Source organism: Tauraco erythrolophus, chromosome 2, assembly GCF_009769465.1.
Source record: "Tauraco erythrolophus isolate bTauEry1 chromosome 2, bTauEry1.pri, whole genome shotgun sequence".
NCBI classification, from domain to species: Eukaryota; Metazoa; Chordata; class Aves; order Musophagiformes; family Musophagidae; genus Tauraco; species Tauraco erythrolophus.
The window spans coordinates 67,331,896-67,403,748 of NC_141466.1; the positions used below are offsets into that span (position 1 = coordinate 67,331,896).

The 71,853-nt window shown below is 42.2% G+C and overlaps 2 protein-coding genes across 4 annotated transcripts; both read right to left on the minus strand.

Moving 5' to 3' along the window:
* Nucleotides 1–20,331: 20,331 nt before the first annotated feature.
* Nucleotides 20,332–58,093, minus strand: CDC5L (cell division cycle 5 like). The gene is made up of 16 exons (XM_086631440.1): nt 57,954–58,093; nt 54,847–54,950; nt 53,820–53,981; nt 52,828–52,955; nt 51,893–51,992; nt 51,413–51,631; nt 50,140–50,284; nt 49,827–50,015; nt 48,221–48,369; nt 45,418–45,580; nt 43,842–44,006; nt 41,403–41,483; nt 40,384–40,629; nt 37,514–37,711; nt 22,599–22,811; nt 20,332–20,867 (listed from the first exon to the last, which is right to left on the minus strand). Exons 1-16 carry the CDS (start codon nt 57,996–57,998, stop codon nt 20,763–20,765), a joined length of 2,412 nt encoding a protein of 803 aa, XP_086487566.1. The 5' UTR covers nt 57,999–58,093; the 3' UTR covers nt 20,332–20,762.
* A 2,193-nt stretch (nt 58,094–60,286) lies between these two features.
* On the minus strand, nt 60,287–67,517 carry LOC104371570 (uncharacterized). Of its 3 annotated transcripts, none has more exons than XM_086631427.1 (4): nt 67,424–67,517; nt 66,544–67,173; nt 62,592–65,111; nt 60,287–60,962 (listed from the first exon to the last, which is right to left on the minus strand). In XM_086631427.1, the coding sequence occupies exons 1-4, from the start codon at nt 67,467–67,469 to the stop codon at nt 60,796–60,798; spliced, it is 3,363 nt and encodes a 1,120-aa protein (XP_086487553.1). In that variant the 5' UTR covers nt 67,470–67,517; the 3' UTR covers nt 60,287–60,795. The 3 variants fall into 3 exon arrangements, with proteins under 3 accessions (XP_086487553.1, XP_086487555.1, XP_086487554.1); XM_086631429.1 differs by having other exon boundaries at nt 60,820–60,962; nt 62,782–65,111; XM_086631428.1 differs by having other exon boundaries at nt 60,928–65,111.
* Nucleotides 67,518–71,853: the final 4,336 nt, after the last annotated feature.

The following is a 71,853-nucleotide window of genomic DNA, read 5'->3' on the forward strand; positions in this document are numbered from 1 at the left end:
TGAACTGACCTGCACTCCCCCATTCCCTGTCCCCCTGCGCCGCTGGGGGAAGGAGGTACAGCTGGGAAGAAAAGGAAAGGGGGGTGGAGAGGTGTTGTTTTTGAGATCTGGCCTAGTTTTCTTTTTATCCTCTTAAGTAACTGGTTTTACTTGTCTTTATTCTTTTAAGTAACTGTTAATAAATTGTTTTGCTTTAAGAAAGCCGAGTCTGTTTTGCCCAGGACCGTGGTTGGTGGGTGCTCCCTCTGTTCTTGTTTCAAGCCTCAGTTATTTTATTAGAGCGGCTGTGTGGAGTTTAGTTGCCAGATCAGCCTAAAACCACGACAACTCGTGCCACCTGTTGTGGGATAAGGGCCTTGCCCATAGGCTCCTGACAGAGATTTCAGAGGTCTCCTTTCTCCTGTCCCCTGCACAGGAGGCCATTGGTGAGGCTCACATGCTCCCGATAGACCTGCTTTTCCATGCTGAGGAAGTAATTCCAGTGCCTATGAGAATATTACTCCAGGCCTGAATCCAGTGACTTTTATTCAACTTTTACTCTGTCAAGAGAATGACAGAAATTGGGCGTGAGGGAGATGATTGAAAACCTTTCAAGGGAATGCTTTCTCATATTGGTACCACCAGGACTGTAATGGTGTACCCTACCATAGGGGCACACGTTAGCTGTTGGCTAGAGGTTCAGCCCTGGCTGGTACGCTGTCCTGGTGTCAAGTGAGGCTTTGAGGGAACATCCCCCACCTGCCATAACTTACAGGTGGATTTTTTGATACTTGAAGTCTCCTTGGGAAGAGGAGGGGAGGCCGAAGCTGACTGTGTCACCCAAGAGGGAGGCATTCACCCAAATGAATGTCTTCGATTAAAGGGTTAACTCACTTCACTCCTTAGCCTAGAGCCCACAGCTGTAGATATCTGCCTAGTCCTCAGTCCAGCTCTCTTCCAGCTGAAGCTCTGTTCTCCAAGTGCTCTACGTGCCTGGGACCAACCCAAGGCATGTGTAAGTTGGGGGTCCCCATTGCCCCTCAGCCAACCTAGTCTGTGAGCATCACTCCTGCACATGGGTACCAGTGATTCCAGCACAGCAAAGAGCAGCTCTGGATCGTTTTGCTCAAAAAAGATGATGGAAACAATGTTCTTTATGACTATCTCCTACAGTGAACATTTTCCATGGTGACAGAAAGTCTTGATCCAGTTCCTGCTTCTGTTTGAGAGGATGCAATCTCTGTCTCTCACCCAGACAGGCTACAGAATAAGACTTTTTATTTTTTTTTAAATCTTTGGCCTCTCTGCAGGAGGAGGACAGGAGGAAAACAGGTAAGAGAAAGTGGGGGTTTTGAGACAAAGGCACTCTAAGGCTCTTCTCCCTGGACAAATAATGTACGTCAAATTGCCCTCCTTGGATATAAGACAGAGACTATCTCAGGAACATGGCTGGGAGGGCAAGATCCCCTCCTGCCAAGTCATGAGCTCTGTGGCTGCGAGGAGGAGCCATGTGTTGTCTGGATTGAGGTGTCTAAAGCTATGTGAGAGTGCAGAGTTGCCCTGTGAAGTTTGCTCCAAAGGCTACTCAGTGGTCATTTGGCCGGGATTCCTATCTGCTCAGTCGAATCCAAGGTTTTGAAAGCAATGCCTGAGACTGCAGGATGAAAAGATAACAACTAACAACATTCCCTGGCTTTAACTGAGTTGCTGCTCAGCCAGGATCTGCTCAATTTCCTCGAAATATCCTGTTCACCCCAAATGTGCCCAGAAACTGAACAAAAGCTTTTGCAAGTCTGATCCCTGTCACATGCAAAAGCTGTACCTGCAGCAGCTGAGGCCTACCGCTCGGTGACAGCCACCTCTGCAGCCATCCCGGAGGGAAGACGCAGTCCAGCCACATTCATCAGTTCATAGTGAATAAGTAGCTCTGAGCATCATTCACCCAGTAGCGGGCAGTTTTCTAAAGTTTTACAGCTTTTTTTTGGTAGTAGAAAGTGTCCTTCAAATGAACATAAGACCATTTGATGCTACAATAAACCATTCTGCTGGCTCAAATCAAAGATGAGGCACCGAGGTGTTGTAAAAATCTTCGAGTCAATGAAAGACAGCTGGTTGAATCATTTCCCAGATTTTCATATGACTCATAAATTTGTTACATAGTGAGGAAATTCCCTGAAAGCTTCTTGGCAGGCACTACCAGTCTGACCAGTAGCTAAGAAACACATAACCTTCCAGTTATAAGGGGGGAGTGGTGTGGGGAGGAAATAAAGATGACTCTGCCTTTGGGTTTGAGCGTAGGGTCAGCTGAAAATGCATTCCTGCCACCAAAGCCATAATCCTTCTGCACCAGGGGCCAGGAGATTTAAGGGTCAGCTTCTCCGTTGTTATGCATGTGTCCAGAAGAGTCTGCCTCTTCCCTCTCTCTCCTTCCACCTACACATCCAACCGCACACATGCACAGAAACATGCATGTCCAGGTTCCACAGAGGTGACCTGATGGTAGATACCTGCATATCAGTCGAACGCATGAAATTAGACCTTGTCCCTGTTAACCAAGGGCACAATGTTCAGTTTCATTTCTTGACAGGCAGCCCAAATCCTGTCTTATTGAGGCTTATAACTAATGGCAAAATTGTAGATGTTTCTGTCCCCAAGATCCACATTTCTTTGAGTAGTTAACGGGGAGAACTTTTGAGAGCCTTTAAACAGAAAAGCCTGTCTACCTTAGGTAGGAAGGTTGAGAACCTGTGTTTTGGGCTGTTTACAGGGTACTTGTGTTCCCTACACAAGGGACCTGCAAGGGCTTTTTTCACTCACTGTTCACTGTATGTGGACAAAATTGGCTTCCTTCAAGGGAACCAATTAATTAGACACCTGTAGTTTTGGCACAGATTGGGGCCCCAGTAATGTGGACCTCAGCTCCAGATTAAGCACTGGGGATAAATCCCAATGATCATCCATGTTAATGCAAGCATTGGGCCAAGATCTTGCCTGGCACCTCAGAGATCTTTTGAGCCTGGAGTTGTCTCCGGAAAAATGGAGCATCATCCACAAAACTCACCCAGCTTCAGATGTCACTGGTGCAGACATCTGCATCAGAATTACTCAGTTATCCCTTCTTTATGGCCAAAGGAAAGGAAGAGTAAGCTCCTCTCATCCTGAGTTATTGAAGCTCCATGTGATGTCTGGTATCGTATGTATAAGCTTACAATAAATATTTTTCATGTCCCTGTGATATATAAAGAATAAAACAAGAGACACATTGTTGAAAGCTGTGATGTAACATCATTAGTACCTCTATACTAAGATTCTACAATGCAGCTTTTAGTCATTCTGTCAAGTCTCTAAACTCTGCGCCTAGTTATCTTTTGAGGAACCACCAAGGCATCTGTAGGGCTTGGTGAGACAAACTCTTGCACAGCCTGGGTGTAAGTGTGCTTCTATGCTGAGGATGTGCATGTCAGGTTGCGGCAGAGAAGCTGTGGTGCTTTGGTGTGTGGGCAGAATGGTTCCCTGTCACTGGGACCACAGGAGGAGTCCATAAACCAGCTACAGCAATTGACCTCAGCGCGTTGGGCTGGGTGATAGGAGTGAGATAAAGTCCAGGTTGGAGAGCGTGAAGATGATGAGGGCCACCTTGTAGAGACTTGAGGACCACCAGAGAGATGTGAGCTCCAGTTTGGGAACCGTCAGTTCAGACATATTTTAACTAGTGCTTCCGAAGCTGTGTGACCTGGTAATTCGCCCCATGGAGTTTGCACACATCCAATTAATTCATTGGGCAATTCAACAGCCATGGACAATCATGTACAAAACCGCCACTAAAGCCCCAGTGCGTGAGCACAGGGGGGCACACACACCTCTCATGCAACACTGCTCCCCGCTCCCCAAATCCTGCTGCGCTTAAAATAGCCAAAGGAAACACAAATGACATTTTGTTTCTGCTCTGCGAGAAACACTTGCAAGCTCTGAGCAGCAAGAATGGATTGCGTTTCAGGGACTTGTTTATTCATCCCAAGCTCAAAAAGATTTAAGAGTTTAAATAAAACGCCTGAATGAGGCAGCATGTGTGTGAGCCTCTGAAATGCTCTTTTTAAGAGACAGACGTCTGACGCCTCGGAGGAGCTCCTCAGTGGCAGAGAGGGCTTTAGTGGCCTCGGTCGTGGGCAATTAAAGCTGATCGGGGCTTCGGACTAATTGACGACATAGAAAATCATGCCCGGTTCAGCCCTCCAAAATGCTTCCCCATGTCACATATTTGTCACAGCTTTAGCTTCAAATTGCAGTGTGAAATACACAGCCAATCGCCAGGTTTAGGAGTAAAAATGCTCCTAGGAATTCAGAAACTTTACCAAACCGTTATTCTGACTGCTTTCCAGATTGAGGCTTCCCCCCCTCCGCCTTTCTTTTGGTTGCTTTAATTTAGGAGAGGAAGTGAAGGCAAATAGTTTAATCATAACCATCCCTAGGGGCAATTTAGAATCATTTTCTCATTAGTGCATATAATATGCAGTATAAGTAATGCTCAGTCACATGGTTACTACAAAGGCCTGTGCAGACACTGAGATGAAATGCACTCCAATGCTATGAATAGCTGAATGAGAATAATCTTGTCTTTTTTTGTATCTTGCTTCTTTGTTGGTGAGTGAATAGGATATTTTTTTGTTCCCCTTTCTTCTCTCTCTGTTTTTTTTTTTTGACGGAGAATCAAACTTTCTTCTAAATAGTAAAATCAAGTTATAGAAGTGGAGGCATTCCAAGACTATTAAGGCTCCAAGGAATTCAATCATCGCAGACATCCAAAGGCAGGAAGTATTTGAAGAGGGAGAAGAAAATAAAAACACAAGGGAGCAGGAAATACGTGCTCCATAAAGATGACTTAACTGGGAGGCATGTGTGACATATCCACGAGAAGGGTCCAAGAGGAGTACCTGAGGGTGTTTTGGGTGAGGCAGTAGCTTCAAAGGCTTATCCTCCCCCAAAAGCTACTCAACCTATGACGCATTTAACCCCTTCCCAATTTCATCATACCATTTTGTGTGGGTCAGGCTTAAAGTCAGATCATGGAAACGACCCCAGTTAAAAAGCAAGCTAGGAAGATTCAAGATGGTGAGGCAGGAAGTTTTTGCACCATCTCTCCTGCCAAAGGTCAGCACAGCATGAGATTACACCCCAGGGTGTAGATGGGTAGATAAGCAAAAGTAAAATGCCTATTACTGGGATGAGCAGGCAGCTCAATGGTTGCCCTATTACTCCTATCAACTGGGGTGGGCTGCTCAGTGACAGCTACACCACACAATTGGGATCTCATGGACCATATTGACCATGATGAGAAGCTCAAAGAGCACTGCCTGTGATTTCAGCACAAGCTGGGAGCTGAGGAAGATAAATGCTTTCCTCTTCCTAGAGGAAGGAGTTAGTAGGACTCATAGTTTTCTGCCTCTCTATATATTTCTCATTAGGCGCATGGAGTGCTCAAGGTGGTACCTACTGGCTTTGATGGACCCTGTCTGGGAGAAGGGTGATCTCTGGGGCTTCCTACTTTCCAGCTGGACCCATGGCGGTGACTGGTATTGGATGTTTGCTCTTGGATATCGAAGTCTCTACATTAAAATGTAGTGGCTTCACTGGCCTGTTTTTTATAGGTTGGAAGAGACGAGAGTGCTGCTCCCAGCATCCACAGAGATCAAAGGTATGAAATAGGACTCTGTAGCAAGGGCTTTTGCAGATCATTTTTCAGGATCATTCAATGAGGGTTTGAACCTCCCAAGTTTCACTTAATTCTTCATAACTGAATAAAACAAAAAATTCAAAGTGAAACTCAACCCAGAAATCCACGTTCAGCTTGGTTTTGGACGGAAACCAAAGGAAATCATTTAATCCCAACATGGTTTCCACCAGAAGCTCTGTATTGGTCTGGGTTTGGTTGAAACTCAGCTTTTGCTTCCCTTTGCTGAACAGTTCATGTAAACTACGGGATAAGAAGAAACAAATTCAGGAAATACTTGTGTATTTTCCTTTAATGGTTTAAAAATATCTTCTGAATTCTATCAAACACATCAGTTCCATGAAACTCCAGGAAACACATCAGTCCAAACTCTCTGTAAATTGGAAATAAGAGAAATTTGTCACTATTTATCTTCAATATAAATACAGATATCCCGGTACTGGAAGAACTAGGAATATGTAGTCTGCGAACTTTTCCCGTAGGCAGGAAAAAAAAAAAAAGGCAACTCCAAAATAGATTCTCTGTTTTGATAAACGAAAATGAAAGGCCTAGACAATGCGATAAACTAGTTTTTCCTCTCACTTTTACAAAGTCTGAAGGAAGCAAAAACATCATGCTTACTGCTGTGACAGGCTTGGAGGATGTTTTCTGAGATCTTAGAAATCACGGTGTTATACTAATGTCTTATTTTGCAACAGACTTTGAGAGATCAAGGACAAGTCTAATTATTGTCTTATCTCCTGGGTCATTGCAAGGAAAACTCTACTAAATAAACGTGACGGGATAGCTCAGATAGTATGTTAGTAGTGAACAGCGGTTGTCGAAAATGAATGTTTCTTATTTTAGGATGTGCTTGTGTAAGCCCCATGAGAGACTGTCATACAACAGCAACTTTACTAGACAGGCTTGTCTAGCTCATATCCACTAGACCACAGGAACAAGATGCTTCATAGAAAGGGACAAGAAACCATAATTTATGCTTATGGGATGAGCAGCCCTGTGCAGATGTATTTTGCTAAGCCAGGACTTAGGGGTTGCCTGAACTCAGGAGATGAAGTACTTGCTCTTTTGAGTTCATGCATGAGTTGGTATCAGTAGACCTGGACTACTACTGAAAATTAGTATTCACCTTTAGGCGTGCTGGGTGGCAAAAATACTTGTTTCCAGAGTGTTGGGTATGATTGTTACCCCATAGGAAGGGCTGGACATCTGCAAGATGTGTGCGAGGCAAACTTACACCCCAGAGATATTTTGTGGAAATCCCACTCACTGACATTTTGGTTGTTTCTCCTCAAATTCCTCATTAATATATTCTCCACTGATAAATCTTTTCATTGCTCAACCAGCTCTGTAGAAAATAGAAGTACTGTTGGGGGAATGTTTTGTTGCAACATTTTTCTTCTGTAGAAATAATTATTAGCAAATAAATTTGGAAGGAGCTTGGCAGAGTTAAATCTTCCACTGGGACTGGGTGCTTCCTCATTGGATGCTCTTGAAAAGACTCAAATTAATTTTGCCTTTTTCATGATTTGATTAGCTCTTCTTTCACATGTGGTTGAGCTTCAAAACGGAGATTTATATCTGTGCAGCTAACCTGTGTAATAGATCCTTTAGACTTTATTTAATACATCAAGTACAGTACATAAGCATATTTTAAAGACATGTAAAAAAGCAAACATAAAGGAAGGATTTAAAATATTGACTCACACACACGATGTTGTTGTGCGTCTCCCCTTACTTTGACTCTATGCAAGAACATAATGTGTTTTGGCCAGGCCATTGTCAAAACAGACAGAGATTAATTACTGCAGCCATTTGTTCCGTTACAAAAAAGACAAAAATAACTCATGAGTCATGACAACAGTGAATATTGTAGAGCCAAATCCTGCATCCTGTTTGCCATTTTCTAGCCTCAGCATAGAAGAAAAGATGTGATTTTGAGAAATGATCCGATGCTATCTTTAGTACCTCCGCAGTGTTTACACAGCTAGGGAAGTCAGTGTCTGGCATTGTCTTTAACGACATGCAGACATGGCTGGGGAGGAGAGTGTCCTGCTGCAGGCTGTGGAAATGGAGTGTTGCTGGATGGGGCTGAGAAGGGTTTATGTACATCAGCAGATACGGCTGCAGGGCAGAGACATAACCTTAAAGCATGACAGGACTCAGAAATCAGGAGAAACTCATAGTTTTGCTCAAGTAGAGTCCTTCAGCATGTACTTGGCATTTATTAGTGTTTGGTCACTGGGCCTTGAACATGTGCTTAGGCCTTACATGGAGAGGACCCCCAGTCTTAGAGTGAGCTTTGGAGGGTTGAATTTCATCCCGCCATGTGGGACAAGTTTCTCCATGTAAGGGACATGAATAAGAGTACTATTGCCCATTTGCTGATACATCCTTAGTGTTTCTGAGGTTTCCCACCCTTGTATTACTAGCATGGAGAAGGAGATGGACTTCACCTCTGAAACATTCGCATGGCTTTAGATGAACATCTTTGCATGGGCAAGAGGCCACTGCTGTCTCCCAGGCAGTGTTGTCACCATCTTTCATGCAGTCTTAGAGCTTCAAATCCAGCAGTGATGCTGCCCACTGAAATACCACCGAAATATCAGCCGATGGGTCTGCATCCCCCTGCCACAGGCTCTATATGCTGGTACAGAAGGAGAGAGGACACAATGGTGATCCTGCAGCTTAGCTCCAAGGGGCTCCTTGGCAAATGGCGGGCTTACCAAAAACCAGCACTGGTAGTGCAAGTGAGCCTCATCTCCCCTCCTGCAGGAGAGAGGGAACATGCTGAATTGGCTCCAAATTGTGGGATATTTTATGAATGAATATTTGGGTGTAGGGGAGGAGCAATCAGTCAGCTCTCAGGTAAAGTAAGAGCTCTAAGCAAATAGGCTGGCAAAATTGGCAGAAAAAAAAAAAAAAGAACATTTTAAGATGTGAGCTAGATATGCTTGAAACCATCAAAAACCTTTAAACCACATTAGGAAAATAATTCACTGCAGTCCTTTTCTTCAACAATTGTAGCTATTTCTCCATGGTAAAAGACCATCTTTTAAGAGACATGAGTCTATCACAAATAAATCATGCTATCCTACCTGATGGCATTAGGCTGTGGCTGTGCCAGCATCTGCTGAGATGGTCAAGGACTGTTTATGGCTGTTCCCTCGTGAGGGAGGCCCGAGCCAGCCCAGGGAGGATGGGTTTGGGTCTCTACACGCTGGAAGTGACGGCAGTAGGATGCGTAATGTGGCTCTGAAGCCCAAGGGGTAGGATATTCAGCCACAAAAAAAGCCTCCCATCACCTTGTCACTTTTCGAGGTGAGAGCTGCTCTTCCTTGACTACTTTCCATTAAGCAGTTACAGACACAGCACAGGGCTACGTGTCACCAGCGCACTGGATCTGGGCGTCTGTATAGTGCGGCTGGTAGGATGTTCCCTTTGCACCATCGATTCCCAAGCTTTCCTCAGGTGTTAGCAGGGGCCAGGGCAAATTTTTAACACAGTTCTCATTCTGGGAGAATGAATTTAATAAGGGCCATACCCCCGCTTAGGGACAGTGGTAGGCATGGTTTACCCTGAGAAGTTTTAGATGCCCCATCCCTGGAAGTGTTCAAGCCCAGGTTGGATGAGGCTTTGAGCAACCTGGTGTAGTGGAGAGTGTCCTTGCCCATGGCAGAGGGGTTGGAAATGGATGATCTTTGAGGTCCCTTCCAACCCAAACCATTCTATGACCCTATGATTCTATGTAGCCATGCACTACAAGGAGGACGCTGTAACCTCAGTGGGGCAGGCAGCAAACAGTGAGTAGCTCTGGACTCTATGCTCACGTCCAAGGACTGCTCAGATATTTTCCATTTAACAGTCACTGGATATAATAAACAAACACAAATACAAATATAAATACAAATACAAATACAAACAAATACAAACCCAGGCAGAGTCTCCTAACCTCTCTCTTGCAGTGCTACTCTCTGCCTGGTCTGGGGAGTGGGGAAGAGGATCTGAGTGCCTTGTTGCTACTGTGCAAAATTAGGCAGCTCCTGGTCTAGGCATTACTCCCAGCAGAGAGCTACAGGGATGAATCTCTTCCAGCTGAGGCTGTCCCTCCTCTTGGTTTTTACTGGGCCATGTGCTCTGCTGAGGAGCTTGAGCCAGAGATGGCCAAAGACCAAATACGTCACCTGAGTCCCGTCGCCTCTGGGAGTGTGGTGATGCCAGACAGAAGGCATTTGAGGTCAGCTCTGCACGTGTGACATGAGCAGAAAAGCATCAGGACACACTTTTTTTTTTTTCAATTTTGCTGACACGTCTCATGTGTCAGGTCATTCCTTCACACATACGCATGTGTGCACTTCATTACAGCTCCCTGTCTCCCTCTCTTCCTCCACTTCGCTCCGCTTCTCTGCAGTATCCTCCTTCCACCCTGGGCCTTGAAAGCTGCGCTCAGCCTCTGCAAGAAAACTGCTTCCAGCTGTGGGCTGTGACAGGCTCTCAGTCACTGTGCAGCTGTTCTCGGGCTTTTGCTCCTTAAACCAATGGGATGGGTGGGGAAAGGCTGATCCTTTCTGCTGTCTTCAGGAGCAGTTACCCAAGCCTGAGTTTGCAGGTTGCCTTTGGACACTGCCAGCACAGGAGCGCACAGGATACTTCTGACAAGCTAAAGTGATGCGCAGGGCTACAAGAACTAAAGGAGGATTTCAGCAAGATGGGTAGTAGCAATCTGGTGTCATCCACATCATTAATGCAAGAAGAGTCTAATGGCTGCTTGGGGAATCTCTCCTTCTTGCAGTGAATTTGGCACAAAAGGATCTTGTCTGCTCTGTGCCCATGCAGAGGGCAGCTCTGTCTGTGGCACATGCTCTCTCACTGTTTGGTTACCTTCTCAACCTGTTACTAACTTGTCTGGTTGGAGGTCAAATACCACCAATCTCTGAAGGAAGCTGTTCGAGCCTCCTTAAAGCACTCTCTCTGTCTTTGGTCATACGGCCTTGGATATTGAAGCAGAAGGGGGAATGGCTTTAAACTGAAAGAGGGGAGATTTAGATTAGATCTAAGGAAGAAATTCTTCCCTCTGAGGGTGGTGAGGCACTGGAACAGGTTGCCCAGAGAAGTTGTGGCTGCCCCATCCCTGGAAGTGTTCAAGGCCAGGTTGGATGAGGCTTTGAGCAACCTGGTGTAGTGGAGGGTGTCCCTGCCCATGGCAGAGGGATTGGAACTGGATGATCTTTGAGGTCCCTTCCAACCCAAACGGTTCTATGATTCTATGATTCAGGCCATTGCAGATCAAATTTCTCTGTCTGAAAGGTTAACATTTCAGTGAACCATTTCAGCCAGTTTCCTAAGGCAACGTTCTGCTCGTGCCAAGGCTTGTTCTCAGCAGTGTCCAAACAAGTTGAGTGTCTGCTTCTCCTAGAAACCAATGGGACAGAGGTGCTGGATTCATGTTCCTGAATGCACCAGAAACAGCCTAAGCAGATCGGGTGAGATCAATACAAATACTTTAGCACTTGCACTTGGGACTCTCACAGAATCTAGCTAGCTTGGCCCAAAAAGCTCCCTGCAGTCCTTAGGCCCCCATATTTCTTTGTCACAAACATACCCAGAACTGGTCTAGGATGGAGGCTTCCTTCTACTGTAACCACTAGCATGATTTGCACAAGCCAAATTGTCCCCAGAAGGGCCAGGTACTGCATAACCCAGCCCCCAGTCTGGAATTCAGCACATCGTAAGTGGCCATGACTACATTCATTCTTATGCTTCAGGACTTTTGGAGGTACTACTCAGTATCTCTGCATCCAAAGGCAAGGAAGTCCTTTAGAAAAACCTGTGCCTTACAACACCGAAGGGTTGGCTACCTGCTGTTCTGCTGAAGAGGCCTTCCCAATAGGTAGGTAGGTGCCTCCCAACCAACTGGCATCTCTTTGCCAAGTCTCCAACATTGTTTGTGGTTATCTTTGACTTGGTATTTCTAAGACGTGCCTGCCTGGCTCAAGCTTTTGCTGTGACCCCTTGTTCTTCTGGCCGATTCAGCAGCTTCTTCAATTGCTACCACAACCACCGCTTGCGTGGTCGCATGGGCTTGGCAGTGCTCCTGTGACCACTCATTGCTGCTGGAACAAGGGAAGGCAGGCAGACGGTTGTACATTCTTTGGTGATGCACAATCTGTGTCCTGTGGTCACCGGGTAATTATAAAGTTAAACCAGATCCTTGCTGTTAACCAAAAGGCATTTGTAACAGAAGGACGTGAAACAGTGCTGGAGGGGCTGTTCTGCTGCTAACGATACATTCTGGGACCTGCTAGGAAACTGGATTCACTACTCCATCTTCGTCCCCACAATGAAGTTCACCTCCAGTTTAATGTGATTTAGAGTTAGGTGGGATGTTTTGTCTTGGTAGTAGGTTCAAGGACCCTTTTTTTTTTTCCTAGACTTTGGTAGCACTGACGTTATTAAGAATGACAGACTAAAATTCATAGGACATGCTGTAGCAAACATGAAATACACAAATATAATTCCTGAGCCACCTTTCCTTCCTCTACAATCCTTTTGTGAGGTAGAAGATGCTCAGCTACTCCCATTTTCCTATCTAGAGAAAGGAGCGCATGTGTGAGTCCTGTTAGGATGCTGCTCAGAGGTGCACATGGCCAAGAGAAAAGCCATGGAGCTATCACATGGTAATGAGGCAGGTTTCTGTAACACCAGAAAACCCATGGCTGGGCTTAGACACATGAAGATGCACCATAAAGCAATAACTTTGGGATTTAGCCCACAGAGCTGAGACCTGCCAAACCCACCTCTCTCATTTCCCAAGTCACCAGAAGATAGTGCAGCCAGGGTATCTGAGGCACGTTCAGCTCATCAACAGTGATGAAAAATAAGCAGGTTGGTCATGGATGGGTAGGTTCTGTGCTCAGAGCTCCTTCACTCCAGGTCAACAGGGATTTCTTAAGCACAAGGGATCCATCAATGCCTGAGAGTTGGGTGACATTAGTATTTAAGGAATCTTCTCTTTCACCTAAGGACTTATAGCCCCTAGGTTTTGTCTTGTTTTCCTCTAAACGCAAAACAAGAAGACCACCATTGCCTCTTTTCAACTAAAGCACCAGGAAAGAAAGGGAATTAAATTCTTTGAGGTCACTGTTGTAGCCAGGATGAGATAAGGACATAAGAGAAGCATGGTTTGAAGGGAGAATATCTTTGAATAAACCAGCTGGAAAAGGGAGATGAGGTTCTAGTTTCAGTGTTGAGGACTTCATGAATATCTGTGTTCTCCACCTACATGGTCTAATGAAAGACTCTGCATCTTCCCAAACCCTTGAAAGTGTTTTGATACAAAGCACGGACCAAGAAGGGGAAAACCTGTTCTGTGCTAGAGATTGATTTGGTTGAGTTTGAATCGAGAAAGAAAAGGAAAAGGCGACACAATCTATGGGATAATTTAACTTCTATTTATAGTCATTCTATGGTCTGCCATGCAGATTAATTAACGTGGCCAGTAAACTCACTCTTTTTTTAAGATCCAGCTACAGCGATGGTCCTGCCCAAGCCCTAAGATAATTCATGAACATTAATAGATAAGAGAGAGACAGCTTTGAAATCAATGCTTTACACAAGGGCCAGATATTATAAAGATCAGTGCAATAATTAGTTTTTTGCTTTAAAAAATCATACAGCTGAATTACTTCAGGGATGCCTTTGTGTCTGAGGTTCAACCAATGGATTCAGTCCCTTTAATCAGAATTAGTTCTGGAATAGATTTTGCTGGCCATGGAGCTAAAAACCATAATCCTGGCTGGCTCGTTCAGCTTTATTAAGCATCTATGACTATTTGTCAAAAGAGGATCTCTTTCTTCTCTTGACAGAAAGTCTCATCAAATACAGACAGGAGAGGAGAGGAAAGGAAATTTCAGCTTCATTGAAGCTGAAGCCAAATCTCCCATTTGTTTCACTGGGGCCACGATCTCACCTAAGCTGCATTACATGCTTTGAAAAGCTATTGGCATTATAATTATACAAAATAGACCCCACATTTCTTTTTTGGGAGAGGAGAGGGAGCGCAAGGAGAAGTGGGGAATCTAACACACATTTGTCTGATCCCATGAGGCATTTACCTGTAGCATGTACTTGGCAAAAGATCTGATAGATGAACTGAATAAACAATAAAATAGTCTGCGCTTCCTTGTGTCACAATTCATAAATGCTTTAGATGTACATAAATGATCTTAAAAGAGGTACTTGTGTTTCCCTTGAGGAATCTTTCAGGAATGCAAATACATCAGAACCACGGTTGCAACTTGGAAACCTGAAAGTGATCCAATGAGGCAGATCCTGTCTAATCTGATATGTGAAAACACTTTGACTTGGACTTGAAAGCGAGATTTTTCTAACCCTAACACTATGGCATCTCTTAATAAATTATAAAGAAAACCCAGAAAACACCCCCCAACAACTGGCAAACAATCAAACCCACTATGAGTAATCATACCGGCAGCAGAAATGCCGCCGTAAAACACTGCTTGTACCCACTTCTTCACCTTTTCACCTACTGCGTGGATCATGGTTATGCCTGAGGCAGCAGGAATTGGTTAAAGCCACCTCATTTAAATACATCAAAAAAATTAATGAGTCATAGTCTAGCTGGAGAGACTTACCTAACGGCGGTGTCTGCATGCAACCAAAAAGTGAAGCTCCTCTTTTTATCCACTGCTACTCTCCTGTACTTCAAAGCCATTAAGGCCCTGATTCAACAAAGCTGCTAGGGACCATGCTAAATTTTTTAAGTGATGGAACAATTGTAGGTACTCAGTGGAAATACAGGGATGGATTGGCTTACATACACGTTAAGCGTGTCCTTTTCTGAATCAGGGTCTGATCTCTCTCCCTTGTGACTTAATGTGAGTGCAAGTCTTCCGACAAACAGAACCAGACCTTGTTTGTGAGCAAAGGCACAAACCGGAGCCCTGGAATCAGTTATAAGGACACTTGGCTTTTAGATGAGTATCTGGCTCTTCTTCAACATGCATTTCACTCAACTAAGAAAATGGGGGCGATGCTATTTGATACTTCACTTTTAAACCCTGCTTGGAAGACAGGTGTTGCTTTGAACCCACAGCATGGAAGATAACTGCAAGCTGGATTCCTGAGATGAATGTGAGGCAGATTAAGTCCAGACCACAATAATGTCAGCTTCTCCAGCAACATCACTGTCCCGGGATATCGAAGGCAAGCCAAAGTTCACATACTAGTTTAAGATACTGCTAGCTAGTTTGCAGCCAAAATACAAAGTTCAGACATGGGTTTCGATGCATTTTATTTAGAAATCTATGTTAAAGCCATGTTTGCAAAAAACAATGAATCTCCAGCGTTTACCACCAGGGGCTCAGATCCAGTTAAGTCACTTAGAGTGTCTAATTGTGGGTAGTTGTCTCATGCTAGCTACTTTCCTCGGAGCACTGCAGACCATGTTTCACTGACACTTTAAGCAGACAACGAGGTGGCACAGTCTCTGACAGAGGCAATTCTGCCTGACTTCCACCTTCACTTGTGCTTCTTACCTCGAAAGTCGGCCCAACTCATGTCTGTAGAGGGGACTGGACAATCAAGCTGGATTAACACGACATTTTAAGCAAAATGTGGCTTTTCCAATGCTTGCACCAGCAAACGAGAGCGCAAAAGCAGAACAAGCAGCAATAGGCAAAGACAAGATGCTCCTTCCGTTGGCACTGTAAGTCTCTGCTTAAGGAAGCCAGAGAACTACAGTGTTATCTTGGCCGTTGCTGGCTGGAGTGACTAATTACAACATTAAAACAGCGCTTATTTGTCTGGAGATTTGCCATGTTTTGAAAAGCTGGCTCCAGCTCTGTTGGATTTCTCACAGGGAACCTCCTGTGCCTTACAAGCATCTTTCCCCTTAACTCTAGGTCATGTTTGATTTTTGTTATCTGCCGGGTATGGATGAGACATTCAGCTGTTATATTTTAACGCTGCTGTCCTATTAGCTTTTCCAGGTACCTGACTCCAACCCAACTGAAGTAAACGACAGTCTTATCAACTTCACAGGCTTTGAAGCAGGCTCCAGCTACAGGATTGATCCAACGTGTAAATGCCAAGTCCGATTCCAGGAAGGGAGGAAAATCATCAGCTGAAATCCTTTAAAGACTTGCAGACATATCTTGGCATGTTAAATGGAAGTGAAGGAATTTCTCAAGGAGAACGTTAAATAATTCTCAAAGTAATTGCTAACACACACAACGCAACCCCCATCCCACCTCTGTCACTCAGTCAGCTTATGGTTTACCCACTACAGTAAACTGTTAACTAGTTCGTACTGTCCATGGTCATACTTAATATTGTTCTTGGAAACAAAGACCAAATTAGTGGCTGGCTTCAGAAGTTTAAAATAAAAATTTGAGGTCAAGGTGTGCTGGTCACTCATGTCCACCAAATGTCTGTATTTAATTACAAAGCATTTTAGAAAGAGATTCAAGGAGCACTGTTTAGGACATAAACTGGGCCTAAGCCCAAGAAGGGGATCTAGAAAGCCCAAGCTCCACCACCACCTGCTGTTGAAAGCATCAACATCTACCAGCACCTGAATTTGGTTCAACAAATTTCCTAAGCACTTCAATTTATGCTCCCACATCAGAATTCCTTGATCTAGAGATGTCCTAGTCAGGCTCTGCTGCTTCATTCACATCCTTCTGGATCCAACAGACACATGCACAGAGCATCCGTTGTGAAGTTTATGGGGTGGTTTCAGTAGATCTAAGACTAAAGACTCCTTGCTGGCTGCATCAGAATGGGCACCGAGGACTAATAGCCTCAGACAACATCTTAAGCATCTGCCAGAGATAGGTTACTGTCCGATGGCACTGAAATACTTCTGGAAAAGGAGGCAGGAGCGGTGCCATAGTCACATCTCTGTCAACATTTTGTGTCTGCAAAGTGAAGGCCCAAAGGTCGTCTGATCACTTGAGTCCTGGTAACAGCAGGGCTCGTTCAGGACCCTCAGCAGTGCCTGACATCAAGCCTTCTCCAGCACTCTTTTTGAGCTGAAGCAGCACTACCAGGCCCTGAGTATCATCTGAACCAAAAGGACCTCTCCCTAGCTCACAGCAGGGTTTCTTGGCAGCTCAGGGCAGGTAAAAATCCAAAGCAGGGTACAAGTGAGTTTTAAGTAAGGCAAGAAACTGTCTCATTAGTTTTGCTTCATTATTGAGGTAGGCAGAGACTTCAGGACAAAAACTCTTGACTAGAAACAGGGAAAACTGCAAATTTGCTTAAGTGTTGTGTACACAAACTGAACTGGAGAAAGCACTGAACAAACCTCCTGCAGGCACCTTTCAAATACAACCTCCTGTCTGCTGGTGACACGCTACAAATACATATCTGCTACAACTAATGATCGGTTAATTGTACGCATTTCAAAAAGGAAGAGAGTCTTCTTTTGTGATTTACCGTCCTTCTGAATTTGCCATTGAAAATATTTGCTAGGGCAGAATGTCTGAATACCTGTCTATCTCCAAAGCTGTCAAAAAGACAGGAAACATCAAAGCTCTGCTGTAACCCTAAAAAGAGAGGAAATAATTGTAGTTGTGGTATTGGTAAACTTACTAGGGTTTTCTGTTAATATCTCTAGCTACCACACAACCACAAGAATTGTCATGATATGCATTTATATGATTTTTTCCTTTTGGGTATAACCATCCAAGGTAAAACACCCCATATGCTAAAAGACTGATGCTTAATACTTCTTTCCAGATGTGCTCTGGTTTAGTTAAATATTTAACACATTTCAGGAAGAATGTAGTCTATAATTGCATTAATACTTCAGAAGAATGATGTCCTGGTGAGCAAAGAGAAAGATATTCCAAGGCTGGCTGTGTAACTGGCTCGCAGCAGCAATCAGGAAAAATCAGTTTGCCTTGGAAAACCGGATTACCACTGATCATCGTGGACAGCATTTAAACAGCTACACATCCACAACCCTGACAGTGTCCCCAAGGCATCTTCCCAATGCCTAAACAAAGTGACATTCTGTAACATGGCAAAATTGCAAACAGCAAAGTCCTCATTTAAATTCAAATATATTAAAGCAAAATTGCATGACGCATGCAACTTGACATATTTAAGTGCTGAATTCTGTGCTGTTAACAACACGCATTTTTGCCTTTTTCTCCATGCATTTCCACAAACAACTGCTCAAAACACCCAGAGTGTAAGAGTTGAAAATAAGATGGTCCCTGAACAAGCAATGAACACAAAAATAAAAACATGAAAGTTGTCCTCTAACAAGATGCCTCACTCAGGCAAATGTAAGTATTAAGAACACTGGGAATAGCTGATTAAATTTTAAACGGTAACATTTAACTCAAGTGTCTGACTGAACAGTACTCAGAGAAAGATTTTGGATGAGATTTGAAAAAGTCTCTCAACGAATAGGAAAAAACGCATTCATTCCTTCTGATAATCCCATCCTTACCCTTCAGAAGAACAGTCAAAGTAGCGAGAAAATGAAAACCTCCTGAGATGTGGTGAGAGGAGCAGTAAACAGGGAGCTTTTCTCCACCCCACTCCACAGCTGCTCCGGACAAAAAAGCACGCCGAGTAACCAACTCTCAAGGAGCAAGAGGAAATACTGCCAAGGACCTCAAAAGTACTACGTGCTCAGGATGTACTCCATAATCCCTATGTGATGGAAGATGACGTGGCCATCATCTGCAGTAGTAAGGCGATGTCCAGGTCATGCTCCCAAGCACTCAGGCAACTGGCACAGCACAGACACATGCAACTAAGCTACCAGGGTTGGCCACATCTCCACCGCCTATTGAGCATTTCCAGTGTCTCTAGCCTACATCAACTCACAAACTGCAACCCAGAGGTGCTCTGAAGACGTGAGTTGATCAGAGCCAGATTGGAGCAAAGGACAATTCCAAAAACTGAACAGAACAAGCACCATCTTCCACAAGGTTCAGGCCAAGGAAGGACTGTGCTATGAAAGCCATTCAGCTCACTGTGGGAGTCGAACTGCCAGAAAAGGTTCATCAACCAGATGGAGACAACGTGCATTACGTACTGATTATTTTACAAGCATTAAAATATAATATCATATAATATCCACATCATCGGTGGACAAGGGTCGACCAATGGATATCATCTACCTGGACTTGTGCAAAGCTTTTGACACTGTCCCGCACGACATTCTTCTCTCTAAACTAGAGAGGCATGGGTTTGATGGATGGACCACTCGGTGGATAAGGAATTGGCTCAATGGCCGCACTCAGAGAGTAGTGGTCAATGGCTCCATGTCCAAGTGGAGACCGGTCACGAGTGGCGTCCCTCAGGGGTCCGTGTTGGGCCCAGCCCTCTTCAACATCTTTGTCGGTGACGTGGACAGTGGCATGGAGTGCACCCTCAGCAAGTTCGCCGATGACACCAAGCTGTGTGGTGCTGTCGACACGCTGGAAGGGAGGGATGCCATCCAGAGGGACCTCGACAGGCTGGAGAGGTGGGCCCGTGTCAACCTCATGAAGTTAAACCAGGCCAAATGCAAGGTCCTACATCTGGGTCGTGGCAATCCCAGGCACAAATACAGACTGGGCGGAGAATGGATCGAGAGCAGCCCTGAGGAGAAGGACTTGGGAGTGCTGGTGGACGAGAAGCTCAATATGAGCCGGCAATGTGCTCTTGCGGCCCAGGCGGCCAACCGCATCCTGGGCTGCATCAAGAGGAGCGTGGCCAGCAGGTCGAGAGAGGTGATTCTTCTCCTCTACTCTGCCCTCGTGAGACCTCACCTGGAGTACTGCATCCAGTTCTGGAGCCCCCAACATAAGAAGGACATGGACCAGTTGGAGAGGGTTCAGAGGAGGGCCACGAAGATGATCCGAGGGCTGGAGCACCTTTCCTATGAGGACAGGCTGAAAGAGTTGGGGCTGTTCAGCCTGGAGAAGAGGAGGCTCCGGGGTGACCTTATAGCGGTCTTCCAGTATCTCAAGGGGGCCTACAGGAAAGATGGGGAGAGGCTGTTCAGGAGGGCCTGTTGTGATAGGACAAGGGGTAATGGTTTTAAAATAGAGGGAGGTAGATTCAGATTGGATATTAGGAAAAAATTTTTTACCATGAGAGTTGTAGAACGCTGGAACAGGTTGCCCAGAGAGGTGGTGGATGCTCCATCCCTGGAGACGTTTAAGGCCAGGTTGGATGAGGCCCTGAGCAACCTTATCTAGTTGGAGATATCCCTGTTCCTTGCAGGGGGTTTGGACTAGATGACCTTTGAAGGTCCCTTCCAGCCCTAACCATTCTACGATTCTATGATTCTATGATTATTACTGAGAAAATTTAAGGGTATGTTTTCTGCTGAAATCTATGGGAACACCTAGGCTATGCTGGGTGCTTTTGTAAAACTTAAACCTACCATGTTTCAGAATGGTGAAGGCATGCTCACTGCCAGTATGACCATTTGAACTTCTTGACATAAATGAGAGTGTTTAGTCACACGGACACAGAAGAACCTGGGACATGGCACTCTACGGATCACAATAATCCCACACAGGTCCTTCCTGTGCTGAATTACAGTTTTGAAAAATAAAAGCAGCAGCAAGAGAAGGGAAGACAGACAATTGAGCAGAAACACAGAAGAGGCCTGGGATAGGGGAGGATTCCCTTTTAGTTAAAAGAAAGGCATTTTATTTCTTACTTATTTTTTAACATTCCAGGTTTATTCAAAAGACATTATTCTGCGGGCATGTATTTTACAGGTCTTAAGACTCTTAAAACACTAGGAATAATGTGATAATCCTAGCAAATAGAGACATGGCTAAAATCATACCAGAGTGATATTTTTTTTTTTAATGAAATTTTTCAATCCAATTTTTAATACTGGCCAAAGCCGTTCATACCTAGAGCATATGGAACAGTCCATTAAACGAATCAAACTTGACAAGATGCAAACAGCAGACTACACTTGATTTCCGCAACTGATGGCAAAAGCTTCTGGAGAAGTATCCATACAACTTTAAAAATGTTACATCAGTGACGAATGGAATTTTGTGCTTTAATACTTTGCTTGAAAAGTCTCTTTATCCAACATGAAGTCAGCAAATCTCTGCTGGAGCTCCTTTTCTCTCTCCTGCTGTCGCTGCACATCTTCCTTCAGACACTGAAAGGAAAACATAATTAAGCAACCAGTCAGTTCTTCCAACAGTCTCACCCGTGAAGATTTTTAGCAACGACTGTGTTTTAGTTTCTTCAGAGGAAGGGGTCAGAACTGAGGCAGGAGACTGCTAAAATTACTTATTTTAAATATAAATGCAAAACAGAGCAGCTGATGTAGAGTATCGAGAATCACAGTTATCTTACTTCAAATATCAGATATCTTATCCTGGTTTTGACAGCAGTTAACATCAAATGTTTCAAAAGAAGAGATTTCAAATTGGAAACTTGACACAAGCAGTGCATTGTATTTAAGTTATCCATGGATTTTTCTTTTATGAATTTGTTCAAAATCTTTTTTGGGTAACCTTCCTAATGGACCTCGCATCCTGCAACAAGGCTTTCCACAGGCCTTCTTCCAATAACTACACAGTGCATGAAGAAGAACTACTGCTTGCTCTAAAACCATCAACTGTTAGTTCATTTGTTCTCCCTTCACTCTTGTATCAGAAGAGATAGTAAATGTATTCTGAGGATTAGCCCGCAGTAAAGTGCCATTTACTAAACCCAGATGCTATTAGTAGCTACCAAGCTATTTGCTTTTTACTGGTTTTAGTTTTTACTGTTAACTTTTAATAAGTCAATTAATTTCTTCTGAATTTGTGAACACAGCTATCAGCATTTCTAAACCGTCCTCACAAAACCAGTATTAAGAACTGATACATTTTATCTTTTTAATCAAAGTTATAGCAAGTGCTTGAGAAGATCTGAGACTCAATGGAACGCTCTCTTCTGGAAAAAAAAAAAAAAAAGAAAAATTGTGCTCAGATGAGTATTTATTTCTTGGAAAGCAAGTCAGACTGGCTCAAGCCTAGGACTGAGTCTTGGTTAAGAGTTGCCTTGTTAGCTGAGTAAAGCCGAAAAGAATATCCTGGAGACACTTAAACTAAGAACAGTGGCTCTCAGTCATGGTTTTCAGATGTCTCAGTGGACCAGTTTCTGCTAGTTGTGGGCTGCTGTTAAGGCTGCTTAAGAGAAAGAGGCATCTTCCTCCTCAAAGCCATGCCAACCAGTTAAGAGACCGGTAAGGCAGGTGGTGTTATTCAGGAGCAACGGTCCAGACCGCACATACACATGTTCTTAGTCAGCAACAGGACTGTACACGAAGGACTTTAAACTCTGGAGCCATGTTAAAAGTCAGTACTGAAACTGAGTTATTGTACTGATTTATAAAAGTACAGCCTTCTGCAAGTCTGACAACAACATAGCTTCAAGGAGGAATACAATCAATGTGTGAAAAGAAAGCAGAATCTCCTGTAGTATGTACTGGCATTTGGTCCCCTGACTTTTAAGGAAGTGGGAAGCTTTACACCAGTTTCAGATCTACCCTATGTTCTAGCAGTAATTAAAACAAAACGAGTCAAATTAAGATAGATATGGAATTTCTGCCCATATACATTGCAGAAGATTAATAAAATAAGCCACATGAGGAATTAAAATAAAAACAAAGTTAAAGAACCCACTAGTAGATTAGTCCCAGCTTGTAATATGTCACAGAATCCCTGACATTGAAGTGAACTGCAGAAACGCCTGGTAATTGCCAAAAGCGCAACTTCGAAAGACCATTAAAAACTTAATACAAACTCAAGCTGTAAATCTCAGAGCCCAGGCATTGTAAAAACACCTTTTCTACAAAGAGCCTGTATTTGACCTAAGGTATTACATTTAGCAATCTCACCTCCAGTCTCCGTGGGATTGCAGCATCTTCATGTTTCTTCAGTTCCTCAAAAGTACGTAGCTCCAGATGCGCCTGTTCGATTTGGTCCCACAAATCATTCAATTGTTTGATGAGGCCCATTGCTCGAGACTGATAACCACCAAGCAAGATCTTCAGCTTCTTCTCCATCTTGGCAGCCCTCTTTGCTTCAGTTGTCATGTGACCTCTGTTTATCTATCAGAAGGAACCCAATAATAGTTTTATTTATCTGGAACTCAAAAGGCAAGAAGGAAGAAAAAAGTAGTAAAGATGTATCTGTGGCACTGTACAGTTGATACAGTTTTTTGATTTCTATTAACAAATCATACTGCACATTTTACAACTACCTAGATTTCTGGATTAAAACCTTTACAATGTAAATACATTATTCCAGGGGTGAAGTCCACTAGCCAAAACAGGGAGTCCTGACACACTATGTGAGTATGGCTTTCTAGAGAGGAATTATTGCAGTTGCTGAGCTAAGTAAGGAGCCAAGTCACACAGTAGCTTGCTATGCCACCTCCCACTTACACAGGAGATGTTCTTTCCCTTAGTAAAGGAAAACTAAATAAAGAAATTATGTTCCTCCTTTTTAAAATTACATTCTTATTCTGTAAAACCAGACACATCTTGCAATTCTTCTACCTACCCCAACAGGATTCATCTAAATCATATTCTGCAAAATTAAAAAAAAGCAATCAGGAATGTTAAGGCAGCTCTGAATCTGCCTCTCCGTTGCAAAGAACCATAACGAAAACATTTAGACTAGTCTGACTGGGAAATGAATGGCAATGTTGGGGGCATGGAAGCACTGCAAGGAACAGCAGAAGGACTAATCGAATGGCAACTAAATCCTACCACCTATCTGCATGCACTTTCTCAGGACAGTCAGATCAGGAGACAAAGGACTAAGACTAAATCCTGATAACTCAATGAAGTGGAACAGGATGGAGACATCAACTACTCTCTGCTTCTAAAAGGTATGAAAGGTAAATCCGAAAAACCCATCACCATCTCAGGATCACCATCTCGAGAAGAACTCTGGTGCCATGATGAGAACTCAACCGGTGGTGACCCTTCATTCTTGGTGTCATCATAAAGCATCCCAGAAAGACTATTTGGAGTCAAATGTCTCGACAGCTGAATGCTGGACAGATTACTTGATTAAGTGTTGAAAGCCAGATTGGATGGAGCTTTAAGCAACATGATCTAGTGAAAGATGTCCCTGCCCATGGCAGGGGGGTTGGACTAGATGGTCTTTAAAGGTCCCTTCTGACCCAAACCTTTCCATGATTATGTGTCTTCGCGTTTGTAAGCATGTGAGTATGAGACTGCAAATAAGTGAAACTGGTTTTGTCTTAAAATAAAGTAACCTCACCTATCCAAAACCTAAAGCTCCTCAGTGGCCTCTCAGGTAACACTGCTTCCACTCAGGGCATTTCCCTTATGGATCTCAAAGCAAGGAGGTAAGATTCTCTTTAGCTAGCAGACAAATACTGAGATAGCACAACAAATTGGCTGTCTAAGGTGAGCGGCAAAAGCTAGAAGTAAAATCCCACAATTTACAATCCAATTGTGTATGCAACAGATGTGACAAAGTGATGAGATTAAAACGTGATGTCAAAAACCACAAAGCAATTGGCATGTTAGAAGTGACACTCCCCCTCCTGTAGCACTCCAGTAAGCGCTACCTGGCGCACCCTCAATTTCGAAGTCATAGTTTCCCTGAAGTTTTCCTGGTCAGTCCTCTAAAACCTCTGTAGTAACAGATGTAACCCATAAAAGGACAAGTGATACAAATTACAAAATTCTGCCTATTGGGATGCAACGCAACTAAAGCACAATCATGTTAACATGTTATAAACGTGTTATATAACACTTATAAATAGCAAAGGTAACAGAAGCCTTTGCATGTTTTTATACAAGGATTCAGTGGAGGAAACTAAATGGGCAACAGAAGCACAAAACATCCATCAACATTTTTAAAGCCTGATAGACAGCATCAAAGAAATCTTTACACTGAATCACAAACCAACAAATAACACAGGAGTAGGTACCACTGAGGAAAGCTGTGGAGAGGTGTAGCATTTTACATCTCTAAATATGGACACAAGGGTTCCTGTTTTTTTTTTTATGCTACTTCCTTTACAAAAACTAAAGAACACCCTTTTCTCAGAAAGTATGATGTCAAAGATGCCAAACTCAATAAAGAAGGAATCAGGCTTCTGAGATTTTGATTTTTGCCGCAGTTAAAGATAGAGTAGTGCAGGAAATGAAGAAAAATGTGTAAGTTTCTCAAGAGTTAAAATACAAAAGCCTAACTGGAACCACAGTGGCTAAATCACCTACCCATGACTCGCTTCTTTAAAAATCAAAGCCTTACTGGTGAACGTTCTTACATACAAAGGAATTACCACTGATCAACCAAAAACCAGGAGCTTTTCACTGCTTTGAACCCTACAATTACCCAAGATACCATCTTTTACCAATTAAACTAAACTCCATTGGGAAGGAACTACTTTCTGATCTGTCCTTTAGGGTGGGAAATAGAGTCAGCCAGACAACCCCAGCCAGCAGCGCAGCCACCACAGCCTAAGGCACCCAGTTATTGCAAAGTGCATTTCATCAACCTTTCACTCGTCCAACTTTAACAAAGTACGCTCTATTGTACAGCTGCGCCTTTCTGTAAAATGCCTTACTCCTCAAAAATTTATTCACTCATTTAAAACAGTTTTAGAAGGTGGTACAGAGACAAACAAAGTGAATAGTCAAGGGAGAAAACTGTTAATGGGGGAGTGAAAGAGAAATTTGACTGAGCTGTCTAGTTTTCTCCTGGGGAGACAGATGAAGACTGCTATGCTTTTCAGATTCTGTTTGCAATGTAGACTTAAGCTATGCCCAAGGTGCTTTAAGCATACAGAAAGGCGCCTCTTTTTCAATATTTATATAAATCTAGAGAAAATTAAATAAATAGATTAGGGATTTGCGAGGATACTCTCTGATGGAGAAGTATGAAAGCTTTAAATGTCTTCACTGGTAAATAATATGCTATTACTGCAACAACAAATACAGCTGTGTGGTAAATGAACTATTTTCCAATTACTGTTTCTTGGATGAAAAACGTGTGTTGAGAGCCACTGACATTTAGAGATCATGGAATAGATGGATGCACAGGCAAACAGAATTTTGTTTGCAGCAGAGGTCTAATGTAACAAAGATCAATTGTCCCACGTTGTTTCACAGCATTACAGACAACACAGAGTACACTTGGTGTGAAATGAAACTTCAATCAGAATGTCACTTTTCTAGAACAGGTTAAAAAAGAAAAAGACCATTTAGAGAAGTTCCACTGTTTTGTTGCCCTGAGTGAAGATCTGTCGACCACCTAATTTTCTAATAAAATATTAAACACTGAGTACATGAGGACCTGAAATGCAGTTACAGGTGCTATCTCCACCATACAGAAAAGAGACAGGAGCAGGGCATTGTGGTCAGAAGTCCTGAATTATCTGCATGCTCTAAGTATCACCAGTAGCAGTGGCACTACTGGGTTGGTTTCACACTTTTACACACTTAGTTGGGATGCACTTTACTTAGCTTCGGACATCAACATCTGAGCTTATAGAAAAAATGTCAACTCTAGGGCACGGCTCACCTGATCCAGGATCTCGGAACAAGATAAGCACACCACTGAAGTGCTCTCCGCTAAGATGGGAGCACAGACTGTGTGCTCAGACACAGTTATCTAAGGTCAGGTGGATTAATCTCACCCTGTTTTAATGTACGACACTAAAGCTTTTTTTTTTCTCCAAGAAAAAACACAGCCGGTTCAAATCTAATGCTTATTGTAATATTGGACCCGGATTATTTAAGAACTCTGAAATTTTCAGACAATGAGAACTGGACTTAATATTTCCAAGTTGTTCTGGATACAGTTTCTTCTAACTACTACAGCTCCTTCAGTTGTACACTGCTATTCAGCCTTTGTTTTTCTACTCAGTTCCTTGTCTATCTTGGATAATCAAAGGCCTCGCTGCTGTAAAAAGAAAAACAAGGGCGGGGGGGAAAAGCCTTCCAAGTATCTAAACCCAGAAATAACAGTCCTTTCTTCCCTTTCTTCCTTCCTTGCTTATAGAGAAATGGGAACACTCACCACCTTTCTTCCTCCCCTCAATTACAAGATTTTAGGACCTACTATGAAAAGGTCAAAAGGAGGTCTCAGTTTTTGTAACAAATACTATTTATTAAAAATTGCTGACCTCTGCATTAATGGCAACAACTGCATATAATTTTAGTTAAAGCTTCGTAAAATTTTAAGGCTCAGATACCAAGCTAAAAATTCCAAGCAGTTATGAAGAGGTGTGTTTAAACAGCAGTTTACATTATTTGCTTAAAGCTAAGAAATAGATTTCAGTAAAATCTGACAACCATTTCCCCCTGAATCTAGCCGAAAATGTAAAGACATTTGAAAGATTTCTCCACTTATTTATTTTGTACTGCTTCTTGGCCAGCTTTGGTTCCGCTGACTTTTGTACCAGCTACAGCAAAACGAGAACAGCATGTACAGACATAGAGTAAAAGGATATATGATCTTAGGGCAAGTGTGAGAGCCTCATCCCATCCCAAATCTCTCATGTAAAAGCCTTCCCTCGTGCCTAGCAGAGCTGTGTTTTCAACATTACACAGAGATCCAAAGAAGAGAAACCAAAACAGAGCAACAGACACAAAGGTTTATAAAACACGATCTAGAAAAGGGAGACCGACTGAAAAACTGGAGAGGGTGTGTGTTTCTTTTTTCTCCATCTAACAAAAACAGAGAAAATGAAGAAAGACATAACAACGTGATTTAAATATCCCAAAGATCATCGTGAAAAATTAGGTTGTTCTTACGTCCACTCAGAAAGGAAGAGGGATTTAAATTTGGCAAGGAAATTTTAGATAGGAGGTTAGTTGTAAGGTTTAACTAAGGACAACAAAGAACAGGGAAAGACTGCTTACGAGAACAAACATCCACTGGGAAAGATTTAAGAAAAACTGACCCTGAGGAAGGAAGGGCTCAAGCGCCTTTAAAACTGTATTTTCACAATTCCTCATCTCACAAAGTCTACTAAGGACACTCCTCCTCAGTTCAAAGGGCTGTTTTCCCCTGCACTGACTGTTTTGTTTTCCTTCCATTAAACATAGAGCTCCTGGTAATCCCTAAACAGCATTAAACACTCTTGTCTTCTAACTGATCTTCTTAATCATGACTAATTGATAACAAACATGGAAGCAAAACTGCTGCATGTTCTTACCAGAGCCATAGTCAAAAGTAAGCCAACTCGTTCCATGACCTTGGAGAATCAACATATCATCATAAAGCTGCTTAGCTTGTGCAGAGAAAACCTTTGCCAGCTTCAGCTACGCTGGCTGAATAGGTTACTCTTGGAACCTATATAGGACTACTCCAAATGTTACTATAACTTCCTTCCTCACCTCAGACCCACAAGCGGCTCTCCCATACTCAATTTTGCTGGCAGAAGCTGGATTAACTGAATTTAAATAGCAGGGTTTGTGAACTTGCCTCATATTGGCTCAGTCAGCCAGAGCAGCTGGAATGAGGCAAAGCACACTAAGATGACGACCTTCTGCCCAACGCCAGGTTACACTCAACAGGTTTCACCAGCATTTCAATGATGACTGTAACACCAGGACATCCTCTGTGCATGTTCAGGTGATCTATCTGCCATTACAAGCTTGATGGTGCACTGTACAATAGCACTTTTTTAAACAAAAACTCATTAGCTGCTCTACTTAGAAATATTTTTCCACTTCTACACTCTTGGATAGAATTCTCTGGCTTTTGGCTTGAAACGCTCTTTCACCTGTCTACAGTTTGACTAGGCAGAACTCTCTTGTAGAGTCAGTCTCTTACTGCTGAGTTAGTAAAAGATAACAGTCAACTCTGCTGGAAACTGAAGCTTGGGATTACTATCAAACAAAGAACAAAATGCATTTCCAGTGTAGAACAGTGTGGGCTTAATCTATCAAACTGACATCAACAGTAGCATTAGCTCAGCTATCAACTGAAAGCACTCCATGGCTTGACGCAATTTCAGCACTCTGCTGCCACACTGCAGGTAATGCTTACTTAACGCACGAGGGGCATGAGGATCATTAAGAACAGGTGCTGATCAGTATCAGAGCAGCCAAAAAGGGACAGAGTGTGTAACTTTCAAGAGATGACAAAGTAGGATTTAATTCCAATTGATCAGGATCACGTAAAGTTTTTCATGGAAAGATTCAGTCACAGGTGATTCTCAAATTAAGGCACTGCTGGTATGCAACTGCAACTTCACAATCAAAACTAGACCAAATGTTCAAAGCTTGCACGAGAACGTAAAGCTACCTTTCCTCAATTTAATAGGGAAGTCTCGACGTAAACTCCTATATTGTACTTTATTATGTAGATCATATATCATTATGACTTACTGACACCTGCAGAAGGCTATTCTCTCTACTCACAGTCAAGACTAATAACCCAAGAGCAATCTCCACGTGAATATTATTATTATTTCAGAAATTATGACGATTTGTCTTCAAACATTGTAATACAGTAAAGACAGTACAGGGTACATCAAGAGCAAGTGTTTCCCACAGAAGTTCATAGCATCCAACTATCTAGATCTAGAATAATCCATAAAGTTACTGGATAAGTTGGCAGTCACTGCTGATCTTTGATGATTACATTAAAGTCCACTTTGAATGTTTCTATTTGGGAATCGCTTCTAAGACTAGTGGTATTATCAGTGACATCCATCTAGCACAATCACAGTACAAATACAAAGTTTAGAAAACCATAGTTTAAGAAGTGAAACATAATTTATTTTCACTTTTCTGAAAACTCTCTACCTCTCCCTGGGAAAAAAAAAAAAACCAGTAAGATCACAGACAGCAACAACTACCTCAGGCTAACAGCTTTGATCAACTGTAATCAAACATGGGTTACTGCTGCATATGACGAGATAATATGGCAGCGAGCACAGTACAATTATCTTCGAAAATTACCACTGCAAACTCAGAGCTCTTGGGCTGGTCTCTTCCAGAGAAGAGGCTAACAATCTTGTGGAAGCTCACACAATAACAAGTTGGCAAACAGCCTGGTTCCCTCACAATACACAGCAGAAGCCCCATGATGAGCTTGCAGCAGTCACCAGTGCTCTGTTCTGGCAGCTACTATTACACAAGTATAAATGAAGTAAGTTACTTTGTCAGCAGCAGCTCGCACTCGCCCAACATTCACAGATTCTGACACTGCTTCACATTAGGACAGGCTTTTAAGAGCGACAGGTCTGCAGATGAGGTGACTGCCAGCAACAGAACGTATCAATTTACAGTTTTCTCTGTCCAAGCACAATTGTCAACAGCACTGGTGTGCAAAGTCCTTTTGCAACAAAGAACTTTGTCAATACTGAACTTTAATTCTAAGCATGTAAGTTCCCATACTGAACTACATTTCCAAACGTGATACCTGATTTCATCAACCACCACAGAGGAAATCAATGGTTTTAGACACGTAGGGAAAAAATCTCCCACCATACTATGAGCAACGGGTCAAACAAAAAGCAACTGCTATGCGGTCTAAGCTTGTATTTAAAGAACTTCTTCATTGTTCATTTCCAATGTTTTGGCACATCCTGGACTGAGCACATGCAGAAAAAGACTTTTTTCTATACAAGAAGAGTTATCCAGCCCCCCCAAAAATTATGACCTTAGAAGAAAGGCTAGCACAACGGTCCAATTTGAAGACAAATTTCAGACTCATAGGCAAGATCACAGAAAAAAAGAATATGAAGAACCCTCTTACTGGCCTTCATCTTTTTTCTTCCAAAGGTCCCAGAGTAAGTCAATACTGAGAGACCTGGTATAAAATCAACTAGTAGCATTTTCCTCTAAAAGCAATAGTTTAAAAGCAGAAGTATCATTCTGTATCCCAAAGCTGTTCAATTGGCAGTCTGGGAAATGTCATTGCTTTAAGAATAGACTAGTTACATTTGAATAAAACTACATCTGCTTTCCTCCTTCCTGCTCATGGTGATGAAGGTTTCAGGGGGGTAGCTGCTAACTGCAAACGTAATTTGTGGCGAAAACCAAGGACAGAGCAAGTTAATTCACCTACAGGACAGTGAACAATGCGTTTTTTTCCAGACTTCTAACACGCAAATACACAAAGCTCCAGCTCAACTCAACAAGCTGTAAACGGAAAAGACAGCTACTTTCCAGGTAGTATATTTAAAGATTTAGCAATTTCAGATAGTGATTTTCAGACACGAGTCCACTAGTGCTTTGCAAACAAAACTACAGAGCCCCATAAGGTACACATTACTCCTTTTCCAGTGACAGAGGAGACAAGGGAGACGCTAAGACCTAGTTTTTTTCTCACTGATCTGAGGTGCTCTAGGTGCCTCTCTAATAAAAAGAGAAAAACAGGAAACTCAACAGGGAAATTCAACTCTTAAATGGGCCAAGCTGCTCTCAGGGGGTGCCTGGTCTATCAAAAACAAAGGGAGCCCAAGGCAATTGCACCTTTGTTTCAGTTAAGAAACTAATATATGGTGTATCAAATCTGAAATCATGGGACTTGCTTAAAAACAGGCAACAAATACTCACTTGTGCTACAAAAGAAAACACAAGATTTCTGGCTAAATCTGTTTATCTTCCCTGGCATGTTTTTTCTTACTGTAGAAGTTATCCTTGGCAATACAAAAACTTTTATTTATTGCTTTCCTCATTATAGGTTACCTTCATTGTGGATCTCACAAATATTCCAAAATTCTGCAAGCAAAGATGTGATCTGCTATAGCTCAGCTCATCTAATATTCTGCTACCACGGAAAGCAGTCTGCTGCTTAATCTAAAAATAATTAATTTTCTGCCAATTCAATGAACTGTTCCAGACTACCACAGAGTTACAAAAGTGCAGTACAAGGTCAGAGGTAACGGCAGTGGGCAGCTGGAGAAAAATAAACAGCACTGACCCTTTTTGGCACAAGCTAAAACGCCACAGCATCCTAGCCATGGCACAAACTACATGGTAACCATTCTGGTAAACAGTAAAAGTGTTTTCACACACAGGTAAAGATGATTCCTAAGGGATCTGCCATGTATCTGTGCTACTAAGGAGAAGTACATATCCTCCAAAACTGCTACGCTAAATACACATACTATGATGATCAACTGTACATTAAGCAGAGATGACCTGGATGAGGGGATTGAATGTACCCTCAGTAAATTTGCGGACGACACCAAGCTGGGAGGCTGTGTCGATCTGCTCGAGGGTAGGGAGGCCCTTCAGAGGGATTTGAACAGACTGGATCGTTGGGCTGAGGCCAATGGCATGAGCTTTAATAAGGCCAAGTGCAGAGTCCTTCACTTGGGGTATAAAAACCCCAAGCATCGCTATAGGCTTGGGGAGGAGTGGCTGGAGAGCTGCCTGGCGGAAAAGGACCTGGGGGTGTTGGTTGACTACCGGCTTGATATGAGCCAGCAGTGTGCCCAGGTGGCAAAAAAGGCCAATGGGATACTGGCATGTATCAAGAATAGTGTGACCAGCAGGAATAGGGAAGTGATCCTGCCCCTGTACTCGGCACTGGTGAGGCCGCACCTGGAATATTGTGTCCAGTTTTGGGCCCCTCGCTTTAAGAGAGATATTGAGCTCCTGGAGCGAGTCCAAAGAAGGGCAACTAAACTGGTCAAGGGGCTGGAAAATAAAACTTATGAGGAGCGGCTGAGGGAGTTGGGGCTGTTTAGCCTGGAGAAGAGGAGGCTGAGGGGAGACCTGATTACGGCCTATGAGAAAAGATGGTGGGGAGGTAGGGGAAGGGCTCTTTACATTAGTGATGGGAGATAGAACAAGAGGAAATGGGCATAAGCTTAGTCAGGGGAGATTCAGGTTGGATGTTAGGAAGTATTTCTTCTCTGAAAGGGTTGTCAGCCACTGGAATAAGCTGCCCAGGGAAGTGGTTGAGTCCCCATCCCTGGATGTGTTTAAGAATAGGGTGGATGAGCTACTTGAGGATATGGTTTAATGGGGATTAGGGATGGTTGGACTCGATGATCTCTAAGGTCTTTTCCAACCTAGAAATCTATGAATCTATGAGATCAGACTCTGCAGTGCTGGTCTTGCATAAACAGTCAGCTCTATCAGGTTCTTAACAGCTTCACAGTGGGGACCACTGACAACCCTCAGATGTGATCCTCTGGTGCCAACTACATTCCCAACAGACCTTATTAGAAAAAGTAAATTCCATAAAGTGCAAATGAATATACGTGACCACAAAAGCAGACTACTCAGGGATTCCACCACATTTTAGTTTTATGAGTAATCTCTCTATTTCTGGTCTTATAAATTCTTTTATTTCCTCCAGGTGTTTTCTCAGTAACGGCACACCTGAAAATCCAAAAGAAACTGCAAGCTTTAGAAACACGTAAACTAGAGAAAAATTAAAATACAATGTCCAAAAAACTAGTAAGTGATACACCTTGCAGCAGAGTGTACCATGTAACCCCTAAAACTCTAAGCAACTAATTTTTGACGTAAATTAATTCAGAGGACTTTGGCTGCAACCAAAAGCAAAAATGGACACTTTCATCTGGTAAATTACCATCTTAGTATTGCAAAGAATAGATAATGTACTATGCTTTGCATATACACTGTAACTAGAGCTTCCTCTCCTGCAGACTTTCAATAGTGTTTACAATTTAGCAATCAACTGAAATGATGACATGAACTATCACAGTTTTAATAAAAATATTTGTATGCTGCAGGCCAACATTATGAACCATCTTCAAAGGAAAAGTAATGCTGGCAGGAAGTTTCTATGTTATGAATTACAAAAGGAAGCAACTTAAGTTTGTTAAATAGATGCCTCTACTATCTCATTTCATCTGATAAGGTTCCTGGTTTAACATACACCTTGGGTAGGAACGCTTTTCTTCCTAAATACGGTGCTTAAAAAAGGAGTACAATGTATTGCAGAGAACTGAAATAGTAACTACATGCAACTGTCAGCATTAGGAAATTCCCGTTTCTGAAATGACTAGCTCTGCAGTGTAGCCTAGCTTTCAAAAATATGTCAGACTTCTAGAAGCTACTGAAAAGATCAGAAAATTCCACCAGATTCAAGCAGATCTAAGCTGTATCACAGACAAACAGTGAGGTCCCAGGGACTCACTTGCATGGATCTGAAACTCCCCATCTGTAATGCAAAAAAGTTCACATACTAACCTTGTAACACTCTTAAGCCATGTTAAATAACACATTCAAAGTGTTCAAAATCCTCAAAATAAAGAAGCAGTGAAAAGTATTACTAATACATAGCAGTAAATTCCAATATTAAAACTATTGCTGAGTTGTGTGTTACTGCTGCTGATGCCTGGACAGGATATCTAGCCAAACAGAAGCTCATCACAACTGCTCCAATTTGCCTCCTCAAGTTCATCAATAACAGCACAAATCTGTTTGTGATATCACCATCATTTTCAGAAAGATAAATGTCATGTCAACATATACGAGGCTGCCACCACTAAATCACTCAGGCAGTGAAAACAGGCCAATTAGAGAAAGACGACTGTTTGTCCGCACCATCAATCCACCCAGTAATCTCCGAGCAACGAAGACAGCACTAGAAATAGCTGGCTTTTTTGCACAGGATCTGCAGGGTGTTAGCAGTCCCATATGGAAGTACTAGACAGTGACTACCCGATGCGCAGCTGTCTCCAGCAAGTATCACTAAACCCTCGTGTTTTTTTCCTGATGACCTCAGTGCAATACGAGGGGGAAGAAGCAGCCCCAGAAGCTGACCAACATCAGTTTCTGCTGCCGGCAAACTGTATTTCGCAGTTTCTACTCTTCTCTCAAAGGAAGTTAAGAGTACAAGCAAGTATCTTGGGGTATTGAAAGCTGAGCTAATATCCCTGCTTTTCATTAAGGTTGTCTGATACTTCCCATTAAAATATCTATTTCAACTGATATTGCTTTCAGACAATTTTCCTTGGAAAAACATTAAAATGAAGGTGGGTTTTGCCATCACCGAAAATGGGTTAGGAAAAAGAAAATTGCTGTGCTTTTTTCATTGTAGATTAGCTTGCTCATTAAACTGCTATACTTAGAAAACTGTCTATGTATATCTTGCTTTTAAGGAAGGTCAGGCAACAGAGCTGCACTAAACTGCATTTTGCACACACTTGGGAGAGATTTCCAGCTCAAATTTAACTTTGCAGAGAGTCCACCTGCACTCAACAAGCAGCGAGTTGGGAAATGCAGAGCAGTACTTCCACTGCACCTGCAGCTGTGGGCACAGCACACTCTGCTGGCCCCAGGTGCCTGCCGGAACTGGGGTGCGTGGTATTTTGCTGGTTCTCTAACACTACTGTAAGAGCACCACGCAACTAGCCTTGTCTAGCAGCGCTCCAAGCTCCCAGTTAATCCAAAGAGATGTAGCTACATTAGAGAGATGTGGAGCCTCATGATCGCTGCAACTGATCCTAGACACAGCTAGCTGGGTCTTCCATGGAGCCTTGTGCAACGCTGGTAGCAAATGAAATCCGATTTTTTTTGTTGTTGACAAGATCTCCAATTTGTATTTTGCTTCCTGGGTGACTGTCCTGTGACAACAGAGCAATGAGCACTTACAGAACAAACAAATGCAACAGGAGTTTGACAAATATATGTTTTGATTTTACTTTCTCTGCTTCAATATCCTTAATAAGCATACCACCACCAACTGTTTGTTCAAATATTGCCGAGGAGATGAACAAAACCAACAGCACAAGAAAGCCAACACAAAAGTAACCAATTCAGATTTCAAAACGGCGCTCAGAATAAGGGCGCAGAGCCACACACTGAACAATAAAGAGAAAACAAAATATTCAACAGCTACTCATTAAGCAAGTACCATCCATCCTGAGCAGTAAATGAGTCTGTGGAAAAACTAGGCTGTAATCATGAAATTAAAGACTGTCTCATAATGCATATGCATAAGCAAATTAAGGCTGCCACAGTAAGGCTGTTTGTGCATTCCCCAGCTTCAACTGTTTGACTCGGCAACTTTAATAATGCACTTCTAATGTCGTTTTGGGCGTAGGATATTTAAACTTCAACAAGCGTTTGTACACAAATTAGGTACAGCCCTCAGACTGCTGGCCTGATGCCAGCGCAGCTCCTGCTGCCATGCAAGCTGGCTGCTGCTGCTGCCGTTGAGCTCAGATCCTGTTTTTTGCGAAAAGAGAGGAGAGCAGAGCATGGGAGAGCGTTGGGCAGGGCGATGGTGCTCTCTGCTGGGTGAGCAGCACCATGACAAGGGCTCTGGCGTTAATGCTAAACCGTTTGGCTACTGGGTTACCTGCAGGTGAACTGCTCCTGGCCCGAGTGGGTGACTGACAACTGTGGAGTCCATACCTGGATGACGTTCTTGACTGACAGGTTTTACAAAACACACGTTCACGCTGTATTTCATGGGTACAAATCAAACAAACGTTCAGCCTTTCTGGCCTCTCCTGTTGTTTCTGTGGTAGTAGCTGTTTGAGGTTTACTTTGAGCAACAGTAGCTACTTTGATGTTAAATACAGAAGAACTTTGGAAAAAAAGTTTCCCTCTTACTATGGAAAAAAATATTCTGATGTCTGTGTAATTTAGAGAGACTTTTAGGCCAAAAATGGTGTTTTGGAAAACAGTTCATGACTTACTGCAAGTCGGAACAAACACATGTTCTGTGGGAAGAAACAATTTAAAACCAGCTTACTTTTTATCAGAAAAGCTGTATATTTTTAAATTTTGTGTGAAGTGCTTGGCTCAAACTCTAGAGACAAGGCAAACGTTTGAACTGCCACCTTCTACTTAGTGCACCACACCTCAGATACACCTCCCTCAATCCCAGTACGCCCTACCAAATCTTAATGTCTCATTAAGGCCTGTGACTGTTGCGTTTTGAATAAAACGATGCAAGCATGTTGACACTGGAGAACGCTGTACTCTATATACTCAGCAGAAAAAGATGTAGTTTCAGTTCTTGGTCCCTTAGTACCAGTGTCCTGCCATAGCACTCAAACTGCGTGCAGACAACATTGGTGAGACGTTGCGATCTGAACTCTGGTATTTTGTACTTGCAGAAAATATTAGTTACGCAAATGCACACAAGCAAACTCAAAATTTGAGTTCACAATGCACACATAAGGAAGCTTACTATTTCCTGATAAAAGTGGAACAGGATCGCAAACATCCATTGTTCTCTTTTTTTTGGAGGGAATCACCGGCATCGGGAGAGGATGCCAGTCTGGCAAGAAATCAGGACTATCTGGACCTTCATGTATATAATAGTCAATCAGAAACCAAATCTTCAGTTGGAAAGAGAACTTCAGAGGAGTTTTGGGACAGAGATGTTGCTTTTAAGCATCTCTCTCTGAAGTATCTCATACCAGCCACTACCAGGGACAAAGTGTGAAACTAGAAAGATCAGGTATCTGATCCACTAATATCAGAGATTAAGAAAACAGTACAAAAATCCACATGGAATTAAGAGAGAGAAGGACTTGATCTTCTCTCCAGTTGAGAACAAAGCAGGTGGGATGAGCAGTGTTAACAGCTAGCAGTGCAAAGAGAAACTGTGTGTGGGAGTAATCTAGGGATATTTTAAGAAAAGGAGAAGGGTGAGAGAAGACGATTTAAACACCTCAAGAACATCTATGAACTCCCTAGAATTCCTGAACAACCTTTTCAAAGGAATCCCACCAAAAGACCTGAATGATTTATAAAGTAACCTGTAACTTTTAACCATAAAAAAGAAACAAAACACACAGGGAGAAACTTAAACAACAACAAAAAAAAGGCAGGCACAAAAGGCAGAAAAAAGGAACACTGACCTCGAGCCTCTTTTCAAGTGACTCTATCCTGTCTTTTTTGCTGGCCAAGTTAGCTCGTGTGTAGCGGCTCTGCCCAGGCAGGTATAACACTTGGCTGTAACACTCTTCCCACACCTGGTTATAAGCTTCACTTGAGAGCTCTCCATGCCCCATTCCTTGCTTTACCACTTCCATCTCTTGTGCCAGTAGATCCTGTGCCTGTTGGAAATGATGAGAAATAAATTGCAGTTACAATACACAGGATACAAGAAAATTCCTCTTGTTTTCAATCCTTCAGCGTGCAATTCACAGGGACAGTTTCTCTTTTCATACTAAAAGCTCACCATCAGGTTAAGCTAACTATGAAATCCAACACAGATGCTGTGGATTACAAATGAAACCCAGGCTAGGCGGCTACTCACAGTGCAACTATCCCTCATTTTATATAATTTGGCCAAACCTGACATCACTCTGCTGTAGCTAATGAAAGCTGTGGCACAGCTAGATACTTCATCTTGCTGCAGAAGAAAAGAGATAAAAGCAAGGACCCTGAGGGGAGGGAGAATTGTACAGACAGAAGCAGCTGTTCTATGAAACAAAAATCACTTTTCATTTCCTTTTGCTCGCCTTTCTCCACACAACCTGGAAAGTCAACTCTAAAGAGGTGTATAAGCTGCACTGCAGGCAATACTGCTCCGACTTTAAGTAACACACATTCTGTTGCTAGAGAAGTACTAGTGAGATACGAGCATTCTGCTGTTTCCAGTTTAGTTTATGAAGTTACTAAAAAATGAACTGAAAAAATTCATGTTGTTTTCACAGCTCTTAGTATTTCTGACAAAGAGCCTGGCCCACAAAATACATAGGCACCCAGGTCCTTCCAATTTTATTTGTAAATAAAAAAATAAAATATCTTTGCTGATCTGGACTTCATTCATTTTAAGTGCATGTCTTCCCTTTCAACAGGATTTAGATGTGCACCACTAATTTCCATTATCAGCAGTAAATATCTCACTACAAGCAGATGTATGTTTTATAACAGCATATTGCCCAGGAAGTAATTCAGGTATCACCAGATTAGATGATTCCAGGGATAATGGGGAAAGGAAAATTAATTACTTGTCCTCGATGGTCAAGACAGATGAAATAGGAATACTCTAACCAGACATAACAAAGCTAAAGGTTCATTTTCAATTAGCCTCTACTTGTACACTGTGAGGAACTACTTAAGGCTACTTAGCTGTAGCACCAAAATAGTTCCATAGTTTTAAGAGCTCAGCATACTGTGCTTAGATCCACTGCTAATCCTTCCCAAAAAAGCGTGACACATCAGGAAAAGAAAAGAACATTTTATGAAGGGATTTTAGTAGGAAGATGTTCTAAAAATAAAGGAAAATAAACAAGCCCCAGATGAGAGCACAGAGATAGGAAAATTTCCTATTGAATTTGATTTTAGATGAAAAGGGAAAATTATGCTGAATGTTAGAGAGCAACCAGGAGGAAGGATGCAAAAAACTTCTGCCCATCACTTAAGAGACAAAATTTCCAGGGACTCTGAAGAAAGTTTCCAGACAAAAACTACTGGATTGTGTAACAGTCTCCAAGGGAAGTGAGAGAAAACCTAATTCTCGTTGCACTTCAAAACAACCAGAGAAAGCACTCAGAAAGTGTTCCTAAGGGAACAATCTGACACTGGCAGGGCAGTAAAATTCATGATCTAACTGTATTTTCCATCTTTAACTTCTGTTCAGAAATCTTCAAGTATAATTTTTCATTTAACAGCAAATTGGAAGTACATACTGTTCAGTGTTTCTCCTTTTAGACTCTTGATTCATTGGTCAGATATGGTCAAGGAGATGGATTTAAAATCTGCTTGCGTATCTTTAGAGTCTCTTTAAAGTAACATGGGATTAAATGCAGAGATACCACAGCTATTGTCAGAACACAAGCCTTGGATAGCAGGAGTCTGCGTAAAACAGATGACCTGGTGGCACGTGATTTTCTCCTTTTCACTCATTTTTATTCCTGTAAGCATTTGGTCAAAGGTTACTGGCACAACTTCACAGGTGAAACTCTCTGAAAAAGCTAACCACAGCACTGTGTGTCTGAACTGTCTATCTCTCACTTGGCAGCAAAACGTAACATCTGTAGCTGCTTAAATAAATGAACAACCCGAACCGGAACCCTTGGTACAGCACTGCTATTTAACTTGGGACTACAATGCAAAACAGGACAAAGTGCCCAGACAGTCTACTCATTTCATCCAGCAACAACCCCTATTCTGCCTGTTCAGCACTTTTTAACCGGGTATGCTTTAAAATCAGTTGCCATATCCCAGCAGGGTCTGCACTAGCACAGCTCTGTTGGATCAAGCTCGACAAGCATAATTAAACTTCATTTGCTGCTTGAAGTTATAAGCTGGCTACCTCTGTCACATTTAGTCTGCGCTGCTACGAAAAAAAAAATGCTTAGTAATTATGGATTAACAAGCTACACAGGCGGCAGAAGGTGGATATCCTAGCTAGTTAAAGTCTCAATGATTTAACATCAATTTCCAGAAACAGCAAAGCAGAGTTTGGTTAACTGTTGGAGTATTACAGCACCTACTCTTACTTAAAATGATAAGCAATCACAACACGTTCCAAACTGTATCTAAAAAACAATGTCCCGCAATAAACACAGCATCCTCACGCTGATGAGTGCCTAGATTAACAGTAGCTCACAGAAAAGAGAATGTGCACTTAAATTATCCTTACATCTCTTCACACAACCCTCTGGAGATCTCCCAACTAAATTCTGTGCAGGTTTCAATCCACTTCTTTTTGCAAGATTACAGGTCCATGACATAAGGAGACATTAGGTCACCGGTAATTAGACCACACAATTCTCACCTTCTTGAGATCCTCTTTGGAGAACTTCTCGTAAGGATTTTGTTCCAAATAAGCCATATGTTCTGCATTGTTGCTTCCAAATCCTGGGCCTTTCCCCTTCTTACCACTAGGCTGTTCTCCAAATGGGTGGTGTAAAAGATCAAAATGAAGCATAGTAATCATCTCTTTCTTTATTAGCTCTTCGCTTTTCTGCAAGTCTGTTAGAGGTGGTTCCACATTTAAGGGTCTCAGTATTGTTTCATTAACCTGTCCAGGAATAAAAGAAAAGTTCATAAACACCATACGCACCAAAGACCACATTAAATTCACATACTAACTCCACCTGAGCATGAATTTTATCTATCAGCTAGACCATGCAGAACAGGTGCCAAAATCCCTTGTCGTGTGACACACACAGCAATCCAAACACCCAAATATGCTTTCATTTCTGAAGGAAGGAGGGCCACGAAGATGATTCAAGGACTGGCGCACCTCTCCTCTGAAGACAGGCTGAGAGAGCTGGGGCTGTTCAGCCTGGAGAAGAGAAGGCTCCGGGGTGATCTTATCGCAGCCTTCCAGTACTTAAAGGGGGCCTACAGGAAAGGCCCCCGTTATGTAGTGACAGGACAAGAGGCAATGGCTTTAAACTGAAAGAGGGGAGATTTTGATTTGAGGTAAGGAAGAAATTTTTCACTCTGAGGGTGGTGAGGCACTGGAACAGGTTGCCCAGAGAAGCTGTAGACGCCCCATCTCTGGAAGTGTTCAAGGTCAGGTTGGATGAGGCTTTGGGCCCATGGCAGAGGGGTTGGAACTAGATGATCTTTGAGGTCCTTTCCAACCCAAACCATTCTATGATTCATTTGTGCATATGAAATATGTTATGATAATTTCACTGTGAAAGTCTCCCATAATGCTGAAATCAGCACACTCAAATAAAGATTTCATTCTCTCATGATCTACCTAGATTGTATTTCCTCCTGTAATGGTTAACACCTTCATTTCTACTTTTTTCCTTAAAAGTGAACTTTGTTTCTACTTACTTCTGAGGGCCGTGGTAGATTCTTCTGAACAGCTTTGTGCATTCTCTTCAGTTCCTTTGCACGCTCTGCCTCTCGGAGAGCCTAGGCATACAAGCTAAGTGTTACTCCAGCTACTGAAATACAATCAGATGCTTTCTACAAACATATGTGATACAAAACCCAACTGATTACTGCAGTAAAGACTCCTCCAAGTATAAAGACTTCATGTTATGAAGCCAGAGCCAAATAACAGGTCACTCTCTACGAAAGCACATCATTTACTGCCTCTAAAGTAAACAGGAAGAGTACAGCAGACTAACTCTAAGAGGAGAGAGATCCTAAAAAGTAATTTCCAGCCATCAAATTCTCCTTCAGTCTCAACCCCAGCAGATTTCATTCTTTACAAATTTCTCCACATCAAGTTTGACATCTGCTCCAACTCTCCGGACACAAAATCCAAGAGGAAAAAAAAGATTCTTAAATTTGCTGCCAAGACTCTACTTAACCTCTTTTATGACATAAAGAAACTACTTCACTACAACAATACTTGTGAAAGTGTGAAAACATGAGATTTCTCCTTACATTCCACTTTCAGGCAATAAATAACATGAAAAGGCAGAGTTGTCTAAAATTTCAGGAACGATGACCAAGATCTTCCATGTTCTAATCCCAGCCATGTCATGCCTTCATTTGAAAGGCAGGATGCTATTTTGGATGATATTACAACTCAAAAATTCTTTTCTCTATTCTACACACATAAATTATCCATCTTTACGCAGACTTTTTTATTTGTGTGCATTCACCACGAGAGATTTCTATCTGTGTGCTACCAGCCTGCCTGAATTTGTATTACCTGTATTACATTTCACAAAACAGCACCCTTTAACCTTGAGAGAATGACCTGAAACTGAAAACAACAAAAAAGCACAATTCTCACATGCTTAAAATCAAGCACGTGCCTCTAGAAAAAAGCTTTTAATTACATTTTTATCTTTTGGGGGGCAAATGCGGGAGGTAGGATATACACACTCTTAAGAGACTTTCATCGTAGAAAACGACGTGTGATATAGAACATTAACAAATTAAGAAAAGGATTCAGAGAGAAAACTGATTCAGCCTCTGCGTCCGTATACTCCGATGGCAGCACAGAAAATGGGTTAAGTTTACTTCACTGTTCTGTAGAAGCTGTACCACTTCCACTAAACAGATGAAACTCTGGGTATGTTGTGGTTTAGGCCCAGCAAGCAGCTAAGCACCACGCAGGTGGTGAAGAGAAATGGGGAGGAGAAAATATAATGAAAGGCTCAAGGGCCAAGGTAAGGACAGGGAGGGATCACTCATCAATTACAGTCATGGCAAAGCAGACTTGATTTGGGGAAAGATTAATCTCATTTGTGACCAATCACACCAGAGAGGATAATGAGAAACACAACCAAAACTTAAAAAAAAAAAACCCACAATCTTCCTCCACCCCCTCCCTTCTTCCAGGGCTCAGCTTTGCTCCCAATTTCTCTACCTCCTCCCCGCCAGCAGCGCAGGGCAACAGGGAACGGGGGTTGTGATCAGTTTGTCACACGTTGTTTCTGCTACTCCTTCCTCCTCAGGGCGAGGACTCCTCACACTTTTCCCCTACTTCAGTGTGGGGCTCCTTCCCATGGGAGACAGTCCTCCACGAACTTCTCTTGACGTTAGTCCTTCCCATGAGCTGCAGTTCATTATGAACTGCTCCAGCGTGAGCCCCTCCCATGGGGTGGAACAGACTGCTCCAGTACAGGCTTCCCACGGAGTCACGGCCTTCTTTGGGCACAGCCACCTGCTCCAGCATGGAGTCCTCCATGGCTGCAGGTCTTCACAGGCTGCTCCATCGTTAATCTCCATGCGCTGCAGGGGACAGCCTGACATCTCACCACGGGCTGCAGAGGAATCTCAGCTCCAGCACATCTCCTTTCCCTCCTTTTTCACTGATCTTGTGATCAGTGTCTGCAGAGCTGTTTCTCTCAGATCTCAGTCATCTCTCTGCTGCAGCTGTGCCGGACTCGACAAACTCTGGTAGCCCTGACGAGACGAGTTCTGCACAGCAGGTGCCTGGGGAGCTTCAGAGGGCTCCAAGCTGCAACATGCCGCGGTCGCCATGCCCACTTCCAGGCGAGCAGTGGGGGCCCAGAGCAGACAGCTGCTCGCATCTTCCCCGCCTTTCTGCTGCAGGTCCCGCATGGCACAGGTTTCTTTGTCCCTTCGTACAATATGTTACTTACAGAGGTGTGATGTGACCTGGCTCGGCCCTGGCCAGAGGTGGTTCCAACCTGGAGCCAGGGAAGCTTCTAGCAGCTTCTCAAAGGGACCACCCCTGTAGCCCCTCGCCCACTACCAAAACCCTGCCACACAAACCCAACTCAGGGAATCATACAAGGAACATATTTTATTTTAAAATAAGGCACTACCAGCATCACACACACCTACCTGCTTGCGGGCATCTATATCAGCAGTATCTTCTACAAAGGCTTCATCTACTTCATGTTCCTCAAGTTCTTTTTCTGCATTTTCAGGTAAAACAATCTCAAAGTCGTTCTTTGGAGCAGGAAGGGCCATGAGTCCAAGGCGCAGGTGTTCACGAGACTCTCTCTCCTGTTGAAGTAACAACAAGGTATAAAGCTTCTGAACTCATGCACTAAGATGCATTACAATGAAATTCCATTCATCTACATTAACAGACATAAACAGTTCACAACTAGTATCATCTGGCAATCTTAGTCTGCTACAAAGCCAACAGAAACAGAATCTTGGAAGCCTGATAAAAGGGGCATGTTACTAATCCAGGCTGGCCTACAGACCACCACCCCAAAGTTTATGGACTATTAATACTATAAAACAGCAAACAGCTTTCTTAAAGATAGCTAACGAAGTTTTCAAACAGGCTGAAATACTCAAGTACAACAACTGCATGGCACCTTCAACTCCCAGTAGCTTCAGAAGAACAGTGAAAATTCACAAACGCCTTTCAAGAAACTGAAAATATGTGAAAATGTGTCTGCGCTGAAGAAGGACACAGGGGTATTTGCAAGCCTAAATGGTACTTTTTTCCTTGGAGTTGCTTGCAAATCTGAAAATTGCGGCACAGCACAAAAATGAGACAAACAGCACTAGATCTGGAAAACAGTGGAGTCCATAAGGAAATTGAAGTCACGGTTTTCCTTCTTGCAGCAAAAAGCTTTTTTGCTATAAAAAGGATAAAACAGAACCAAAGTAATATAAGGACATCAAGTATAACTTGTCCTTCAAGCCAAGAGGAAAGCTGAACTGAACTTGAAGGGTTATTTTTGCAAAAAGAACATGCCAAAAACTTGAAGTGGATATCCTTAGCTAGACCAAGAAGAAAAATGTCAATAGCTCTGGTGGGAGATACTCAAAGCTACAGTTAAGGCTGCAGAATCAGCCACATAAAAGGAGATCCCAAGGTGCTACCTATTAGGTATATGCCCTTTTATAACATGTATAATTGGCAGGGTACATCTGGCTGAATCTCCAAGAATGGAAACATCTGTTGCCAAAGGGGATGAAAGAATCTGGATGAGACCCAGATTACTGGACATCTCAAAACCAACTGCTCCTAATGGCAAAAATTAAACTCCTTTAGCTCAACGTTGTCAACAGGAGAGACGGAGGAAAAAGTCCTATAGGTAAATCAGGAAGCCAAGACAATGGGGGATTTGAGGGCTGCACAGGATTGCAAAAATGGCTCTTGAGATATATTTCCTGCTCAGCTTCAAAGATACAAGTAGGACTGAAACTTAACTATGTCTTCCTTGATAAATAGGTTTAGAGTGCTCTTACTGAGCACAATGAAAGCCATTCTAAGTGGCAAGATTTTAGTTCTTTCAAATAAAGATTTGATTTTATCATCAGGTGATGAGTACAGACCTGTAGACAAGTGGTAGAATTAACACTTGCTACAAACCAAAATTCTGTTCAGGAGGTGAGAATTAAAAATCCTGAAAATTAAAAGAGGACTGTTATCCACTCCTTAAGTATTTCTTACCATTTGTTTTGCATACGATGGGTCACTGTAATCTGCCATGCCCTCTTCTGGGTTGATGTTCAATTTATCACGCAGTGGAGTTCTACCAGGAGTTGTACCAACCACAGGTTTAGGAGTTAGTCCTCCACGAGGAGTTAAGCCTTCTGGTGCATGAGAAGGTGTTCTAGAGGAAGTGTGGATAGAGTAATTAATTTTTTTCCCAAAGAGCTCTACTTCCAAAAGTCTGAATGCTGTAAAAAGTTATGTAAATACCATTGATAAATTCAATCTAGAATTTTTTTTTTCTTGAGAGTAGTAAAGCCATAATATGCTATTAGAAGAATCCGAAACATAAATTGTTTAAGCCTGTCAAGGTGTAACTAAGCACCTGTCAGTCTGAAACCCAGGCATGTCATTATGTTAAGAGAAGTTTCAGGAACTATATCAACACAAACTCCCACTGTCACTTTTGAGAGAAAAGATTATCTACTCACCAGGGACTATTCTGTGATGCAGTAATCAGGATTTAACTGCAAGCTCTGATTTCCCTACCACCTGTGGCAAGTCATTCACTCTGAATTCATCTGGCTTAACAGCTGTCCCACTTTACAATTGAATGAATCACTCTGAAGATGTCTCTCTGCTTTCACTGGTTATTGAAGGAGTAATTACATTACAATAATCGCTTTTAAGCACTTAAGGTTAGGCAGGACAGATTAAGTCTTAGAGTTTGCGGGCCCCAGTTGCTTCTCCAGACTGGGAAGAAATATTGTTCTCTATCCCAATAACCTACTACGTGAAAGCCGTGCAGACATTGCCTTGGATATAGTCACAAGTTTTCTGTTGCCAACTTACAACGAGGTTTCATATAATGATGATACTAATAATAATAAAATTATAAGGCCTAGTTAAATGTCTCAAGAAAAGAAGTTCAGGAAGGGGAAAAACTTTTAGAAAAAATCCTTTGTAAATATTTTCAGACAGCAATGACAAGTATGCATGCTATAGAGAACAACGCTGGCAGAGACAGACTGGACAGGAGGACTTGATTACATCATTTCCACTACTAGTTACTGTATTTCTGTAGTGCCATTAAGATGCCATAATGGTGGACAAACACAATTGTATATATGGCCTGACACGCACCACTAGTCCTATTTTAAGGGACATAACAGTGCCTTATTTACCGGGTACATCTGTGAGAGGCAAGTGATACTCTCCTCTTGCTTGAAGTTGTTTGCAGATTTTTATGAATTCTCATTTAGTATAACAAATAAAAGCAGTAACATCTGCAGGATGATACCCACAAAAACTAGAAAAATTCATTTTTGTTTTCAAATGAATGTTTCATAGGATATATTTACTTAGTTGATTAGTCTAATATAAAAAGTTTCATGCTGATTTTCCAGAAGAAACAATTTCCAAGTGGTTTGTTTTTTTCTAGTTGTCTTAGTTCCATGCAGTGTTTAAAACTCTATTACAATATTCAACCCAATATACCTTTTAAGAAAATTCTTATAACCAGTATGTGGGGGGAAAAAAAAAACAAAACAACCCCTCCAAAAAAAAAAAAAAAAAAAAAAAAAAAACCCTCACAACATACTAGTGCAAGGCAACAACTTCCACAAAAACCTTGTGCCAAAACAGTACAAACTTCATACCATCATAAGAAAACAAGGCGTACTTAAAATTAAATATTTGCTCTTTTGGCCTAAATAATAAGATGATGGCTCTGCTTCACTACTATGCCTCCTTAAAAAGTTATGTCTTCCCTTTAATTATTTTTAACCACTTAACGAATTTTTTTTTCCTCTCTGCTCAAGGTCTTTGATTTTCATACTGATAGAGCATTTCTGTGAGCAAGCCAGCTTGATATATAGGTACCATATTTACATGTGCAAATCTGAACTTCAGAAGCTTAAAACCCACCACACAAAAATCCAACAAAAAAACACCCAAACAAAGACAATTAAAATGTCTTTACATTTTTTATATAAAGTAACCCAAAAGAACAGCCAGATCACTCCAGGTCAAACTCTACATTCATTCTGCACCACACTGATGTCAAAAGATCTCCAGAAAAGGATTCATTTATGTAGATACAATTAAAAAAGCAGGGCTTTTGCAGAGAGCTTTTAAACAACAAAATAAAGCTGCTTTTGAAAAGCTGCCATAAAGGTCCTTTTTATTTCATTCTCCACTTTTCCTACTAGCACGATACAGGTAAAATTAGAAATTAAGTTGTAAAAATTGACAGACAAAATGTACCAAGTGTAATATTTTTTTAGTTGCATGGTATTTAGCATTTGTGGGACATATATTTATTCAGGACCCACTGTAAAAGTTAAACCAGCAATTCCATACTATTTAGATTGGCAATATAAGAAATATTTTATTTTGGATATATATAGCTTATAAAATATTTACTCCAGCTTTTCAGAAACTCATTGTGGTTTGGCTAAGGGACTTCCCGCACCTTCGACTCAGAGGTAATACTTTGAAAAGGGTACGATCCACATACAGAGTGACACTCCATCTTACTATTTATACTCCTGTATTACTTCAGTATAGTTTATATTGCTCCAGACCACAGAAGACCTCATTTTGGACCAAAACTCCAGTGAGCTATACACAGTACAAATATAGATGAAGATGATGTGGCTGAGCTTGTGAAAGATACAGAGAAGGAGAAATTGTACAAGGGTTTGAAATAAAAGCCAATAAATTCTGGTTTGAAGCACTGATCACATATTGAAATTTGTTCCCTCCACACCACTAGACACATGCCCAGCCAAGCACCCATTAGAAAAAGAGTCTGCTTTACCTGAAGGGTGTGGAAAGCACGGTATTTGGAGTCTGAACAACCTGTTTCTGTGGTGTTACTCCCGAAAAGTCACTTTCATGCAAGGGAGTGTTAAGACCTCCTTTCAGGGGGGTATCCACATTAGTGAGAGCCATCAAATTCTGCGCTTCCTGTGTAACAGACAACAGAGTCACAGAGTTTCACAGTCACACACCACTACACGTGTTTAACAGATTCAGTAGCAGTAAGAACAGCTGAAGAGTTACTTGAATATCAACCAGATTGTGGAAAACGTTTAACACTTCTTAACACCCATATGCTGGTATAGGCAAACTCTACTGTTCCACTGAAAGGGATTTTAATCTTCATTTTCAGTAGAATATATTATAAATTGGAGTTGCAAAAATGAGTGGGTTACTTAATGTTTCAACTTCAGTTTGCTAGACTCCATAAATCTGCAAGATTTATTAGTGGCTGAATACTAAGGATCCTGATTTTCAGAGGGAACAGCACACTTGCACTCTGAAACCCAAATCAATGAAGTTTATCCAAATTGCACTTCAAAGAGAATGTTCCAAAAGAGATGGTGGCTATTCTGATTTTTGGTTCATGACTCAATCGGGCTTTTATGAATACTCTCCCATTTTTTTATTTTCCCTTTTTACAATGAAGAATTAAGGCACTCAGAAAATGAGCTGAGATAATGAAATTACTGCATACAGCAATTAGCTTCCCAGACTACTAATCCATCTACAGAACTGTGTATATGCATAATACTGCAACATATGTGATGTCAGAGTACTCCATTTGAAGGGGAATGTGACTGTTCCTGCAAACACTGCACAGACTTAGGTCATGATCTGTAGAGTCAGGAACTTTCTCTTTTCTCCTCTCATGAAACTGCTGAAATACAGCTCATTATCAATGCAGGGTTTTTTTTGGTTTGTTCTGAGGTGGGGTTTTTGGGGTGGAGTTTTGTTTGTTTTACACACCAGCTGCATTGATTTCATTTAGCCATTTCCCCACACTCAACAAAACATTACTCATCCCTCACAGTTTTGAAAGAACCCAGACACTCACACAATCAGTGCAACACAAACATAATTCAGAGGTTTCAAAGGCAGGTTTTTGGCAATCTTTGTAGTTTTAAGTAGTATTTAGTAGCTAAGTAGTTTTAAGCCAATAAAGTGCTAGGAAAACATTCTGGCATTGTTGCAGTTAATTACTTCTTGTTAACTGAAATAAAAGCTGAACAGCAAAATTAAGTAGGAAACAACATAAAAGACACTGTCTGAAGGACGTGAACACCATATACCTCTTCAACACTGAGAGGCACCCAAGACAAGTGAAAATTATATAAGACACCAGGAGAATGGTTAATGCTAAAAGTCACATGCAATATATAACACCAAAAAAAACAACAAACCATAGTGTTTTGTATCACGGTGACAACTGATCAGATAGAAGCAGATCTGTTTCTATGCCTTTCAGTGTATCCTGGAGATAGTGTGTCAGTTCAAACCCCAGTACCCCATAATTTAAGGAATGTTTCTATAGTACTTACACCTTCTATTCAGTTGACTACTGCACTAAAACTAAAAGCCCATTCTGCACATTTATACTCCACCTGCAGGATCCTGTCTTGTGCTGCTGGAGTTTTGGGAGTCCTTAGTGCTATGCTGTTGTTGGTCACATTATATTCAGACAGAAGAGTGCTGGAAGCTGAGTTTGTAATTCCAGATTCCTCGGCAGTCTGGCGTGCAATCTCACTTGCCTGGCCTACTTTTACAACTTCTTCAAGTTCTATATCAGATATCTTTAAAAGAGAAAATTTCACAGCATAGTGAGATGAAATACAACCATGAGATCCACTTGATAAAACAGAAATCAATGATTGGCATTTGCCTTATAAGTTGTTTATTGATCAATGAACACCTTACCTGAGGAGCTGGAAGCACTAGTTTACTTCTTTTTTTGGTAAATTCTGACACTCCACTGGTCTGTAGAATAGCTGAAGGTAAGTCTGACTCTTTTTTCCGTTTCATATGTTGTTTGTCTTTTTTGCGCTCTCTTCCCTCCCTTTCACTGTCATTAGGGATAAGAGAATCAATTTTAGAACACACAGAACAGCTACAAAGTAAAACAAACAAGTAAAGAGCAAAAAGCCTGTACCCTAATCACAAGTTGGATACACTGAAATAAAATGTTGCAGGAAGAGAGAACCACCTCGTGGTGCAGAAGTCAAGCGATTAGATTAGTCCGTAAATCTTGCAACAGAACTTACAACAAGGCACTGTAACGTTTCTAAATTGTGGAATTAGGCAGCAGGTGGTTGCTTTAGCTACAATCAACAGGGTCACCGGAGCAAGAAAAAAAAAGTCCGTCCAAGAATTCAAATAGCAAGAATCAGAGGATGTGAACAGGCTCTTCTTCTCCAGCAGCTGCTAAGGGAAGAGAAATATTTTCTGTGGGAGACGGGAACCGATTTCTCTTCAGTATTTAATAAAAATGCTATTTTCTTCAAACAGCAATGGAGTCAGCCTGTGAAATCCCAAGCTTCAGTTTGAAGCTCCCTCTGAACTAAAAGCCACACAGAAAGAATCAATTAGATTACAAGCTAATAAACCAAATCGTATGTAGTATTGGACCTGCCCTCTCAGCACAAAGCAGCTGGCAGAAGCAGTGGGAAATGCAATTGTACAATTAGGTATGTACCATAAGGCTCATGATGAAGACAGGTATTCAATTTCTCAGCTGCATGTTTCGAGATTTTTTGGAGGGCGAGGGAGAAATTAAACATTTAAAGAGATCCTACTTAAGAACAATTCCATCAAAAGTAATACTACAACAAGTAAAATCTACTCCTATAAGCAATGTTAATAATGTTATTACTTTGAGAAACGACTGCAAATACACAACCAAATCTGCTGCTAAAAGACAATTACTCAAAAACCTTAGTATTTCCACTTAAAGAGCAAGAATGTGCACGAGGAACTTTATTCTCATGGAAGAAAGGTCAACTAGACCTTTTAGGACGATAAAAAATGCAGGAGACTGAAAAGGCAGAAGCAACCTGCACTAGTATCTGTCCCACGGCAAATACAACTCCTGTCCACATTGTATTTCAGACATTTCCGGGACTTAACACTTATTTTTATATATATGGGGTTTTTGTCAAATATACTGTTCCCTCCTTAGTATAACACAACTTACGATCTTAATTCTCCATCCAGGTCTTGCTGACGTAGCTTCCTGAAATCTGCATCCAGTGACTGGTAGTTTTCCTCTGATGTATCATAAAAACCAGGGGCAGGCTTCTTTTCAAATGGAATTTCTGCATTATAATCCACACCTCTCTTCTTTTTTCTTTTCTTCTGGATCTCAATTCCAGCAGCCCGAAGTTCTCGTCTCTTCTGGAGAGCAGCAAGCCGCCTAAAGAAAGAGTAATACTATGTGATTTAAAGTGCTTACCTACAGGTGGCCCCTGTATCCTAAGATCTGGTACTACTTTAACCAGTTGCTGCCGAGATAGGGCTGCACATATTTAAATGACAAGAATAAAGCTCTTGTCACAAATGACTATCAAAAAGTCTGATTCTGCAATGACTTAAGGCTGTGCCCAACTTCATGCATTGTAAATGCTCCAGAGTCAACAAAAGCAGGCCCAGTATATGAACCTAAGCATAAGTTTACCTAGCTTCTTCCAGCTGCTTCTCTCTTGCTTTTCTTTTGGCCTTCTTTCCCTGTGTATTAGCCAGACGAGCTCTAGCTTCAGACAGCATTTCAAGTTCATCTACAATAGTACAGATAAATACAGCTATGAATTTGCACTTAAAAAATGGGAGTAAGGGAAAAAGTGACATTAAGATCAGAAAGTAATCTTTAAAAGTTGAATGAATCAATGTTTTCACAGGCATACTGCATGATCACTAGTTTTCTCCAAGTTGCTCTAATATATTTTCTAAATCACTGGCCAGATGAAATGAAGACTTTAAGAAAAAAATGCCTAATGTTGAAAATAATTCAACTAATATCTACAGGAAATCAAAATATCTACATAAAGAGGCAAACTGGCCACACTAACAAAATTATAATTTCATTTACATCCTCATGTGAGAGGATTGTATTAGAGAAGTTGTTAATTTCATTTACATTCAGATCCGAGAGTGCTACATTTGTGAACCTGGGCGTGTTCAAAAACATCGTTGGTCCATTAATGGAATTTTAGAAATGTTCATTTTTCAGTTCATAACACTGCTGTGTGCAAGGAAAAACAGTTATTAGTCCTGTGCTTCAGCATGGATTCACCTGAGAGGTATGAGCTGATGGGAAAAGGTGAAAGCACATAAATAAGAATGCAAAGCAGCAGAGCAGTTGTCAAAGCAAAGAACAGTCAATCATGGTAAGGGACAACAAAGATTAGAAGGCAGAAAACAGACAAAGAAAAGATACAGAAAACTGGAAAACTGACTGGCCAGACACAGAAATAAGACAAAACCTGTAAGAAAAAGTGATCAGGGGCAGAGAAAAAAAAAGACAAAAGAGACCCAGGGTACAGAGGCTGTGTAAAACAAAAAACCAATTAGATCAGATTCCTGTCAAAAATGGTAAGTAAACTCCTATCTTACCTTCATCCATGTCAATAGGATCTGGCCTGGCTGGTTTAGTTTCTGGATTTGGATCAATTTCTCCAGGTTTAAGTTTCCGAGGATCATCAGCAGTTTCTTCCTCATTGTCTCTCTGAGCAGCTTTATCCCTAAAAACACATTGTACGTTTGTCACAAGCGGCTCTTTGTTTTGCCCCAGGCTCATAATAACCATCTTTTGAATGTCCCCAAAGACCGCTCCAAAAAAGTCACCTTGTACTATGTACTATAAAGTTGTCATACAATTACTGCAGAAAAGATTCATGAACATGGTACACTTAAATAATCTTAAATCAGACAAGAGAAAGAGGCCAACATAGCATTACATCACAAGAATAAAATATTACATAAAATACAATATTGACAAAGCTAACAGTAGAGAACTCTCCTTGCGTAATCTTTAAAAGTAAGGACAAGAATTCAAGCACTGTGACAAAATGAACAACTGAGTCTCCCATCATGCTTTTATACTCAAACAATCAGACCAGAATTAAGAAAGCTCACAAGAGCAAGCAGCACTTTCCTCCTCTTCTCATGGCCTAAAGAAACCCTCTGTAGGAAAAAGAGATGACAGCTGCACATTCAGCCATTTCAAAACACGTGTTTTATGTCTGTCTTATCTTCTCTCTCACACATGCACTCATGCTGATCAGCCAGTCAAAAAATACCCAAATAAACCTGAAATGGAAGCTTATAAAAAGCACCAATCTTGACACTCCTCTAGCCAGAAAAAAACAGAAGCTAGAAAATATACACCTATCTCTATTCAGGTCTGCTCTCCAGGTTCCAGAAGGTTCTTCTTTCAAGCTAGACACATCGACTGAAAAGAAACGGTCCTTAAGGATTTGCTTACAAAAGAACTCAGTCAGCTTGAAACCACCACACTTCAGCACCATGGGAGAAGGGAATGACAAATCCTACAACAAACTCTGCAGATTTTCCTGGTATGCACCTCTAGCAAAACAGTAACTCACAGCAGAAATTCATAGTGTTCCAAACACTGTGCAGCAGTTCTCCCAATAATTGGGGCAATGGTTCTCCACTGGGTTGGCATTAGCTTGGCCAGGTGCAACAGTTTCTCCTCCTCTTCCCGTGACCACTCTGTCTTTTTGATGCTCGGGTCTAGCCATTCATACCTGTTTAAAAATTAAGGATGAGAGATCCAGTGTTTACTCAAATCATCACAATGAGATTTCATAATCTTGTCACGCAAATTTTCATACAAGCTTTTTCTGTACAAAAGGATGTTACTCCAGAGTATTTTTATGACACAAGTATTTAAGCTTTAAAACATATTATTTATCCACCACTTTTCATACAGATATTGTCTCTTCTTCCTTTCCTCACCTTTATTCTGGCAAAATAAAGAGTCACAAAATTAATCCAGAAAAATAAAAGTAAACATCTCAATAACCAAAGGTACCAGAAATGATACTTGCTTGGTCTGGATCCTTCAACAGTTATCTTAGTAATCTCTAACTGTGCCAGTATTGTTACCTTTATACAGAAGTATTCTAGTAAATATGTACAGTTCAATACTCAAGAAACTAAGTCTGATTCTCAAATAGATTGGTACTGCATTTATTTGAATTAGTTGTAAGCTTCTATTTTTTATATAAAATGAAATTCCACAGTGCAATTTCAGAACATTTATCCTCAAGCTAAACTCTCATTATGAAAAATTAGAAAATTATTTGTAAGAGAGAGTATCTTACGATTTTCTTTCCTTGGTAATAGTCACTGATTAAAAATGTGTAAATGCAGGGGAAAAAAAAACACGTACACAATTTTAAGTGATCTTGCATTTGCCAACACTGCAGTCGCTGGTGAAGAGAACATCTGGCTACTTTAGTTCAATTACTTTCAAGCAACAGGAATGCAAAATACCCACAAAAGCCGAAATCAAACAATCTTAAAACTATTGTTCCTCTGTGGACATAAATTAATCTGCGGTAATTCCTAAATTCCCACATATACCCAGACATGGCACTTCTCACTTACCATCTAGCTTTGCACTGCTTTGCTGATTTTCTATGCAATAAAGAAGCAATACGAGACCACTGGTTTTTGCCATATTTCATCACAGCTGCTTTCAGAATTTCATCCTTAAAAATAAATAAATAAAAAAATACTGTTATGGTTCACAAGAACTTTAAAAACAGAAATTCTGAGATCAAGCAGAGGAGAAGACGGTGGATTTCATCTAATGGGCTGACCCAGTGGAAACAGCATAGTACTGCTGCTTCTTTTCTACATTTTATTCTCAAGATGAATGAGGATTTGTATTTCAAAGGCCAACGAAATCAATAAAGATTAAATGCAAAAGACACATGATGATTATTGTGGCCAACTTCACAGATCGACAGAACTTCCAAAACAACTACTTTCAATGCTCTCTAATGCACAGTTTTTAAAGGTTCTGTATGTCTTCTTTGAAGGACAGCAATAAAGAGGTAGGGAAGTGTATATCTGGTAAATGACACAACATTTGGAAAAAAACAGAATTGACAGATGTCTTTGGGTGGCTTGTTTTAAATAATACCATAAAATTATCATCTTTTTTTTTTTCATATTTTAATGCAAATGGAACATTTACCTATCAGTGTAATATGCTGTTAAAATAAAAAGTATCACAAAGGAACTTTATAATAAGTTTCTCTTTTACAAGTAAATCTGAAATCTCTTTAATGTTCAGAATGTAAAATCCAAAAGTGCTGATCCCAGAGCTGACAAACTTCTCAAGAAAAAAAATAAAAACGTAATGGATTCAGCTTGGAAGCCAGGTTGTTCATACACATCCAAGCGTGTACTGAGATTTGATCAAAAGCTACAAGTCCTATCCATTGTCCGTCAATCCATCCACCAATTCCTCTCTCCAGATAAATGGGTTTATTATTACTTGTTTCCTCACAGGTCAGAAAGTGGTATTTTAAATACTTCAAAGCTCTTCTTACAGCCTTGTCAACCACAGATGTTCCTCTTCTGTATCCGTTAAGTACTTGTAGTTGTGTTCAGAATCTGTACAGCTGTACTGTGCAGATGCTAGTCATCAAGGACAGACAATCTGTCTAACACAGACATCTCTCAGGGCATACAGCAGCTTTAACTGTAAGCTGTTGATGAACTCTGGCTTGAGCTGCTACAGAAAACAATTAATGTAATTTCTACTAAAAAAGAAATACTAAATCCTCTCTTGTTTTTTTTAAATTTACTTGGCCTTATATGGCATGTGGTAGCCATACTGATAATGTTAGCAGGCTTTTTTGCAAGTAATTAGTCATTTTCCTAATGACTGATATCAACGGGTTCCACTTTCTGTCACTTTTATGTTGTACGTAAAATCAAAATGTTAATCAAAAAAACAGCATCAAGGAGACCTATTTCATCTCCGGTACACAAAAATCATCTATTTAACTCACTGCTGTATCTCTTAACAGTCACCAAAATTAGTCAATTATGGAAGAGCATAAGAACAGAGTAAGCTCACAGTGGTTCTTCCTATCCTCTGCTGACTTCCAATTTAGCTGCCTCCTGGCATATCGCTAATATGTCACAAGTGGTTAAAAGCACATGCAGTACCTTTCCCAGCACGCAGTACATTTATCTTTCATTAATTTTTCTCACTGCTTTTTAGAACTATGCACATGCCTAGTGTTCATGGTATACAGTGGCAGAGTCCTGGATTTAACAGTGTCAGGTACCTCCTTTTTCCTTAAATATGCCACCTAATAAAACTGATATCTTTTATTTCTCATGCTATTATTTTCCTTTTCACAATCACTTGCTGTTCTGAAAGCATGTGATGACAAAAACATGAGAGAAGAGCGGGGCTTTTTGCTCTTTTTTAAACGATACAAATTTCTGTGTACAAAACACTTCAGGCTGCAGACGAAGAGCCTGTACCCCTCTTCACCATGTCCTGTATTTCAAAGGATGTTCAACGGCAAGAGGTTCCAGGCCCACATTCCCCTAAAGAATAAGAACCCTGTCTATGCAGTGTAAGAAACAGTCCAGCCTAAAAAGGGACATCTCCGAGGACAATACGGCCCACGCATCTCCTGCAGCTGCTTTGAGGACAGTTTCTCTAGCAGCCCAGAAAGCCAACCGTGTCCTGGGCTGCATCAAAAGAAGCCTGGCCAGCAGGTAGAGGGACAGCATTCTGCCCTTCTACTCTGCTCTCGTGAGACCCCACCTGGAATACTGCATTCAGCTCTGGAGTCCCCAACACAAGAAGGACATGGAGCTGCTGAAGCGAGTCCAGAGGAGGGCCACGAAGATGATCCGAGGGCTGAAGCACCTCTGCAATGAAGACAGGCTGAGAGAGTTGGGGCTGCTCAGCCTGGAGAAGAGAAGGCTCCGGGGTGATCTTATAGCAGTCTTCCAGTACTTAAAGGGGTCCTACAGGAAAGCTGGAGAGGGACTTTTTACAAGGGCATGTAGTGATAAGACAAGGGGCAATGGCTTTAAACTGAAAGAGGGCAGATTTAGATTGGATATAAGGAAGAAATTTTTCACTCTGAGGGTGGTGAGGCACTGGAATAGGTTGCCCAGAGAAGTTGTGTCTGCCCCATCCCTGGAAGTGTTCAAGGCCAGGTTGGATGAGGCTTTGGGCAACCTGGTGTAATGGAGGGTTTCCCTGTCCATGGCAGAGGGTTTGGAACTAGATGATCTTTGAGGTCCCTTCCAACTCAAACCATTCTATGATTCTTCAGGGGGCAGGGACAGGACACACGTATGGCTGAGCTTCCTGTACTACCCAGCATGCAGCTTTCAGGAAAGACAACACCGATTTGGCCTCTGCCCATTAGCTCAAGGGACAAGAAGAAAGGCTCAGGCTGCTGAGGAATCAAGCCCATCAGAACCACGGTGCCTGCAGACACCCAACCTTCTCCATCCTCTGCTGCAAACAGCCCAGAAAGACCCCAATCTTCCCCCGCCTCTGCACTGTTACAAGATACCCCACTCCATGAACCCCCTGCGCATGCGCACCACGACCCCTCCGCCAGCGCCTGCGCAGTAGCGCAGCACTCATCCCGCCCCCCCCCCCCCCCGGCCGCTGAGGCCTCAGCCCTTGGAGGGGGCAGGGATCAAAGCAAGCGGAGTCTCACCTCTGTGTTCCGCCACACACCGCCTTTAATCATAATCCGCGGCATCTTGGCGGCGAAAGGGCTCGAAGTCCTGCAGAGAAAAAGCGCTGAACGGAACGCAACGCCGCTCGCCTCAGCCGGGACGGCCGGGACCCCGCGCAAGCGCCCTCCGCGCTCAGGCACGAGCCCTGCGCAGGCGCAGAGGGGAGGCAGCAGGGGCCGCGCGGGGGCGGGGCGGCAGCGCTGCGCAGGCGCACAAGGGGCAGCCGAGCGGGTCGGGCCGCTCTGCGCAGGCAGCGCGGCGCTGCGCCTCCGCGGACGGGGCGCGTGGGGGAGGCGCTTTGCGCTGGCGCCACCTGCCGGCCGGAGGTCCGCGCGGCGGAGGGGCCTGCGCCGGCTCCTAAATGATGGAGTGACTATTCCTGCAGTCGTGTCAAATTCCACAGCGGACACGAACGGGGAAGGAAGGGCACAGCGGATGAAAATCACATTTCGCCAAAGTTACGTTTACAGTGTGTGCTGTTAATCAGAGGAAAAAAAGAGCGTTTACACGGACGCGCGGTAGCCCAAATGAAAACTGAGATAGCAGCATGGAGCAACACGGACATTGTAACACTCACTAAACCCTACATTTGAGGATTCCCAGCAGCGGGCCTTGCTGCCGGCCATGGCAGGGTCAGGAACGATTTCAAACCTTCCAGAAGGGTTTAGCTCAGACGTGGCTACAGCGTCCAAGTGGAGCACTGGGCAGAGACGGCCGTCTCATCCTCATTTCTGGCACTGGGTCCGCTGCATTTAAGGAAGAGTCACCCAATACAATTATTGGATTAAACTGTAAGTAGATAAAAGAGACCAGATAATCAACAGTTTGTACTTACCTTCACACCTACAAAATTTAATTAGAATCGTAGAATCACAGAATGGTTTGGGTTGGAAGGGACCTTAAAGATCATCTAGTTCCAACTCCCCTGCCATGAGCAGGGAAACCCTCCATGACACCAGACTGCCCAAAGCCTCATCCAACCTGGCCTTGAACACTTCCAGGGATGGGGCAGACACAACTTCTCTGGGCAACCTATTCCAGTGCCTCACCACCCTTAGAGTGAAGAATTTCTTCTATAGATCTAATCAAATCTGCCCTCTTTCAGTTTAAAGCTATTGCCCCTTGTCTCATCACTACACATCCTTGTAAAAAGCCCCTCTCCAGCTTTCCTGTAGGACCCCTTTAGGTACTGGAAGGCTGCTATAAGATCACTCCGGAGCCTTCTCTTCTCCAGGCTGGACAGCCCCAACTGCCTCAGCCTGTCTTCATTGCAGAGGTGCTCCAGCCCTCGGATCACCTTCGTGGCCCTCCTCTGGACCTGCTCCAGTAGCTCCATGTCCTTCTTGTGTTGGGGACTCCAGAGCTGAATGCAGTATTCCAGGTGGGGTCTCACAAGAGCAGAGCTGAGGGGCAATTAATTAATAACTTTGCTCACTCACAGCTGAAGGCTTGCACATGTCATCTACTGATCAGCAGCAAAACTGACCTTTTCCCAGGCCATGAAGCAACTTTATTTCTTACTGGATTATAGTTACCAACGTTTCCAAAAGCAGCTGAAAGAAGAGGCTAATACAACACCTCTTTCCCCATCATTTCTGAAAGGCAAATGCCACCTGAGGCCCTGAAGTTCCCAACCGGGTACCAAGGCACCGAGCTGCCACTGCACTTGGCACCCAAACTTATTTCTCGATATTGGATTAGCAGCTGTTTCTGCTATTTCAAAACAACTGCTGGGCTTTCCACACCTTTTTTTTTTTTTCTTCTGACAAGTTAAATAAAAATTATTATATTTCCTTCCTTGTATTGTAGATAAATCTGGTTGGTAGTTAACCATATTGCAGCATGGCCTTATTCACCTGTATTTATTTACTTCACTCTGTGCTTAACTTTTATTCACTTATTTAGGAGATGCTCAGCAGATAAAATGACACCTATTTGCTCAAGTTGTTTGTCATTACTGCAATCTCCCATTACATTTTACTGTTTTGTCCAAACCTTAAGATGTGTTCATAAAGAAAATTAAGCAAATTTTTGGTTGAAACAGAAAACTCGATAGTGTGATTTAGTAAAGACTTTGATTTTTGTTAAAATTGTAAGAAAAAAAAGATTACACTTTTAGCTAGCAAAAAAAAATAATCCAGAACTGCCCATGTCCTTTTTTAAAAATGAATATGCCTTTACATTTAAATTTCCCTGATCTGGCAGACTGAGCACCACTTCCAAGCCCCAAAAGTGCAATGCATTATATAAGGAACAGAGGGGAACCTCATGATTCATGAAAGACTTTATTTATTTTTATTAGAGGCAACCACCTGGAATTATTATTTTTGCAAACTCATCAAGCTCTATCTGAAAATGTCTTCAGTTGTTCTTACTTATAATGAAACAAAATACATGGTGTTTACTTCACAATTTCCTCCAGTTAATTCTCCCTTCAATTGCGCTCTCTTCTCCACCATTTACAACACAACTTCTAAACAACTAGTCTCTATCAGATTTAGCTTTCCTAAGCTCATCTGTTTTCCTCTTTGCACGTGTTCTTTTGGATTTTTCTTCAAATAAATGATCAGAATTGTACAGCAATGCAGGTAAAAATTCCTCCACACTTGTATAATAACATTAGTATTTCCCAGAAATACTTTTCTCTGTTCATATCCAGATAACGTTCTTTTTCACAACTGTATCAGGTGATGAACTCAATCATTCTAAGATCTGAATCACTTATTTTCAAATGGCAACTTCCCAGCTTGTAGTAAAAATATCTGTAACTGTAGACCACTTAAATAACTTTGTTGATCTGCCCATAAATACATGCATCTATTAATGAGTTTCAGTCCACTCTTGGAAAATTGCTGCAGGACCTCTGGAAGTCATCTGGTCCAAACCCCTGTTCAAGCAGGGCCACCTACAGCTGGTTGCCCAGAACCATGTCCAGATGGCTTCTGAGTTATCTCCAAAGAGAGAGACTCCACCACCAACCTGGGCAACTGTTTAAAAAAAAAAAAAACAAAACATAGAACGGTTTGAGTTTGAACGGACCTTAAAGATCACATAATCCCAATGCGCCTGCCATGGGCAGGAACACCTTCCAACAGACCAGGTTGCTCAAACCACTCGCGCCGGGTTTCCAACCTGTTTCCTACAATACCAGAAAGCATCTGCAAGATTTCATCTACACTTATAAAGAAAAGCATACATTTGAGAGCAGTAAAAAAGCAGTAGCAGTTTCATGTTTATATTCTCTAAACTAAGCTGCAGGTTGTCTCTGCTGTTTCATGGACTGAACTGTAACACGAGGGGATAGTTAGCACCAGCCCTTTGCCCCTGCCTTTCCTCGCACAGGAGTGTAACGCCGCTGTTATCGACACCACTGAACATATTACAGTCAGCGATGTCCACACAGAGCTTCTAGCACCATACAACTCTAAAACAACCAAAGATTTGTCTAGATTTGAATATAAAGTGGAAGAAACATCCACCTGTCTTCATCATACCAGGTAACAACTGCTGTTTGGCACAAATGGTCCTTATATACATGGTATTTTAGATGCACAGTAAAGCTCTTTAACAAAATAAATTTTACAGTTCAAGATAGTGCTAAGATTTTTCAATGTAACTAGACAGTATTCTCAATACATCAGCAAGAGGTTAAGTTCACAGTTCTTCGAAAGGTAGGATATTGTCTATTTTAAGAAACAAAGAGCAAAGTTAACTACCAGCCTGAGAAAGATAATGCATTTCATACCAGACTGACATTAGACATTTACACAAAATCGAAAATTAAGGATTCTCAGTATCATAAAATATCTGATTTAGAACCTCGTTACCATTTCTATCCAACTACTCAAAGAATTATAAAAAGTACAGACAACTGCCTAATAAACCCTTTATATATACAAACATAAAAAAAACACGTTTCACATCCCAGTTATCCAGTGACAACACTAATCTTTTGTTTCTGTAATTTTGTGAGATACTATTCTTTTTCTTGTACAGGTATTGCAAGAGAACCTGGGAGTAGAGAATGCAACTTTCAGCATATGGGAGGTAGCATTAAGCCTCCAAACACACTGCCGACTTTTAAATGGAAAGTTATTAACGTACAATATAATGCGCACTTCCCTCCCTCCCTTTAAACATTCAGTTAGACATTTTTTCCAAGAAAATAAGTGGCGCAGAATAACTGGTTTCAACTAATGAACAGTGGCCAAATCGTAACTGACCTCATGGTATTAAAAAGTTATTCGGCATGAAAATGTGCCTCCAACATCTTCCCTAGCACAGCCTGTGCTAGAACTGAAGCTCTCAGAAGAACCTGGAGCAAATCAGTATCCTGAGTTCCACCCTCTGCACCAAAACGCTGGATGCGTCCTTTACCAGCCATCGTTGTGGAGACAGCAGAGGAACGTAAAGCAAATTCAAGACATGCAAACCTCTCCAGAACTGAGAGCCGACTCGCAATTCCCAAGCTTATATTCCAAGCTTATGCTGCCGCTTATGCTTTTCCAGAAGTTTTCTGGTAGGCAGCACCGCATTACACTTTCCACACTTGTTCTTTTTTGTGTGTGATTTTACATGCCTTTGCAAAGCACGTTTATCCATCGTGGAAAACTTACACTTTCTGCAGTGCAACTTTACATGAGTCAGCAAGTGGCGCTTGAGGTGGCTGGATGAGCGGAAAGCAACAGCACACTGACCGCACTGGAACGGCTTCTCCCCCGTATGAATTCTCATGTGCAGCTTCAGGTTTCCACTGTGGGTTGTGCAATAGCCACACTCTTCACACGAGTATGTTTTGACAGCTACCTGCTGTTGCTCACAGAGACGGCCAGTAGATGAGCCTTCCTCACAAGAGTGTGAAGCCAGATGCTGTTTCAAGGACAGCCATTTGTTTGTTGAATAGTCACAGTTCCTGCACTTGAGATGCTCCATATTAAAATGCGTGACTCTGTGTCTTTTCAGGTGACTGGAAGTACGAAACTTCTTCTGACAAACACTGCAGCTGTAAGGTTTCTCACCTGTGTGAGTTCTTATGTGTAGTTCAAGGTTGCTCAAAATGGAAGTAGCATACTCACACTCTGCACACTGATAGAATCGTGGCGGACTTTGTACTAGCAAACCATTTGTTTTGCCCCTCTGGACATCTGGCTGTACTCCACAGACTTCCGAACCAAGCAAGGAATGGAAGCTGTTTGAACCTTCCAAGGAAGCAAAATCTCTTTCTGGACACTTGCCTACATGCATTTCACGATGCAACTCAAGATTCTCTACAGCGCTATCTCCACAGAGGCAATGGTCAAACTCGTATCCATTCTTTACGTGAATAAGCCTGTGCTTCTGCAAATGGTTTGACGTTTTAAATGTCTTATTGCATTCTTCACACACAAACGGGCTTTCATCTGTATGTATTTTCAGGTGCAGCTCAAAGTCACTATGAAAAGCAGTAGCATAATTGCAGTGTTGGCACCTGTATGTTTTGTATGTAGACAAAGTGGAAGGCCACGTGTCCTTCAAGTTTTCCACAAATTTATGATATGCGTCATCATCTTGCGCTTGTGAACAAGAGGCCTTGGAATTGAAGAGAGGTTCCTCTTTGCAAACGACAGTGTCCGTGTTGCATGAATTCAGAAAAACTTGCAATCTGTTCCCAGTAACAGATAAGCTGTTGCTTCCATGGCTGTTTTCAGGGGATTTCTTTCCAGAGCACATTTTCTCATTGTCCCGCACATCCCCTGCCCGCTCAAAGTCTACTTCTGAAGCCAGCATTCCCTCACCGAGACAATCATTTTCTTTACCTGAAAAAGACAGAGAAACATGGTCCTGGGAATCACTGTCAACTTCGCACATTTTGCTTTTATGATATTCATTGCTTTGACCCGTATAACCATTAGCAGTAGCCTTAAACTGTTCATGAAATTTCTTATGAAAGCTGAGATGTGCTCTAGTGTAAAACACTATGTTACACTCATCACATGTATAATTCTTTGAAGGTCTCTGAGCTTTCTTTCTTTCAGTTACAAACTCGAGCTGCTGCCCTTGGCATGTTTCTTCGTCTGCATGTAATCTTCTATGTCTCTCTAACTCTGTGGCGCTTGTGAATGCTGACTGGCAAAACTCACAGGAATATGGTTTAGCCCCCGTGTGCAAGTAGCTATGCCTTACCATGCTTGCAAAATATAACGAAAAAAAGGGGCAAAACCTGCACTGGTACAGCTTATACCCAGCATGCCAGTACAAGTGATTTAGCAGACAGGTCAAGCTAACGCAGGAGTAATCACACTGAGGACACTGGTAAGGTGGTTTCTCTTTATGTTCCTTTATGTGATGAATAAAAATCCTAGGATTTGATGAAGAAAAGAAACAGATTTTGCAGGAAAAACTAACTGGCACACCCACAGGTGTAAAGTCTCTTTCGATTTTGATGAAAAATTTCTCATATTTACTTTCTTTTTTCTTGGTCTTCGATTTTCTTTCTTCAGATCTTCTCTGCCTAACTTTTTTTGCATTTGTTCTGTTTTTCCTTGCCTTTTGCAACCTAGTAATTTTCTTATGAAATTTAAGGTGATTCTTTAGGTTGATAGGAAAGAAAAAGGTTCTTTTACAAAAGCAGCATTTATGTATTCTCTTATCTTTATGAGCTGAATAAACATGTTTCTTTAGACGTGCACTGCATTTATACACAGAACTACAAAACCTGCACTTCAAATTCAACCTTTCATGCTTATTTATAGAACAAGATGCTTCAGAAAGAGGTTTGATGGTCACACTATTATTTAGCCATGCTAAATCTTCTTGCTGGCTTCGGAGTTCTTTCAGGTTTGCAGAAGCAGAAACAACTTTTTGTTGCCGGTATCTTTTTCTGGGAAATGGCGTTAATGTCTTATAAATATGCTCTCCAGTAGTATTTGATTCATCAGAAGTGGAAGTGTTCATCTCTGGTTTCCCTACGTCTTTTAGCAATTCTTCTGAAGTAGGAGAACATCCATTAAGAAATGGAGCAGAACAGTCATAGGTAAATTTCGGTTCTTCTTTCAAGCCATGTTTCAAAAGAGAACTCAGAGTTTCATCTTCAAATTTGCTTCTCTTTCTTTTTCTGTTATTAGCTTCACTATCTCCATTCTCTGAAGAATCTGGATCTACAGGGAGATAAAGACACATGTGTGATGTTTCATACAATTACCAATGTTCATGATTAACTGGTAGTAATGATTCCAAATTACCTAATGACTTGCTTGCTCTTCACTCCTTTTGCTTCCTTAATATTTTCCTATCCCTACTTCTTTCCTAATGTCTCTCTCCATGTTTCCTCCCCCAACATTATTTAAATGTTTTAAGAGAAGAAATCCTAGTTAGGAGTGTCATTCTTTCCACTTCCTCTTTTCACTCAAAGCTCTGAATTTCACAGAACAACAAACAGTACGTCCCCTACAGTTTTTAATTAAACAGCTTTATGCCAGAATTCCTACGAAAGTACTGTCACCAAACTTTGCTAGGGCTCCATTCTCGCAAGTATGATACTCGTTCTGCTGTCTTTTGTCTGTTAGAAGTGAAAGTACTCTTAGTACCTATGCCTTTCTTCCTGAAGGACTTCCATCTGCTATGAAGAACAGTGGAGTTTAAACATAAATTATAGAATCACAGAATCATAGAATGGTTAGGGCCGGAAGGGACCTTCAAAGGTCATCTAGTCCAACCCCCCTGCAAGGAACAGGGATATCTCCAACTAGATCAGGTTGCTCAGGGCCTCATCCAACCGGGCCTTGAATGTCTCCAGGGATGAAGCATCCACCACCTCTCTGGGCAACCTGTTCCAGTGCTCTACAACTCTCATGGTAAAAAATTTTTTCCTAATATCCAACCTGAATCTACCTCCCTCTATTTTAAAACCATTACCCCTTGTCCTATCACAACTGGCCCTCCTGAACAGCCTCTCCCCATCTTTCTTGTAGGCCCCCTTGAGGTACTGGAAGACCGCTATAAGGTCACCCCAGAGCCTCCTCTTCTCCAGGCTGAACAGCCCCAACTCTTTCAGCCTGTCCTCATAGGAAAGGTGCTCCAGCCCTCTTATCATCTTCGTGGCCCTCCTCCGGACCCTCTCCAACTGGTCCATGTCCTTCTTATGTTGGGGACTCCAGAACTGGACGCAATACTCCAAGTGAGGTCTCACGAATTATGCCTCTCCCAGTCTCTGCTTATATCGACAGGCATTACTGCCTGTTGGTTTTCTCTCCCTAATATCTCTAACCGGTATAAAAAAAACCTTTAATGTAATCAGATAATTTCATCAGATTTTTTTCCCTAATGAAAGGCCACCCTTTTGCAAACTGCAGCAGAATGAACAGTATTAATTTATTGTAGTGTCACTACTTTTCACAGGAGCCTGGGAAAGAACTAAGAGTACTCCAGTCAATATTCTCTTTCTGCTGCATACAATATTAATCTATGTTGAAATGCTTAGTCTAAAATAAACAAGTTTGGCGTTTTTTCTATACACTTTCCTACCTATTTCAAAAACTTAGGATTTACCAGATTTCCTAAACTCTTGCACTAGTCTTACTAACAAGTTACCTTCAGCTTGAACAATTGTCTCCGTCTCCTTGCAGATTTCTGGTTGTGTCTCTTGACTGCCATCAGCAAGAGCACTTGCAACACTGGTAAGTTCCCCTTCGTGTCTGGGTATCGCTGCCAATGTCAACTGCCTGCTTGGCTCGATGGTCTCATCTCTACCCTCACTGCCAGGTGAGGAGAGGAGAGAAGTCTTCTGAAAGTTGTCATCACCATCACTTTCTCTTCTGTCACTGGCTTCATTTACCTCTGTAAGTTCTGTTTTGCAAGACAATGTAGGTGACACACAATTCTGACTATAATTATTCATGCCTGTGTCATGCCAATCACTTAGAGATAATTTCGGTCTGTTACACACGCTCTCAGCAGCATACTTCACTTCGGAGTACTTCATGGTATTATCCTCATTTGAATCAGTCTTGTTTTCTTCGCAAACGCTTAAACTGTTGCTGTCATTCGAAGGAGTCACATTACTTTTTAGGAAATCGCTATCGCTTACATCAACCTTCTGCTCACCCTCCTCCTCCAACTTGGGAACCGACGCTGCTTTCTCCTCAGCGTCATCTTGGAGAAAATCGTCGTCGCTCAGCACAAAGACAGTGATGGGGAGAACAATTTCGAAGACATCCGACTCTGGGAATGGAAAAAGACGGCATTAATTCCGTCTCCAAAACACCCGAAGCGAGCGCGGACCACCGACCCGCGCTGCGCCGGCGCGCCGCCCAGTGCGCGTGCGCATGCGCACAGCGCCCCACTCGCGCCGACCCCTCCCATCCACCCGCGCGCGGATCGGCGGCCCGCGGCGCTCCCCAGTCCCTCGCACCCCTCAGCCCCCGCCCGCTCGGAGACCCGCTGGGCCCCAGCCACTGAAACGGGCACCTACCGCTATCGTCCGCCGGCTCCGAACTTCCCTGCCCCGCCGACATCATCCGGCCCGGCCCGCAGCCAGCAGGCGGCTCCGCGCTGGAATCAACCAACCTCAGGCTCATGGACGCAGCGGCGCTGCGCATGCGCCCGCCTGGCGCGTGCGTGCGCGCGCACGGGGGCGGAAGACAGGGCCGCCCGTAGGCGCGGCTCACCGGGAGGGGGTGGGGCGCGCGCACGGTTGCCGCCTCTCGATTGGAGGGAACGGCAGAGGGCGTGGCCTGAGAGGGGAGCGGGGCGTTCGCCTCCGTGAGGTGGCTGCTCGCAGCGTGGGCGGGGAAGCTTGTGAGTGTTTAAAGATCCATTTAATCACCCATTACCTGGACCGGAACACCTGAGTCGTGGGCAGGGAGGGGTTTTCAAAAAAACAAGGTCGCGCGTCAACCAGTCAGTGGAGAGCTTGGACCCGTCTCACAGAAACGCGAGACGTTTGTGGTGGTCTGGCCATGCCAGCTCGTGTTTCCTTTGGCCCTGCCTCTCAGGAGGGGAGGTGGGAGTCTGAAGTCCTCTCTGGTCTTTCTCTGGGAGGGGAGAGGCTTTTATGGAGCAAGTCTGAGCAGATGTATGCTGGGTGAGGATGGGGAGCCCAAGATCTCCGGAGCAACTTACCCAGACTGCTGTTTCCCTAAATACCACAGACAATCCCTCAGAGATGGCTTCAGGAGTGAACTTCAGAATGTGTTGATGAGGGCCTGAGCTCAGAAATTTATGTACTGCTTTCCTGCAGGGCGTATATGGAAGGAATGCTTTCCCAGGGTTTAAAGACTGCTTTGCCCCACTTTTACTTGCTCCTGTGTGGCAAGTTCTTGTCAGCTCAGCTTATAAACTGTGGTAAAAGCAGTCATTGTGTCATGAGGCCCAAAGGTCTTCACAGAAAGTGAAGTAAATAATTGTACTAGGTCTGGCTATGACAGAGTTTTTGTTCATACCAGTCGATATGGTGCTGTGTTTTGTATTTGTGACCAAAACAGCCTTGATGATAGTGCGCTAATATTTTGGCTGAACAGTGTTTGCACAACATTTCAATTAGCTATAAGGAAAAAATTTTTTACATTGAGAGTGAAGAGGCACTGGAACAGGTTGCCCAGAGAAGTTGTGGCTGCCCCATCCCTGGAAGTGTTCAAGGCCAGATTGGATGAGGCTTTGGGCGACCTGATGTAGTGGAAGGTGTCCCTGGCCATGGCAGGGGGATTGGAACTAGATGATCATTGAGGTCCCTTCCAACCCTAACCATTCCATGATTCTATGAACATGAAGACTGTCCCTGTTTTCTCACTTTACCTCCCCGTGGAGCAGGCTGGGGGTGTGCAGGGGGTTAGGAGGGAACACAGGTGGGACAACTGACCGAAACTACTTTGATCCAAACGACCAACAGAGGCATTCTATACCATATGACTACCTTGTGTGTTATTAACACTGTTTAGTTACAAATCTAACGCACAGCATCACACAAGCTGCTATGAGGAATGTTAACTTCCTCCCAGCCAGAGCCAATGCAGGTGCTGATGGCCGTTTTACAGAGACAGGAGATTTTCTTCCTTTTTTGTTTACTGCTCAACTATCAGTGCTCTTTTGGCTGTTGAGAGAAAAGACAGCAAAGGAAGGTAAACTGAAATAAAAAGTAAACTGTTAATGAGAGTAACATTGAGAACAATCTCTTCAGGGCAAATATGATCAATCAGTCTGAGGAGTTCTCAGATGCTATAAAAAGCTCGCAGTCCCTTATAACAAGGTAAGGACACAGTGAATCCTTCATGCAAAGGCCTGAGAGAACAATGCTAGTTTGCTGAATACAGCAGTCCACTACATGGGAGGCTGCTGCAGCTCCATGTTTCCCAGTCTAGCCAGTAGCAAGCTTGAGCATCTACTCCCAAAAGGCGCTCACGCATTCATACACCCAGTACACAAATACAGATATACAGCTCTAAACATACATATACATACGTGGTCAGCCACACAAATAAACTTGGACAGAAAATGTAAAACACACAAATATGAATGGTATGGATGGCCTAATCCTGTTCCTCCTCACTGCCTGATCACAGTGGGATTCTGCTAACAGAATGGGTATATGTGCCTACATACATCTATATATATGTGCATACTATATATATGTATATATGTGTATATGTACACATACTATGGATCATTGCGATAGCTGGTGTTGTGCTCAAAGTTTCGTTTATGGGCAAAGCAGCAGCACACCTTATATGTATGTATCAAGCCCAGAATTGATTGTTAGCACAACTGATAACAGTCTAATTCAAGAATCATTATTAGTCTAGATCTAATTATAAGGAAAAATAGACAGAATAAGATTGCACTTAGAATACTTACATGGAGAAGAAATTTTAATAATAGTACTGCAATTAAAACTGTAAAACATGCACTTAGTTTCTATCACTTTTTCTTGTTGTTATTCTCATCCTTTCGTTGTTTCCCTGGGTATTAAAGTCAGCAGGTTTTGACTGTGAGGAGGATAACACCTGAACTGTCATCTCCAGTCCTTCTTTGGGAAGTATATGATGTTGATGTTGCTGGTTTCTTCTTCTTGCAGTAGTGGACATTCATGTTCACCCCCCATACTTAGAGTCCATAATCTGTGAGTGACAAAATCTGTTCTTAATTCATGGTAACTCCCCAGTTCATTAAGGCAAGTATCCACCTCGTGGCAAGTATCCACCTCATGGTCCGTAGGCTGGAAACACACCTGTTTCGTACTTCTCCTGATACAGTGTACTTCAAGGGTCTATGTTCTATCTGAACCGCAATTGGACTGTCTCCTATGATGCAAGACCAGTTTTCTAAGGCCCATATCGGCACCATGTACTTTTTCACACCAGGTGAACTGTTTTCCAATGTTAGTGGGGCGAAGCGAGGGCATATGCCATAGCTCGCTGCTTCTTTCCTGGTTTTTGCGATAACATGGCTCCCTACATCTGTGGTGGTTGTGAATTGCAAATGAAATGGTTATGCTGGATCAGAAAATCATCAGGCAGATGCCTATGCTAACTTGATTTTCAAAGCTAACAGGGCTTAATTTTTATCTGGTTCAGATTCCCAGTCCTGTTTTTTCTTTAACAGCTTGGTTGAAGGCTTGCAATTTCTGCAGACAAGGGTAAAAAATATCTAGAAAAGTTAAATATTCCCAAACTTAGCTCATGGAAATTTGTATGTGCAGTGAACTTTCCTCTGGGCAAAGGACAGTTTGCTGTAACACTCCCCACAGCCCCAGAATGAAGTTACCAGCCTTAGGAGGAGCAGGGGAAGGGTGAGCACACCACCAGCAAAATGGGGGAAACAAAGTGTGTGTAAAACAATTTTAATTAATTATTATGTATTTTTCTGAAAAATTAGATCTTCGATAATAAGATCCTGCCCTGCTCCCTTGCTGGGGGCAGAGGGACAGATCCTGACTGGCAAGGTTCTTGTCCTGCCAGCCCAACGATCCCTTCTGTTCCCAGTGCCATGATTCTGAAGGAGCAACCAGCCTGTGCTGCTCCCTGACAGTATTTTATTCCTACCCCCAGGTTGTGATCCCAGGTCCTACACTGCCAGTGGATTTCCAGTTCTCATTTTACAGGCTCTGTACTCATTAATTGTTTCTCCAGAAGAGGGTGGCATGTTTTGCCATTCCAATGAGAAGAATTTCATCTATTCCCTATCTTCTTCCTTCCCCCCATAAAAAGCATGTAAGGACTTAATTACAGGCCTTAACTTGAGTGCCTTGCTTCCTGACGTACACACAGCTGCACTCATTAATGGTTTTTATCAACAGGCAGGTGTTGTGCATGTAGGTCATTTTAGAACTGCTTTGGGTTGTGTTAAAGTAAAAGTGTAACATGTTTAACATACAGCAATATTTTATTAGGTCTGATCAAAACATACATGGATATTAAAGTCAAGGATAAGGTGTAACCTTCTCTATCCAGTTAAAATTCAACCAAACCCTTGCTAACTTTGCCACTTAGCCAGCGATTGATTGCAAAAATTCGTTTTATATGCACAGAAATGTTAACAGCTGGAAAGTTAAAAGGGAATAGAGAAAGGCAGTACCATCCAAAGCTAAATTGTGCCTGCTTCTATGTTTGTCTACTGTATTTTTCTGCCTTCCATGAATGCTAGCCAGGTGCATACTAGGCAGAGTGATTTTCCTGTACATACAGGTAGGTCGGTAGCCTTTATTCATAGAATCATAGGATAGTTCGGGTTGAAAGAGACCTTTAAAGGTCATCTTGTTCAATGCCCCTCTAGTAGGCAGGAACATTATCAACTAGATCAGCTTGCTCAGAGCTCTGTCCAGCTTCCAGAGATAGGGCATCTACCACCACTCTGGGCAACTCATTCCAGTGTTTCAACATCCTCATTGTAAACAATTTCTTCCTTATC

What these genes read in the sequence shown, in the direction of transcription:
- CDC5L (XM_086631440.1), bottom strand. Translation starts at nt 57,998, where the DNA reads ATGCCGCGGATTATGATTAAAGGCGGTGTGTGGCGGAACACAGAG. An exon ending in GTGTGTGGCGGAACACAGAG is followed by an intron (nt 54,951 to 57,953) that starts GTGAGACTCCGC and finishes TTTATTTTTAAG; the next exon opens with GATGAAATTCTGAAAGCAGC. An exon ending in GTGCTTTCCACACCCTTCAG is followed by an intron (nt 45,581 to 48,220) that starts GTAAAGCAGACT and finishes CACTTCCTCTAG; the next exon opens with AACACCTTCTCATGCACCAG.
- LOC104371570 (XM_086631427.1), bottom strand. Translation starts at nt 67,469, where the DNA reads ATGATGTCGGCGGGGCAGGGAAGTTCGGAGCCGGCGGACGATAGCG. An exon ending in GACAATTGTTCAAGCTGAAG is followed by an intron (nt 65,112 to 66,543) that starts GTAACTTGTTAG and finishes ATCTCCCTGTAG; the next exon opens with ATCCAGATTCTTCAGAGAAT. An exon ending in AAAGTTGCACTGCAGAAAGT is followed by an intron (nt 60,963 to 62,591) that starts GTAAGTTTTCCA and finishes TTTTTTAAACAG; the next exon opens with TTGCCCAGGTTGGTGGTGGA.